This window comes from Nelumbo lutea, chromosome 1 (genome assembly GCF_056320005.1).
Source record: "Nelumbo lutea isolate HS-2025 chromosome 1, American lotus-T2T, whole genome shotgun sequence".
In the NCBI taxonomy this organism is placed as follows: Eukaryota; Viridiplantae; Streptophyta; class Magnoliopsida; order Proteales; family Nelumbonaceae; genus Nelumbo; species Nelumbo lutea.
Genome location: NC_142684.1, coordinates 182059943 through 182120890, shown reverse-complemented (window position 1 = coordinate 182120890; position 60948 = coordinate 182059943). Strand labels below are relative to the sequence as shown.

At 38.0% G+C, this 60948-nt stretch overlaps 2 protein-coding genes across 3 annotated transcripts; one reads left to right on the top strand and one right to left on the bottom strand.

Moving 5' to 3' along the window:
* Positions 1 to 1628: 1628 nt before the first annotated feature.
* LOC148879645 (uncharacterized) lies at positions 1629 to 46557 on the top strand. Of its 2 annotated transcripts, none has more exons than XM_088961244.1 (10): positions 1629 to 1984; positions 2697 to 3215; positions 8628 to 8816; positions 26686 to 26778; positions 26908 to 27090; positions 27177 to 27279; positions 27388 to 27573; positions 41294 to 43770; positions 44796 to 45394; positions 45811 to 46557. In XM_088961244.1, exons 2-10 carry the CDS (start codon positions 2985 to 2987, stop codon positions 45956 to 45958), a joined length of 4209 nt encoding a protein of 1402 aa, XP_088817370.1. In that variant the 5' UTR covers positions 1629 to 1984; positions 2697 to 2984; the 3' UTR covers positions 45959 to 46557. The 2 variants fall into 2 exon arrangements, with proteins under 2 accessions (XP_088817370.1, XP_088817372.1); XM_088961246.1 differs by having other exon boundaries at positions 45789 to 46557.
* A 1515-nt stretch (positions 46558 to 48072) lies between these two features.
* Positions 48073 to 49655, bottom strand: LOC148879644 (ethylene-responsive transcription factor ERF061-like). The gene has a single exon (XM_088961243.1). The coding sequence runs from the start codon at positions 49280 to 49282 to the stop codon at positions 48311 to 48313; it is 972 nt and encodes a 323-aa protein (XP_088817369.1). The 5' UTR covers positions 49283 to 49655; the 3' UTR covers positions 48073 to 48310.
* Positions 49656 to 60948: the final 11293 nt, after the last annotated feature.

Here is a 60948-nt window from a genome sequence, read left to right as displayed (position 1 = left end):
AATTTTTGGGTTTGTAGTTGATTGTCCAAGTCAAACAGTTTAAACATTTTAACATGTGATATGCCATCTTACCCATTAGATTGGAATATTAGGGTATACATAAATATCATGAAAAAGAAGGTTTGAGAATGGGAGAGATTTGAGAAGTTGTTGGATGAGAGAGTTTAGAAAAGAAATAAGACCGAGAGAAGAAGAAGAAAGAGGAGGAGGAGGACCTATAGCGACGATGGCGACAACGATGGTGATCTACAACAGCAACGGCAACGGTGGCAAATATACCTGTTCATGGGCCGAATCGGGCCGAGCTTTTACTCATCATAAACAAGATTTTGTTATGCCCAAGTCCGAGCCCGAGCCTGTCCCGACCAATAGGCCTACGACTTGGGCCCGAGCCCGGCCTTAATAAAAAGCCCAAAGCCCGGACCCGAGCCCAAAGCCTGACCTAACAAAAAGATAGATCGGTGCCTGTGTCTGTGTTCGCTGTTGACCAAACAATAAGAAAGGAATAGAACAAAAGGACTCGCCACCGATGCCTGAGTTCACGTCTGATAAATGAACTGAGCTAAGATTTTGAGAGTGAGAAGGAGAAATGAGAAGAGGAACAACCGAACAATGAAAAGAGATAGAGATAGATAGACAGATAGATAGATAGATAGATAAATAGAGAGAGAGAGAGAGAGAGAGAGAGAGAGAGAGAGAGAGGACATACTAGTCATTGTCGGAGTTCATTGGTTGCGTCGGTTTTGTCTTCCTGAGAATGTTTGGCTATGTGAGGCTGTGACTGAGAAGGGAGTTCGTTCGGCTAAGAGAAAGGATGAGTGATAAGAGAGGGGTTAATATTTAGGGTTAGGGTTTAACTTATACAAAAGTTGGGCCGGGCTTTTTTAATAAACCCTGAGCCCAGTCCTGTAAAATAGTCGGGCTTGGGCTTTTAGGCCCAAAGTCAAGCCCGTTGGCTAAAATATATGCTCAAGCCCATCTGGGGGCCAGGCCAACCCATGAACAGGTCTAGTGGCAATGACAATAGTATGAGATTTCTCTAAGATCTCTCATCTAGATTGCTCTCCCAAATCTCTAAGCTTAGATCTCTTAGATCTCTTATCTCTCGACTGATCTCTCTCTCTTATTAAATTCCAGATCTAAGAGATATGAAGTTATGGAATTCTTTTCATTCTTGTTTTGTCCAAAGTAATAAATTGCGAACTGTTGTGTAGATGAAACGACTAAACTGTCAAAACCATTTGAGTCAATGGTTTTTGGCGAGGGACCGGTTCGTTGGAGAGTTCCAGTTCAAATGATTCGACCATCCGAATCAACAACGGTTTGAAAACATTGATATTTTCAACTCAAAACTCTAATCCAACACGATCCATATGGACTAACCGGCCCAAGTTGCTGAAGAACAACTTTCAAATTTCTTGTTGATTGGTCCATTTGCTGCCATCACTAAAAATATGAAGGAAAAAGAAAATTGGTCCATGAATATACTTTGTAACCTGGAAGACAAATAAGTTGTACCGTAACGAGCATGATGGAATGCAGTGATTTTGTACACATTATTATCTGAGACTCAAATGCTAGGATTGGAATCTCCCCTATCATCTTGTGCTATCTCTGAATTATCAAGCAATTAGATTCTAATCTAACTGCGATCACCCAAACTCTGTTCCCTTCGTCTTTCTATGGTTTTCATTATTTTTGCTTCTCATTGTTTCAGCTCCCTAATTTCTTCTCGAATTAATCATTAAAAAGAAAAAAAAAAATTCCAATTTCTTCTCTTTCGCTCGCTATTTTATTTTTCTCCCTTCCATTTTTCTACAGCTTCTCTCTCCCCAACCTTCTCGTTATCTTCAAAAACCCCTCTCACATATAAGAAGTTCATTCAAACCCTACCCGAACGGATCTGTCGCCTGAATCTCATTGCAGGAAGTTTCAAATTGTCTGCAACTTTAATCTTCGAACGGCTAGGCACACTATCCTATAGGTTATCTCAAATTTCTTATTTCTTTGGGACATTTAATTCTTTCTAAAATATAAGGTTAATGGCTGTTGATTGGACTCTATTCTCGAATATCCTCTGATCCGAGCTTGTTGCTTCTGGTACAATTCGTCAACATTGAAGCATTATTGTGTTTGGGGTTGTTCTGGTCAAAATCAACTTATTTACCCTCCTTTTTTTGTTCTATTTTTTGGGCTTTTTCCTGAACATTTGGAGTAATTATTTTTGCCAGGGATTTGATAATCTTGGGATGATTGGGTTGTTCGGATAAGCATGAATTTGTCATCGCCGGGGCTCTGATCATATTTACTTTTGGGATTTCTGTTTCATTTCTAGGGTTTTTGTTCATTGGTTCTGTGTATTTTGTTTTCCTCTTTCTTCTGTGGCGCCACCGAAGAAAAATAGAGGAACGCTGCTGTGTTTGGTTCTGGCTACTGTAATAGGGTCACTGTTGGTTGCAAAAACGTGCTTTATTAAGCCAGGAATTGGTTGCAAAGTTTGATTATAATTCTTGTTCTCATTCTGCCCCTTTTTCTTGTATCCATTTTCTGGTTGTTGAAGAGAACAGTTCCAGTAGCAAGCTTTTATAGGGACATTTGTCTTTGATTTCCCTCTCTCGACTCTCGTGTGCACAAATATTAAAGCATTGTAGCTTCTGACCTTATAACTTCTGCTTTTAACCAAATAACATTGGCAGGTTTGCATATTGAGTTTCTGAGGTCGCCGGAGAGTTGTTTTCTCTGTCAAAAGAATTTCACTAGTAAATTCTAAACTAAGAGAACTGTAAGCATTGGTTTTTCCTCGAAGATTGGATAGAGCAGTTTGCCTTGCAACATTGAAAATCAAATCTTTGAAGAAGTAGCCTGTTTGCGAGCCCTTTCTAGTTTCTTCATTACATTCCGTTGACCTCCCTCGTGCTCTCTCCCTCTCTATTATAAGAGGGAGGCGTCTAAGACAGCACCTGTTAACCACGGGTTAGTTTTGCATGGGCGATCATGAGGGCTGGTCACAGCCAAGTGGCCTATTGCCTAATGGCCTCTTGCCAAATGAAGCGGCTTCTGTCACTCAAGCTCTTGACCCAGAGAGATGGTCCAAAGCTGAAGAAAGAACTGCAGAACTGATTTCTTGTATCCAGCCCAATCAAGCTTCAGAAGAGAGAAGATTTGCTGTCGCAGATTATGTTAAACGGCTTATCACAAATTGCATTTCCTGTCAGGTTAGCCCTTTGGGTTTAGTTTTATTTTTCTGATTGATCTACTGTTTTTTTACAAGTCTAATTCTCTACATTGTTGATGCTATGAAATGCATAGGTTTTGTGCATTTGAAGGGAACCAACTATTTTGAAATGAACTGAATTAGTATGGTATCACTAGTAGACTATACAGCGTAAAACCAAATGACAGCTCTGGCCTGTTATAGAGTTTATGTTTCTTTTGGTGCTTAAAATTTTGAACCGTGTTTCTGTGAGCTGAGGGTGGTAGCATATCACCTATTTGAAATTATGAAATGGTAACAGTAACATCACTCATCATTGCCATCACATAGCTTGATGGTGAAGTGGTGAAAGTAGAATAATATGGTCAAGATTTAAGAATTAAAGATCAAAGATGAAATACAGTTGGCTGGCAGCTGTATGGTAGTAATATGAAATGAAGATTTCAGAAACGAGGAATATCAAGAAATTAAGAAAATTGAATATAAAGAATGGAGAATGATGGCCACTGTACTAGGGGGAAGAACAAACTGATAGAAAAAGGGTTGGAGAAAGATAGAAAATCATTATAGAAGAGAGAGAGAGATACTTGGAGTAAGTTCAAAGACACTCCAATTCAGTAATTCACTAACTGTTATATCAAATGAAGTCTTACAAATTTCTATTTAAAAGTTATTGCACCTAAACTTCCAACTAAGGACCACATTTGTAGACTCAAATTGGTTGAATCTCTAATAGACTCTAAATTCAGCTCAAGAGTTAACCAGGAACAACTCTAGGTTTCTTCATAACTATGACAAACTAATAGATATCCCACAAAAGCGTAAAAATACTGATTTCAACTCTTAAAGCAGCTCTGACTACCCACTTCCAATCACACAATAATTAAATAAACTAAATACAAGTCTAAAATTGACCAGATATTAAAATGACTACACCGAAACTCTGTCCACTGATGACACCCTATTGTTAGAATGGTCATTATTTTTTTTTCAGAACACTTTGGATTAACAAGACCTTTGTCGCATCTGATAGGTAACTGAGAAACTTATGTCATCATCATCATCAAAAGCCTTATCCCAACTATATGGGGCCAGCTACATGAGCTCTGTTTTTCCAGTCCATTCTGTTTAATGTCATATCCATTTATTAAATTATTGTTGCTTAGATCATTTCTTACTACTTCCACCCATGTCCTTTTGGTCTACCCCTTGCTCTTTTAGCCTGTTGATGCAGCAATTCACCCAAATAGCCACTAAGTTAGGCAGCTGAAATGGGCCCTAAATAAGCTGGAAACAACCCCACAATGGCCTCAGCTTGTTGGTTGAAAATTGGTCTTTAATTGCTTTGAAAAGTCGGGTGGACAGAACTGAAAGAGATGGAATAATCACTAACCCAGTGAAACAGAAATGGAACTAGAGTAAACAGGGGCTCAAATGGTGCTTACAGTTTTGGAAAAAAAAACATAATTAGTGAGAATGGCTGCTGTGCCATCTAGAGAAGATTGCAGAAATTTAGTAGTAGAGAAAATTGCAAAGGGAAAGAAGGGAAAGACAGATGGAATGTAAGAGGTCTGAAAACAGTTGAAGAGAAAATTCTAATTGCAAGAATGTAGAATCATAAAAAAGCAAACCTGTAATATTGGAACAGAGATTTAATAGAATAATATTTAACAAGAACTAAACTAACAGTAGGAAACAATAGATAGGTCAGTTAGGTCCTATTGGAGCCAGTACCATTAAGTTCCTCTTGGAATTGGCACCTAGAGATGAAGTTAACACCTTCATAAGTTTGGAGTGAGCACCAAACCTTAAAACTTTCTGGAGCAATTCAAAATTAATGTATTCATTTTTTTATTAATAACAGAACTTTTATTAGAAAATTAGAAATCACTTACAAGGAAGCAAGGGGAGGATTAAAATCTCTTAACCCTTCCTGAGAATGAAAAGAAAATTACAACGTTGCCCAAAGAAGGCCATCCCTTCCCACTCCTTGTTTAGCAAGTGCATCCGCAAAAGAGTTTACATTTCTCTTAACCCACTGTAGCTTTATCTCCAAGTCCTGGGTCAGCCACTTAAACTTCTTTTTTTCATTGGCAAACTTCCAAATTCCATTCTCTTCTTTTTGAAGCCAGCCTATGACCAGCAATGAGTCACCTTCCACAATCAATTTTCTTATATTTAACTCCTTTGCCCTTTTTACCCCTTCCATTTCTACCACAACCTTGGTTCTTAGTGAATCACCTACTCCAATAGGGCCTGTATATCGAGCAATAACGTTCCCTTACCTCATCCCTAAATAGAGGTCCTATTACCTTAAGGGCCCGGGATACCTTCACTGCTTCCATCAAAATTCAACTTAGTGAAACCATCATCTGGTGGGGACCAAATGTGGACTGGTCACAGTTTTGAGAGGTTTTGCAAGAGTATAAAATCTTTGATTGAGAGAATATGTATGGGGCCCCACTTGAGCTGGTTCTCATTGCTGGAATGGGCTTAATGTTGGGCTGTTTTGCATGTGGGCTGTGGCTGCTTGCCCATGGTCTTATGGCTGGATCGTTTCCTTGGCTCCTTGAACTTGTAACAGATCACTTTTTCTCATGGGTTCTGGTGATGGTTTTCTCTGCACATGACCAAACCATCTTAGTCTATTTTCTCTTATTTTATCACCTATTGGAGCCACTCCTAAGTTCCTACAAATGATTTCATTTCTGATTCTATCCTTTCTAGTTTTTCCACTGATTCATCTCTGCATACACATTTCTACCACACTCATTTTCTAGACATGTCGTTTCTTGATTGCTCAAGACTCTGCTCCATACAACATAGCTGGTATTCCTTCATTGTATAAAATTCCAGATGCACCCCTTCATTTGCCCAACCTGCTCTAATTCTATGGGCGGCATCCTCCTCAATCTCTCTCTTATCATGATTTATGGATTGTCAAACCAATATTAAGTGTACTCTGATTTGTACTCCTATTGTTATTAAACTTACATTGCCATATATTCTGTTTTAGTCCTACTTTAAAACCTCTTGTTTCTAAGTCATTTTTCCATAAGCTTAATTTTGTATTTAATCCTTTGTTGGTTTCATCAATTGTAATGATGCCAATAGGTAATAACATGCACCATGGGACCTCCTCCTGACTGTGTGGTCAATTTATCCATGAATCATGAAACTGATAAACTTGTGTAACTACACCAAAATGAAGGCAAAAGAACAAGTTTTGCCCCTAAACCTAGGACTACAAGAAACATGTTGTAGTTTCAACTTCAGTTCCCTAAGTTCTAATGGCACTTCAGTAAGGCACTTCAAACTATTGCAACTGTTTAGCCCAATTAAACACATTCCTACAAAAGTAGTGGGAGAAAAGACATCAAATCTGGCCTAGGTTAGATAAATTCATAACTAACCAAATTCAGAATTTACAGATAAAAAGTAAATTCTGCTAGTGGTCCTCCTTTGGAGTCTGATCTTAGTGCTTGCTTTACCTTGTCCAACCCCTTGGCTTTGTCATGTTATTTATCCTTGCCAAAGTTTTTCTTTGAGGTTTTCACGAAGGATTATATTTGGCAAGCCAAGATACCAACACTGCAGCTGCACCAGTTTCTTAAATTCCTTTCCTTTGATCCCTTGTTTTGAAAAGGGGCAATATTTGTGGGACCTGTAACTTTGACCATATGTTAAAAATGAGTGTCTATAGTAGGAATTATATTTCCACCACAATGAATTTGTTGCTGTTACCTTGGCTATAGATTTTTTTATGGTAAATATAATTTTTCATTAAAAAAAAGACCTACAATATTGATAAAAAAAGACATACAACCTAGCAGGTGGTAAGGTATCACCACATAAACAACAGAAACTACTAATCTTATCATATAAGACTTCAGGTGTCCATGGGTATCTGGTGTGTCAAGCTCAAAAATTCATGGCAAGAGGACATGGTGCTGCATAAATTTAATTAAATAATTTTATAATTTTAAAATATGGAAATTAAAGAAATATTTTTAGAATAAAAATGCCGAGTTTTGATTCCTTATCGTGTCTCTCCTTTCTTGTGATGCCTTGTTTAGGTGTGCTGACTACATTGTTTTGTTTTATGTAAAATGCAAGTGTTGGCATGGCTAGATCTGTTTATTTTGAAGTGTTCTGGTAACTCTGAATTTGGATGACAAATTGTTGTTTTATAGAATGTAAAAGCACAATAGCAAGAAAATGGTTGAATAGGCAAATCTAGGCTGTCACTTTGACACTTATCAAAAGGAAAAATCTAGGACCATCTGATTAATATGAGGGCTGCAAAATAACAGTTTAGTTGCATTCAACAGTTAACAAGGAAATATGAACATTTATCTATCTATACTAGAAAGGATAGGATAAAGAACAAACTTATTTGAAGGAACCTAGAAGTAACTCCAATAGGTCATAAAATGAGGGTAAGTAGATTAAGATGGCTTGGGCACTTGCAGAGAAGACTGTATACAACACCAATAAGAAGTGACATGTTAGAGTTGAAGAGGCTAGAAGAGCTAGGTCCTAGGTGCAGACCAAAAGGGCATGGGTTGAAGTAGTGAGAAATGATTTAATGGCCCATAATTTAACAACAAATTTGCATTAAAAAGAATGGAATGCGGAACAGGATTCATGTAGAAAGGTTTAGATGATGATGATCATTTATCTAGGTGGTTTCACTAGATAAATGATGGGATTATAACAGCCTTGTTCTTGGGTCCTATTGGTCTAGGTGGTTCCACTAGAGCTGAATTGCTTGCTGTGCTTTGTGGGGTACAAATAGCAAAAGAGTTAAATTTGGGAAGGCTGGCTAAAGAATGAAAAGAAGGCAGCCTGGACTTATCGAGATGTGGTAAAGAAGGTCAAATGGTTATTAAGGGGAATGAAGCAACTTTTCAGTGGGTTCCAAGGGATGCTAATGGGTTGGCAGATTCTTTAGCAAAGCAAGGGGTAAATAGGGAGCAGTTGTATTGGTCTTGTTTATAATGTCTGAAACTTGGGGGTCTTTTTACCCCTTTGGACTCTCCTTGTATATCTTTGTTTATATTAATGAAATGATACCCTATTAATTATCAAAAGAAAATGATGATCGTTGATTGATAAAAAAAATGATAATCGTTTATCTATATCTGACCTTGAGAAAGGTTAATTTCCATGATTTGGGGTAGACTGCATGAGTCCTGTTTCACCATTTGTTTAGCTCCTCAGAAATTTTTATTGGTTTTTTGAATGTATTGTTTCAAACCCCCACCTATGCTACAATACCCCCCTTGTATTTTGATAGATTTCCCTTTGTTTAGTGTTTTCAAGCAAGTTGCACGTTGTTTTCCCATTTTCTGAGATATTTTGTTGCATTTCAAGTAATTGTGCTTTCTTTTTGTTTCTTAATTTTGTACAGGTATTCACCTTTGGGTCTGTACCCCTCAAGACCTACTTACCAGATGGGGACATTGATTTGGCAGCTTTCAATAAGAATCAAAATTTGAAGGATACCTGGGCAAATGAAGTTCGAGATATGCTTGAGAATGAAGAAAAGAAAGAGAATGCTGAGTTCCATGTAAAAGAGGTTCAGTATATTCAGGCAGAGGTAATGGCACCTTGTGGTTCTTCAATGTCTCTATTTCTTCAGATGTGACCTCAACTTGTCTCAATTGGTTTCATTTCTTGCATTTTATTGGCTCATATATCTAATTTATACTATAATTATAGTTGTATGATAAAACTCAGATTAGATGTTCGTATATGTTCAAATCAGAAGAAAGAGAAAGAAAAGAGAGAGAGGAGAAGGAGAAAGAGAAAGAGAAGAAAAAGAAGGAGAAAAGTCACAGCCAAACTAGCGAGTAAAAACTCAAAACCTCTACTCGGCCCTTCTTTTATTTATACTCTTCTAAGATATACAAGGATTACAAGTGTGCCCTCACTTAAGTGAGAGCCACATCAGCATAACAATATATATATAACTAAACATAAAAGGATTGTACTACCCTTGTACAACCGATTCTAACACTCCCCTCAAGCTGGTGAGTATATGTCATATAGTCCCAACTTGTTACATATGTAGTCCACTCTTCCCTGATTCAACCCTTTGGTAAACAGATCTGCCCATTGATTTCCTGTGTTCACATATGTTGTACTTGTCACTCCACTAAGCACCTTTTCACGTACAAAGTGGCAATCCACTTCTATGTGCTTCGTCCTTTCATGGAACATTGGATTAGAGGAGATATGATCTGCAGCTTGGTTATCACAGTATAGCTACATAGAGTGTCAATCGAGTATCTCATCTCCTCTTGTAGATGCTTCAACCACACCAGTTCGCATGTTGTGTGGGCCATAGCCCTATATTCAGCCTCTGCACAGTTTCTTGCTACCATTGTCTGCTTCTTACTCTTCCATGTCACTAAGTTCCCACCAAGAAAAGTGCAATACCCTGTAGTGGACTTTCCGTCAGATATGGACTCAGCCCAATCAACATCCGTGTATCCCTCTATCTCAAGACTTCCTTTACTCTTATACAACAAACCATGACCTGGAGCACCCTTCAAATACCTCACAATCCTTAGGACTGCCGTCCAGTGTGGGATTCTTGGGTTCTGCATAAATTGACTCACTACACTGACCGCAAATGAGATATCAGGTTGAGTGATGGTTAGGTAATTAAGCTTACCCACCAGCCTTCTGTACCTTCCCGGATCCTCAAACTCCTCACCTATATCACTACCCAATCTAGCATTCAGTTACATAGGTGTTTCAGCTGGTCTGGCACCCAACAACCTTGTTTCCTCTAGCAAATCAAGAACATATTTTCTCTGGCATAGATTAATACCATTCTTGGACTTTGCAACCTCTATCCCTAGGAAGCATCTTAATTTGCCAAGATCCTTTGTCTGGAAGTGATCATGCAAGTAAGTCTTCAACTTGTCAATTCTTGGTTTGTCACTGCCTGTGATAACAATGTCATCTACATATACCACCAAGAGAACTTCCCAGCATTTGATTCATAGCTGAATACGGAATCATCAACCTGACACTGTTTCATTCCAATCTTCTTCACCACTTCACTAAATCTCCCAAACCATGCATGGGGAGATTGTTTAAGTCCATAACTAGCCTTCTTAAGTCTATAGACCTTCTCACCCTCCCCCCGAGCAACAAACCCTGGTAGTTGCTCCATGTACACCTCCTCAAGAAGATCACCATGTAAAAAGGCATTCTTAATGTCAAGTTGAAACAAGGGCCAATCAAACATAGCGGCAAGAGAAATTAGAACATGAACTGACCCTATTTTGGTAACTGGAGAGAAGGTGTCTGTGTACCATACTGTTGTGAATAACCTTTGGCAACTAACCGAGCTTTCAACCGTTCAACACTTCCATCAGGTAAGTATTTAACCATGTACACCCACTTACAGCCGACCACATGTTTACCAGGAGGAAGAGTAGTTAGGTCCCACGTATGAGTACGAGTTAGGGCCGAGAGTTCTTCCATTACTTGGTGCCACCCTGGAGAATTGAGGGCTGCCTGGACATCATTGGGAACAGAGACAGAGGATAACATAGAAATAAACTGTCGATGGGAAGCCGAAATGTGAGATATAGAAACATAATTGGAAATGGGATGGAGAGTGCAACTGCATTTACCTTTCCACAAAGTAATAGGAAGATCAAGGTTAGAACTTGGAGTTGGGGCTGGGGTGGGATCAACTGCCAGATCTGTCGACGGTGACGAAGCTAGGGGAGGAGCTGATGCTTGACGATGTGTATACACTTGCTAGATAGGTGGTCCTCTTTCAGGTAACTGCACTGGAGGCAAAGACTAGGTCACGACCGAAACAAGAGGAACAGGATCCTCAACAGGAACTGGAAGAGGGGGTGATGGCAACAGAGGAGAAGAAGTAGCCGATCTGGAGAAGAAAAGAACAAACTCAAAAAATGTAACATCAAAACACACAAAAGAATGCCGAGAACGAGGGTTATAACACATACCCTTTTTGAGTCTTGGAATAGCCAAGAAAGACACACTTGGTGGATCTAGCATCTAACTTGTCCATTCCAAGCCCAAGATTATGAACAAAACACACACATCCAAAAACTCTGGGAGTAAGGGGAAAAGGAGACAACGTGGGAAATAGAACAGAGAAAGGGAACTGACCTTCAAGGATAGACATGGGCATGCGGTTAATAAGAAAGCAAGATGTGAGTATAACATCACTCCAAAAGGGTTTGGGGACATTCATCTGATGTAAGAGGGACCGTGTAGTTTCCAAAAGGTGACGGTTTTTTTCTTTCAGCCACCCCATTTTGTTGAGGGGTGTAGGTACATGAGGTTTGAAGGATAATGCCATGTTGTTCCAAATATTCTTGAAAGTGTGTGGAAAACTACTCGCGGCCAATATCAGAACGAAGAATTTTAATATTTACACCAAATTGATTGCGAATTTCAGCATAAATTTTCTAGAAGATAGAAAACAATTCACTCTTTTCTTTCATAAGGTAAAGCCATGTCATCTTTGAATAATCATCAACAAAAATTACAAAGTACTTGTAACCATTATAAGACACTACTCTGTTTGGACCCCAGATGTCCGAATGGACTAAAGAAAAAGGACTCGATGTACGACTATCAACTCTAGGACTAAAGGAGACACAATGATGTTTCCCAAACTGACACGACTCACAATTTAAATTAGAAAGACGACGCAACGACGAAACAAGTAACTGAAGAGCTCTAAGAGACGAATGACCAAATCTGTAGTGCCACTGATGAGGGGAGAGAGATGACTGAAGAGCTGTTGCCGAACCACCTCCATCAAGATAATACAGTCCACCAGCTTCATGCCCTCCACCAATCTTCATCCCCGTCTTGACATCCTAAAACACACAAGAGGAAGGGTAAAAAGTTATTGAGCAATTAAGAGACCGAGTCAATTTACTCACAAACATTAGGTTAAAGGGAAACTTGGGAACATATAAAACTGAGGAGAGGGATAATGAGTCAGTGTCAACATTACCAACACCACATACAGATTGGGAAGTGGAGGACGGAGAAATGGATGAAAACACACCTGGAGTTCCAGTCATATGATTGGAATCTCCAGAATCTATAATCCAACGGGAAGATGTGGATGCCAGACAATCCGTACCTGTGTGTGCAAGGGTAGCTGTGTTCTGTTGAGATGTACCCTGAATGAACCGCTCATACTCATCCTGTGAAACACTCACCCTCTCCTTTCGAGAAGCATTTGTAGATGTAGTGGGGATCTGATTAGTGACTTGAGATTCCTGTCTTGAGCTACCACCATTTACAGTTGCATGATTCGCCCAGGTTGAAGGTGGGCCATGGAGATCGTAGCAAAAGTTGATAGTATGCCCCTCCATACCACAATGAGTACACCTTCTCTGAGTATTACCCTGTCCCCTACCACGGGCTCTCCCTGAGTCTCATCCTTCAACACGACCACCACCACGACCATACATGGGTCCACCACCACTATCACGACCATGCTAACCTCCTCTACCACCACGACCTCCCCCTCTCGTAATTGCAAATGTAGACCTATCTGACATAGTGGAAGTCTCTATGGGTCCAACTGAAATCCTCTGAAGACGAGCAAACACTTCCTCAAGAGAGGGAAGAGTAGATCCACCTAATATCTGTGCCCTTATGGGTTCATACTCAGAATTCAGCCGTACTAAAAATCTGGTCACATCCAACTGCTCTCTTTGTTGTTGCTGAATTTTGACATCAGGTGTAAGAGGATGATAAACATTCAACTCATTTCGTAAATTTCTCATATTGGCATAATAGTCCTCAAGACTGATTCCCTTATTACAGATTAAAGTAGTTTTGGTACAATTGGTAAACCCTAGTAGTGTTAACTTGTCCAGAATATAGTTTCCTTGCATGATCCCAGACTTCCTTGGCTGTATCTAAAAACATGAAGTTTACACTAATTTTGGACTTAATGCTGTACCATAGCCAAGTCATAATTTGAGCATCCTCCTACTCCCATTCATCATATCCCAGAGAATCAATTGAGGGTTTATCTTCCCTCACATGTTTCACTTTCTTTTTGGCTTTCAGGAAAACTTCAACAGACTTAGCCCAAGGGACATAATTCTCACCATTCTGATTATCTGTACATTCAGATAATCAGAAGACACCATCACACTTGATTTGTATTCACTGCTGTCTCCCATGACTGCACAAAAAAAGTGGGAGGTTGTACCACTAAATTGTTACTCTACTACCCTATTAAATCACCACACTCCACACGAATGACTGAACACCACTAGGGTTCCTAGTACATAGGTTTCAGCAGCAACACTCACAACTATTCACCACTGTTTCAGCAATAATATTCCCAACTGTTCACTTTTAGCAACAGCGCTACTGTTGCCGTTTACTGTCATCATTAGAGACCCTCACAACACACCTCACAACTAATATTTTCAGTTCTGCAACATATAAAAGAAACTTGCTACATACCACAACTTAGTTCGAAGATCATGTACCTATCGAGTAGAGGGTACCAAGTCTGCACTGTCACCATCACAAAACCAGCCCTCTTCGAAGTGCGAGTAGAGGGTTTTCTACCAACCACACAAATCCGCAACAATTGCACTCATTGGAGGCATGGAAACCCCCAAAAGGAGAAAACGACCAGTCCTTTTCATTTCTGGAAAACTCTCTAAATATCAATGAGAATTATGCAAAACCCTAGAGAGGAATGCGCAAAACAGAGAGAAAATGAGACAACTGATCTGAACTGATTATTGTGGCTCTGATACCATGATAAAACTCAGATTAGATGTTCATATATGTTCAGATCAGAAGAAAGAGAAGGAAAAGAGAGAGAGAGAAGGAGAAGGAGAAAAGAAGAAAAAGGAGAAAAGTCACAGCCGAACTAGCGAGTAAAAACTCAAAACCTCTAGTTGGCCCTTCTTTTATTTATACTGTTCTAAGATATACGAGGATTACCATTGTGGCCTCACTTAAGTGAGAGCCACATCAGCAAAGCAGTACATATATAACTAAATGTAAAAGGACTGTACTACCCTTGTACAGCCGGCTCTAACATTGTATTTTTATATATTTTCCTTTCTCCTTTTCTTTTGTTCTTTTTCTTTAATTACTTATGTAGGATGTTTTGCATCAACTGATTAAGGATCATCTTTCAGAGTAAATGAGTAAGGGAGAGGGATTTTAGGAAGGTGGGGGGGAGAGGATTTTAAAAGATCCTACTTATAAAGGAGTTAGACCTTACCCACATAATGTTTGATGATGTTCAACGTATTACCTCTAACTTACAGATTCTAACTACCAAAATGGAAATAAAAGAAAATTCAAAGTTTTATATGAATAACATGTTTGATGACCTTTTTTTTGATAAAAGGCAAAGTATAATATATTGTATTACACTAATACTATGGAAAAGGAGGGGAAAGATCCCCATGTGACTGTACATCATGTTCAATGGCTTTTATCCCCAACGTTCTCATTATTAATAGCATATAGATTTATAAATTTAGAAGATGTTCTTTTTAAAGTGTATTGCTGTATGTTTTATATGTGGTATCATCATCATCATCATCATCCAAGCCTTATCCCAACTATACGGGGTTGGCTACATGAATCCTGTTTCGCCATTCCGTTCTGTTTAATGCCATATCCGTTGTCAAATTATTGGCACTTAAATCATTTGTTACTATTCTATTAATATCCTTTTTAGTATACCTCTAGCCCTTCTAGTCCCTTCATCTTGCAAAAAATCATTTCTTATGGGTGCTGTTAATGGTCTTCTATGCAAGTGACCAAATCATCTTATTCTACTTTCATTTTATCACCTATTGGAGCTACTCCTATTTTCTTTCAAATGACTAAATTTTCTGATCCTATCCTTTCTAGTTTTTCCACTCATCCATCGCATTCTGCCACACTCATATTTTGGACATGTTTTTTCTTGACTGTCCAACGCTGTGCTCCATATAGCATAGCTGGTCTTGCAACTGTTTTATAGAAATTTCCTTTTATTCTTAGTGTTATTCGTGTCAACTAGTCATTGACTAGTCAATTGAGGGTCATACAAACTGGTTCACTTTTTTTTTGTGTTTATCTGCAATTATTTAAAATAGGGCTATATATGCTTTTGTTTGGTACATACATGCTAGTTGCTTTCAGATTTTTTTTTTTTTTTATGGTACATGATTGGTTGATGGTATATAGATGATAAAAAACATATAATGAAAGAACTGGAGTTGCAACTCAGTACAGTTGTACTGAGTTGCCAAAAACAAAGGGACAGGCACACTGAATGGTCAAAGTTGCATCTTTCTTTGAACAACAGAGGCTATAACTTCTTATTCTTGCCTATCTACCTCACCTTCTCTATATTTTATAAATAAAGATTATGAACTATATGCTCTATATCATTGATTTATTGTATATTTGTAGTCTATATTAGCTTAGATATGAGGTTCATTGATATCTTATATTTAGGACATTTTTGTGATCGACTAGTCAGCACCTATGAATTGAGTGGTCATTGCATTGACTAGGGAATCCAAAATCACCACTTATCACCTCACCACATCAATAGCACTAGTAGAGAAATAGTTGAAAATAAGGTGGTTGAAAAGGAAGTTCATGCAAGAGTTTAGGCCTGTTCTTCCTGGGTGGAGAGGATTTATGCCAAGAAAATTTTATTGAACTAGAATTAAGAATTTGAACTTCAGTGGCAGATGCAATGGCTAGTCAAGGGGTGAAAATAGGTCTCAAATGTTTTGGGGGTATTTGTAACTTGATCGGCTGTAATGAGAAAGAAGGGATAGGTAGTGGTGCTAGCCTACATGTTGAGGTCCTTGGAACTTCTTAAACATATCTGTTTTTATTTTTTTAGTCTCATAATTAGTAATAAAAGCTTTTAATTAGCAAAATATAAGATAGCAAAATGAGAATTTTGATACCATATATGAGGAATCCATGATGCAATCTGGACATTATACTGTGGATGAATTGGTTGATTAAGGAGGTTGGGAGTTGGCTCTTTTGAGAAGTTTAGTTTTGTTTTAGCAAGATACTGCTCTGATTGGACAGATAAGAGTGCTGTGTTAGGTGGTTGCTGGTGGTGGGTGATTTACTCTTAGGTCTAAGATTTAGGTCATGCCTTGTTTTTGTTTTCATATCTACAAGTGCATTTTTTCTTTTCTATTTTCAGGTTAATTGTGGGGCTTGAAGAATCAGATGCAGATGGGAGGGTAGATAGTAGTGGGCCTTGGTATTGGGATGTTAGGTGATAATTTAAATTGTGTTGTTGTTGTGACTTGTGGGTTTGGTGTTGCTTTTTAAAAGGTGTTTGGGTTGAAAAGTCTTTATACTTCCTGTGTATTTTTTTCTTCTTTAATGGAAATTTTATGCTACTGTAAATAAACTTCAAGAGTTTGTGGCATGTGTTTTCTAGTCATTGTGAACTTGTGCTAGCAGTTCTCCCTGTACAAACTCATAAGTTCTAATCATTTGAAACTTGTATCAACCGCTTTTCCTACAGCTGTGTGCTGTGACATTAAGACCAACACAAACCCATAATTGTGGCAATCATTGAATAGTCATCGACATTGTAAAATTCATTGTTTTATGGGAAGTATTGTTTGTGGCATTCAATCTTTGATGATGTAAGGTTTCATGCAATTATTGTTAGGTGAGATTCAAGGAGGTTGCTTTATACCCTCCTTTATCAACCTGAAGTACTCAATGTGGTTTCCCCATTTCTGAATATGAACTTTTATTGGTGCCTTTGTGTGAAATTATGGTATAGGAGACACTTATGAAATGATGCAGGCGTCCTATGGATATCTTTTACTCCATGTGTATCTTATTTGGAAGGTCAATGGTGAGTCTGCCTCTGTGAATTAGATATCAGTGTTCAATGTGTGAAATCAATGTATAAGAGACACTTGTTGGGTGATGCATTTGGAGGTGTCCTTATGAGTTTCTTTTTATCACAAGTGTGTATTCTTTGTAAGACTACTGGTGGGTCTAACCATCACCTACTAATCTTCCCACTCATTTGTCACCAATATTTAGGAACATTTGTTCTTGTTTGGGAAGGTGTGGGAGTCACCTATGCAGATTAAAGGCCGGCTTGATGGTTCCTTTTTTTAACATGCACGATGGTAAGATCATGTGCAGATATGTTTGAGAAATACGCTTCTTTAGACTGTATGAAAATTAAGTGTCACTTAGTTTGGTTCAATCTAGGTTTAGGAAGAAGACCTGTATGAACATAGGAGAGAGAATGTGAGAAGAAAAGAATAAACTCTCCCCAGGTTGCCAGATCTATTATATACTTATCCTTTTAGACATTAAGTATTGTGCTTATTTCAAATACTTCTAAGGTTGACATATTAGTTTTTCTATACTTCTCTCTCTTTGTTGTAGCTGGAAGTATTCTTGGTACAGCTGATATACCTGTGTAATGTTATCCTTTACTAAGTACATCCATGCTATTCCACAACCATGTCATATCTGACCATTCTTTTGCTCCCACTCATTATGCTCGTTACTATTGGCTGCTGATCTAGCATTTTTATGTACTTTAACCTCGCTTTGGCCCTAAGGAAAGCTTCAACTGACTTGCCCCAAGGTATGTAGTTATTGCCATTTAATTTGATACATGTCATCTATAACCCAAAAGGTTCAGATTGAGCCAAACTATTTGGTTTATTTGTAGTTTGCCACACTCTGCAGTCTTTGTTTTGTCTTTCTAAAACAGAACCAAGAGTTGTAGAACCACTAGAAAGGAAATCACAGCTTGTAGAAGGAAGATTCCATTTTAGTAGAACCCTTCCTAGTGCTTTGATACCACGTAACCTAGTTTGGTTCAGTTTGGGTTTAGGAAGATCTGTATGAACAGAGGAGAGAAAGAAGAGGGAGAAAGAATGTGAGAAGAGAAGAGGAGAGAAGAATAAACTCTTCCTAGGTGGCCAGCTATATTAATATTATATGCTTATCCTTAGACATACAATCGCATTACTACCTCTAGTTGTGGGCAGAAGAACAGCAAACAATTAACATAAAACAAGATGAATAGACTAAACTACCCAGAATTGTTTACTCTTGGTGGTAAGGAATTCAATAATATTCTCTGGTTGGTAAGAGAACCAAAGAGACAGCAATAAATCTCTTCTTTCTTTTTGGTAGGTTTTTCAAATCACAAATAGATGAAGTGATGAGAGGGGGAGGCCGTTGAAATAGAGGAGGAGGTCGTGGAGGACCTATGTTGCACCGTTGTGGTGGATGTAATGGAGGTCGAGACTCATGGAGAGGTCATGGTAGAGGTCACAATTATGGGCCTAAGAAGTGTACACATTGTGGGATGGAAGGACACACTGTTAATTTTTGTTATGATTTATATGGACATCCTTCTACATGGGCCAATCATGCAACAATAGGAAGTGGTGGTGATGCATTTGATACCCAGCAGACTGATTAAGCACCTTCTACATCTACTAGTGCATCTGGGGAGGAGATGATGAATATGAAAGGTTCTTTCGGGCTACTTCCCAATAAAATACAACTACTCTTGCCCACTCAGGTATGGCTTGTCTGGCTTCTAAACCCTTACCTTGGATTGTTGATTCTGGAGCTTTTGATCATACGACTAGGACTCCAGGTTTGTTTTCTTCCCTTTCTCCTTCTTCTATATCACAAATAGTCACTTTAGCTAATGGTTCTACCTCACCCATTTGTGGTGTTGGCAATGTAGACACTACATTGTTATCTTTTTCTTTAGTTTTGTATGTACCCAAATTCCCTTTCAATCTTATGTTTGTTAGCAAATTGGCCAAATCTCTAAACTGTTCTATAACCTTCTTTCCTGATTCTTGTCTTTTTTAGGATCTTAAGATGGGGATGAAGATTGGTGGAGGGCATGAAACTGGTAGATTGTATTATCTTGATGGTGGTGGTTCGGTAGTAGCTCTCTAGTCTTCTCTTACACCTCTTCAGTGGCATTGCAAATTTGTCCATCCTTCTCACAAGATACTTCAGTTACTTGTTTTGTCTTTGTGTCATCTTTCTTCTTTGGAATGTGAGTCATGTTAGTATGGGAAACATCATCGGGTTTCCTTCAGTCTTAGAGTCGATAGTTGTAGGTCGAGTCATTTTTCTTTAGTTCATTCTGAGTCCGAATAGAGTTGTGTCATACAATGGTTATAAGTACCTCATAAAATTTGTTGATGATTATTCAAGGATGACATGACTTATCTTATGAAAAAAAAGAGTGAATTGTTCTTCATTTTTCAAAAAATTTATGTTGAAATTCACACTTGGTGTTCACATTAAAATTCTTCGTTTTTACAATGGGAAAGAATACTTCTATACCTCGTTTCAAGAATACTTGGAACAACACCGGATCATCCATCTAACCTCTTACACCTATACACCTCAATAAAATGAGGTGGCTGAATGCAAAATCATCATCTTCTTGAGACTGCTCGGTCCCTTTTGCATCACGAGTGTTCCTAAACGTTTTTGGAGTGATGTTGTTCTTACAACGTGTTTCCTCATTAACTGGATGCCCAAAATTAGATGCACGCTCTACCAAGTGTATCTTTCTTGGCTACTCTCGGACATAGAAGGGCTATAAGTGTTATCATCCATCATCTCAACGTTCCTTTGTGTGTCTTGATGTCACCTTCTTTGAGTCTATTCCATTCTTTATGAGTAGTGATAGTCTTCCTTCATCCCTTGTGGTTGGTTCCACTTCCAGTTCCTGTTGATGATGACCCCCCATTCATCTTCTTCCTACTACTGCCACATCTTCATCTCCTCCATTGTAAGTTCCTACTGAGTGATCACCTATCAGGCATGTGTATACGCATTGATAGATACCGATTCCTCCTCTAGTTTCTTCTTTGTCTACAGATCCGATAGTTGTTCTTAATCCTATGATGCCTTCTCCGTCTGATCTTGATCTTCCCATTGCCTTGCATAAAGGTAAACATATTTGTACTTTGCATCTTATTTCTAACTATGCTTTTGTCTCTCATCTTTCTACTTCCTATCGTTAGTTTGTTTCCCTTTTGTCTACTGTTTCTATTCCTAAGAATGTCCAGGAAGCTATTACCTCCTAAAGTGGTGTAAAGCAATGGAAGAGGAACTCTCATCACTTGATCATAATCACATTTGGGAGCTCACCACTCTTTTGCCTAGTAAGCATGTTGTAGGTTGTAAGTGGGTTTATATAATCAAATACCTACCAGATGGAAGCATAGAGTGCCTGAAGGCTAGGTTAGTGGCCAAAGGGTACTCTTAGTTGTATGGTGTGGATTATACTGGGACATTTTCTTCGGTTGGCAAGATTGGCTCAGCTCATGTGTTGATATCCTTAGCAGCTATGTTTGATTGGACCTTGTATCAGGGTGAGCAATCAGTTTATTTGGTTAAAAACTGAACTAAATGAACCGACTTTTTTAAAACTGAAATTTGAAATGTAAAACCGAATCGAAACCGAAATAATAAAAAATGAAGTAATCGAAACCGAAATTTTTGGTTCGGTTTTTGTTTAAAACTGAATTTATATTATAAAATATATTAATATATAATATTATATGTTCTAACATATAATATAATATATTATAGATATTCTATATGATATGTAACATATATATTAATATATATAAATATATGTATTTATTATGAATAACAAAGTTCGATTAATTCGGTTTCTTTGGTTAGCCGAATTTCTTAATCTAGAAACCGAAATAGAAATTTTGTAAAACCAAAATAACTAAAAACCGAAAAAATCGAAATCGAAATTCTCAGCTCGGTTTTTCTATTTTAATTGAACAATGCTCACCCATACTTGTAACATCTTGACATTGAAAATGCCTTTTTGCATGGTGATCTTAGTGAAGAGGTGTAGATGGAGCAACCACTAGAGTTTGTTGCTTAGGGGGAGGATAGTAAGGTGTGTAGACTTAAGAAGACAATTTACGGACTGAAACAATCTTCGCGTGCCTAGTTTGGTAGATTTAGTGAGGTAATTAAAGACTTTGATATGAGGCAATGTCAGGTTGATCATTTGGTGTTCAACTATGATTTTGAAGCTAAATGTCCTATTGGTGGTATATGTAGATGATATTGTCATTACAAGGTAATGATAAGTTGGGTATTGATAAATTGAAGGTTTTTCTACATGATCACTTTCAAACAAATGATCTTGGCAACTTGAAATACTTCTTGGGCATAGAAGTTGCAGCAAGGTTGACGCATGGCATAAATTTGTGTTAGAGGTAATATGTGCTTGACTTGTTAGAAGAGACAGGATTGTTGGGTACTAAACTAGCCAAAACACCTATGGAACTGAACACCAAATTAAGCACTGATGTAGGTGAAAAATTTGGTGATCCTAGGAGGTATAGGAGGTTAGTGGGTAAGAAATTATTTGACTTTACCCGACTAGACATTTCCTTTGCAGTGAGTGTAGTTAACCAGTTTATGTAGAAGCCTTGGGTTCCCCATTGGAATGCAGTTTTGAGGATTGTACGGTATTTGAAAGGGGCTCCAGGTCGTGGATTATTATACAAATTAGGAGGAAGTCTTGAAGTAGAGGGTTATACAAATGTAGATTGGGCTGGCTCATTGTCTAATAGAAGGTATACTATAGGGTAGTGTACTTTTCTTGGAGTATATCCGACAATGTGGATGAGTAAGAAACAAATAGTGGTTGCAAGAAGCAGTGATGAAGCTAAATATAGAGCTATGACACACACAACCTGTGAGTTAGTGTGGTTGAAGAACCTTTTCCAAGAGATTGGGTATGCACCCAACAATCCTATGAAGTTGTACTGTGACAATCAAGCTACTGTTCACATTGCATCTAATCCAATATTCCACGAGGGAACAAAATACATTGAAGTCAACTATCATTTTGTAAGAGAAAAAATGCTTAGTGGAGTGATAAATATAATACATGTGAATACAGGGAGTTAGTGGACCGATTTGTTCACAAATGGGTTGATTTGGGGAAAGGTGGATCATATATGTAACAAGCTGGAATTATATGATATATACTCTCTAGCTTGAGGGGGAGTGTTAGAGTCGATAGTCCAGGGGTATTTGAGACATTTTAGAGTATTTTATTATAGATTGTTTTGTTTATTATGTTTGAGGTTGAATAGAGTGTTCCATACTTAAAGAGGGGCACAAAGGTCATTGTACTTTGAATAGAAATCTCTCTCTCTCTCTCTCTCTATATATATATATTCTGGTTGGCTGGGGAGAGTGATTTTTCTCACTTTTGAGAATAACCGAACCATCTCCTCATCTTCACCTCTCTTTCTCTTCTCTTCTCTTCCTCTCCTTCTTTCTCTCTGTTTCCCTCTCTTATTTTCCCTTTATTTCAGGAAGGAAATCAGGTCTGGTCGAATATCTGACAAGGCGTGAGGTGCAAGGTGAGCACACACCTTTTCTGAAGCAAGGCAAAAAAATGCAAAAAAGAGGGACATATGTATGCAACCTTACCCCTGCACATATAGAAACTAAAAATTAGAAATAAATAAAAGGGCAGTCTAGTGCACGAGGCTCCCGCCAATGTGGCGTATGGGGAGGGACAGATATACACAGCCTTACCCTTGCACATATAGAGAGGCTATTTAGGTTTGGAAATAAATGTTTTAAAAAATCTATTATATTAACTTAAAAATATAAACTTAAATTTGAAAATAAATGTTTTAGAGAAACCTATTATCTTAAATTTAAAATATAAACTTAAAGTTTAAAAGAAATATTCAAAAGAACATATTATCTTAATCAAAATACATAAACATGGCATGTAAAACATATTTAAAAATGAAAATTTAAAAATATAATCAAACATAACATATAAAACATTTTCAAGCATGTAGAACTCCCAATCTCTTATTTTTTTTTCCCAGTTGCATTACTTCAAATATTTAATGTAATGTTCAACTTTCTTCATTCTTGATTCTACAAGCCACCTTTGTACCAAGCCTCTTGAGGCAAGCCCAAACAAGTCCATGTTAGGGTCTTAAATTCTTAAGATTCCCAACAAAAAATGAATTTATAATTTTAATTGTCTTTTGTCACTTATAAAAAAAATGTCTTTTATTAGGATATATGGATAAACAACATAACAACATTAGCAAATGGGAGTGTAATCTTGTTAGGAATCTTAATGGAGAATGCTATTCAGGTAGTAGGAAGTTTGTATGCAAAGATTCAACTGAGATTGATCATTGATGGAAGGAGGTATGTAGCAGAAAGAAGGGAGAATAAAGTAAGGTATGTGGTGCTTATGGAATTCGTTGGGGAAGGAAAAAAGCAGATGGTCTGCTTCCCTGAAGGAAAGAATGGGACAGGCTGGGAAGAGGTCACAAGGAATTTGAAGGATTTCATTGTTCGGGAGGAAGCTAAAGAATGTAGTAGAGTGGAGATTGTAGAAGAAACACAGGGGGTCAAAGGAGACTCTGTAGTGAGGGAGCAGGAGCAGCCCAAAAAGGCAACAGAAATTCATATTATTGCTAAAACAGCAAAGGATTGTAGAATGGTCTGCAACATGTTCAAGAATGATTGGGAGGAGAAATTTATTGTAACATTGACAGTCCCACCAAAAGACTGGAAGAGAATTGCTGAAGAAGCTGAAGTTAAGCTTTATCTTAACCCACTTAGCACTTCTTGGGTTAGTAGGAGAGAAAATGGAACTCCATGCTATGTGTTGTCCATTGGAGTCAACCTCTGTGACTTTTTCAAAATGGACCCCTCACTCCAACTCCATGGATTTGCATGCGAGAGACGAAGTAACTGTTCAGATCTTGGGTTTGCCTTTTTGTCTTTGGATTTCAGATGTTTTTGCCTCTATAGCTTCTCTGTGTAAAGCAAGATTGGATTTTTTTTTGGTTAAAGATCTCCACTCAGCTGCAGTATGTCTGAGTAATGTGAATTTGGAAGATATCCCCTGTGCGGTAAAGGTCCTGGTTGATGGAGTGTTGTACTCAGCCAGGTTAGTTACAGCCATTGAAGCTGAGTTGTGGAGGGAGAGAGAAAGGAAAGAAGATGAGTAGGTAGAAGAAGATTGGTTATGTGGCAGAAGTCAAATGGCTGAAGAATGTAGTAGAGTGGAGATTGTAGAAGAAACACAGGGGGTCAAAGGAGACTCTGTAGTGAGGGAGCAGGAGCAGCCCAAAAAGGCAACAGAAATTCATATTATTGCTAAAACAGCAAAGGATTGTAGAATGGTCTGCAACATGTTCAAGAATGATTGGGAGGAGAAATTTATTGTAACATTGACAGTCCCACCAAAAGACTGGAAGAGAATTGCTGAAGAAGCTGAAGTTAAGCTTTATCTTAACCCACTTAGCACTTCTTGGGTTAGTAGGAGAGAAAATGGAACTCCATGCTATGTGTTGTCCATTGGAGTCAACCTCTGTGACTTTTTCAAAATGGACCCCTCACTCCAACTCCATGGATTTGCATGCGAGAGACGAAGTAACTGTTCAGATCTTGGGTTTGCCTTTTTGTCTTTGGATTTCAGATGTTTTTGCCTCTATAGCTTCTCTGTGTAAAGCAAGATTGGATTCTTTTTTTGGTTAAAGATCTCCACTCAGCTGCAGTATGTCTGAGTAATGTGAATTTGGAAGATATCCCCTGTGCAGTAAAGGTCCTGGTTGATGGAGTGTTGTACTCAGCCAGGTTAGTTACAGCCATTGAAGCTGAGTTGTGGAGGGAGAGAGAAAGGAAAGAAGATGAGTAGGTAGAAGAAGATTGGTTATGTGGCAGAAGTCAAATGGCTGAAGAAAAGGAGAATGGAAGTGACATTGAAATAGCAAAACAAACTCCGGGGAAAGGAAAAGATGAACTAACAAGGACAGAAGTTTATAAAACCAGGATAGAAAGGGGCATGGCACGTGGCTGGTCTTACGCTGAGGCTGCGAGTAGTGGACATCGATGTGTGAAGCAACCCCAAGTTCAAATTTCAAAAGAAGGGGTGGTTCAGCCAGTTGGGATATTAGTGTTTAACCGGTCTGGGTTATTATGGTCAAAATCTACTAACCCATCATGTGGCACTTTAAGTGACCGTGTGAGAGTTAATAAGGAAATTGGGCCTGGGTCGCCATAGCATGGGTGTTTTCTCTCAAATCGTTCATTGGTCCCAGCTATTGGGCCTCAAAGGGCAGCAGCACATGACATACTTAAAGCTAAAGGGCATGTGAGCCCTAAGGCAAGCCCGATGATGGATGATGAATTCGGTCCATCTTCTTCCTCCTTGATCAAATTGGTGACAGAACAAAACCCAAACAAAAGCCAGGGGTGGCATTCATTGATGATATGGGTACAGACCAAAGGGAAGGCTCTGGCTTCTCCTGAAAAGCAAAACCCAAAGTTGCAGGGCTCAGATTCAGGTTTCGAAGACAGCCCCAGTGATTGCGTTTCAGACTCCAGTGAATACTCAAATTTGGGCAGTATTGATCAAATGGTGGGGATTGATATGAATGAAGTAGAGAGTTTCAACACTAAAGAACTGTTCTTGGAAGATGAAAAAGGAACAAAGGATTATGGGTAGGCAGTACTTGCGGTCGAAGTTGAGCAGATTACTCTCTCCCTTGACTTAGAGATTTTACCCCTAGTATCCCAGCAAGGACACAGGAAGTACGGGAAGTGAGACAAGAGGAGACCTTGAAGGTTTGCATGGAAGCAATAGAGAAGGGTGTACCAGAGAAGGGCACAACCAGAGCTGTTAAAACTCCCATTCCCTGTCAACAGAAACAAAGTTTAGAGGTTAAATCTGATGTGTTGGACTCCAAACCTGGCTTCCTAACCACCTTTATTGTTGATCCTCCTCCATCTCCAGGTAAGTGTGTCCATTCAGTTTTGGCTACTGATGTGTGTGCCTTGCCTGAAACAGGTACACCAGCTACACAACCTGTTATTTTGAGGAAGGAGAGTGGAGGTGGGGCAGTGAGTTTAGAAGGGAGGGAGGTAGAAGATAGGAAGGGGGGCGGAAGAGGAAGTAGAAAGGATTTGGGGCTTATTAGCGAATATTTTGATAATCTCAAAAACAGCATTAGCAAATAGGGGGTTCTTGGAGGGATTGCCTCAAGGGACTTGGTGGGGGGTCTGGGGGTGGAGCCCCCGGCACACCAGGTGCACACCTTTCCTAAGTGCTGCGCCTAGGACCTCGGCAGAAGCACATTTGCGCCTAACTCGTGCACAGGCGCACCTTTTAAATCACTGAATCAGCTCTTTGCTAGCTTGATAGATATTCCTGCAGTTCTAAGCTAAACAAGTTAAAATCCTTGTGGTTTGTCATTGACTGTCTTCTTTTCCCTGGCAGCACCTGTTATTGATAATGTGTTGGCACTGCTATTGGCAATTCTCTCTGTCTTTACTTGGTATAATGCGATTTATCTTTATCTTTTTTCACCATCTACTCACAGGTGAAGATAATAAAGTGTCTCGTAGAGAATATAGTTGTGGACATATCCTTTAACCAGCTTGGTGGGTTATGTACCCTTTGTTTTCTTGATGAGGTGAGGTGATATAATCCTGGGCTCATGTATCCACAATTTATATTTATACATTCTTTTAATTTTTTTATGCAAGGCAATAGAAGTGATTTTGTTTACTTTTTCACTGACAAATAATCCTTTCTTATTCAGATTGACCATTTGATAAATCAAAACCATTTATTCAAGCGCAGCATTATACTGATCAAGGCTTGGTGCTACTATGAAAGCCGCATATTGGGGGCTCATCATGGACTTATTTCAACTTATGCTCTTGAGACCCTGGTTCTATACATATTTCACGTCTTCAATAATAAATTTGCTGGGCCACTTGAGGTAACCATATTCCCAACACATACACACATTGTAGACTTATATAGCTTTCTTCCTAAAGGTTCTTTCTTGGCGTCTGTACTCTGTAGGTATTATATCGCTTTCTGGAGTTTTTTAGTAATTTTGACTGGGACAACTTCTGTGTTAGCCTCTGGGGTCCAGTTCCAATTGGTTCACTTCCAGATATGACAGGTTTAAATGGAGTGCTGCAAGTACAATATTAACTTACGTTGCATTTTCTGACTAAATTTATTAGCAATTTAAACAGTGTTTTGTTTGTTTCTTTTTTGAAATTTGCAGCGGAACCTCCTAGAAAGGATGGTGGTGAGCTATTACTCAACAAACTTTTTCTTGATGCTTGTAGCACAGTATACGCTGTTTTCCCTAGTGGCCATGAAAATCAAGGCCAGCCCTTTGTTTCCAAGTATTTTAATGTCATTGATCCTTTGCGTACGAATAATAATCTTGGTCGAAGTGTTAGTAAAGGTAACTACGTTTTAAATTCGATCTGAAACTTCATAATTGTCTGTGAGCATTATTCTCCTTTCATTCTTTGAAATATTCCTGCAAATGGTTATGTATATCATCATTTACCCATTATTATTATTATTATTATTATTATTATTATTATTATTATTATTATTATTATTATTATTATTTTACCCATTTTACTTTAGCCATAAGACTGGTTAAATTTTAACTTGTGGAAATCTCGACTTTATTGATGTTTTTGTATCTGCCAGAGGTTGTTGGTGCACCCAGCATCCCTTTGTACACTTTAGATTGTGTTTTATGATGAAAAATGGCCAAGTGGATTGAATTGGACTGCACTTATACTTATTATAACAATTGGCACTAGGGAAATGAAGTTAAACAATGCCAGGAGAAAAGGGAACAATGTCCAACCATTTTTATAGTCCATTACTTATAGTTGGAACTAGGGAAAAGATGTCGAACTATGCTATAGAAAAAGGGGAAGATGTTCAGCCATGCTGCTTAATTTTTGTATGATGTGTTATGTGTTGAAATAGCAACGGACTTCTTTCCTGGTACTTAATTGCATGATTTAGTCAAGTTTGAAAGGATACGTATCCCCTTATAGTTAGGATAAGGCTTGGATGGTGATGATGATGATAGGTTTAGTTTGAAAGGTTATTGAATGGAATTTTGTAGATGCTCAATAGAACCTCTTTGCCATGTAGACCTTTGATTGAAGGGCTAGAGTGAAGATGCTTCCCCTCCCCTTAGATCTTTCCATGTGGCTTCAAAGGCCATATTGAGGAAGAAGATCACCAAAAAATTTCTATTTAGATCTTTTTCTTTCCTCCTTTCCTCCTAAAGGGAAGAGATATTGCACAAATGCATCGGAATAGCCATAATTTGGTCATTGTGGGAGAAGAGGAATGCAAGAGCATTTGACAAGAAAAACCACCTCTGGCAGAGGTATTCACAATTCATTGAACTGATATCCTTGGAGTAGTTCACTTGGTGAAGACTATGAAAGAATACAGGATGTTTAACACAAATAATATACTAAGGGGGTGGTAGATCTTTGCAGTTTTATCTTCAAGAAGACACTTCGGGATTCAGAAGTATATCCAACTGACCAAATTAGAAATTGATGGAGAAATCTTCTCCTCTGAAGAAGAGATAGAAAGGATTTTTGTGGAACACTTAAAGTCAAGGATGAGAGGACCTCTAAACATTAGTGAGAGGTTGGAAGGAATAGAGTGGCAAAGGCTAGACGAGAGCAATTCAGGTTGGCTGGAAAGGAAATTTGAAGAAGAAGAAATCAAACAAGCGGTGTTCTCTATGGATAGATCAAAGGCACTAGGTCCAGATTGGTTCACCATGCCCTTTTACCAAGATTGTTGGGGAATAATTAAGGAGGATCTGGTTGAGGTTTTCAAGGAGTTTGAAGAGAGACATGTGATTATCCCTGGAATAAATTCCACTTTTTTAGCCCTCATTCCGAACAAGATATACATGCCCATTAGTTTGGTGACAAGCATTTATAAAATCTTGGCAAAGATTCTATCCTTAAGGATCAAAGTGGTCTTACCATCTATCATTAGTCAAGCTCAAGGAGCCTTCATACAAGGTAGGCAGATAAACGATCAAATCCTAATAGCAAATGAGTGTGTAGAGGATATGAGGAAATCGGGGGGATCAGGCTTTGCCTGCAAGTTGGACCTTGAGAAGGCATATGATATGGTGGATTGGAGTTTCCTCTTGGAGATACTTAGGACTTGTGGGTTTGGGGAGAGATGGTGCTTATGGGTGATTGGTTGCCTCACTTCGGTTCATTACCCTGTGCTAGTGAATGGAGTGTGGTAAAGGATTTCTTTCCAGCCTGCAAAGGGTTGAGACAGGGTGATCCTCTTTCTCCTTTTCTTTTTACATTGGTAGCGGATGTGTTGAGTAGATTAACATCAAAAGCAAATAGGGAGGGGGTAATAGGTGGTTGGAAGATCGGAAGGAATAATGTCTTTGTAATTTATCTCCAGTTTGCAGATGTTATTATTATTTTTTGTGAGGGAAGCCAACCAAGAAGAGCGGGAAATCTTAAGGATCTAATATTACACTTTGAGTGAGGGAAGCCAACCAAGAAGAGCGGGAAATCTTAAGGATCTAATATTACACTTTGAGTGAGTTTCCAATCTAAAGATCAACTTTGAAAAATGTTGTGTGGTAGGGGTCAATCTGGATGACAATGAAGTTGAGTCTATTGCTAACTATTTGGACTACTTTATTTCTTCTTGGCCCTTGACTTATTTGGGTTTACCTTTGGGTGGGAATCCTAGGGAAAGCAGATTTGGTACCCAGTGGTTGAGAAATTTACCAGTCTATTATCTCTCTGTGTTTAGGATCTCCCGTAGGGAGGCTAGGAAATTAGAAAAAATGATGGGAGATTTTCTTTGGGAACCAGGGGAGGAGAAAAAGGACCACTTAGTTAATTGGGAGACAGCTTGTCAGAGTAAAGAGGTAGGGGGTCTGGGATTAGGGAATTTGGTCTTAAAAAATGAAGCTTTATTGGGAAAGTGGCTATGGAGATGGCCTCTGGAAAGAGAAAGTTTGTGGCACAGGGTTGTGCTTAGTATTCTTGGCTGTTCTGTCTTTAGTTGGGATGCTGGGGTATCTCATTGGGCTACCCAAACAACACCATGGAAGGCAATACATGGTGTCCTCTCCAAGTTCCTTTAATTTGTAAGATATGATACTTGCTCCAGAAATTTGATTCTTTTTTGGGAAGACACTTGGGTGGGTAATCAACCTCTAAAAGACCTATTTCCTTCTTTGTATGCACTTTCCCTTTATAAAAAGGAGGTTATCTTTGTCCTTCTTCCCCCTGCAGTTTTACCTTTATCCTTGTATTGGGACTTTGGTTTTCGTAGGGGATTAAGGGAGGAGGAGCTTGCTTGTGTTACTGAACTTCTATCCATTCTAGAGAGTGTTTGTTTGGGACCCTTTTCTCCTGATAAAAGGGTGTGGACTCCTATCCCAAAAGGTTCTTTCACTTGTGCATCCTTCTTCAAATCCCTTTGTTTGAGTACCTCTTTTGAGCCTTTCCCAGTGAAAGAAGTTTGGACAAAGCTTGTGCCCCCCAAAATTGCTGTTTTCTACTGGGAAGTGTACCTTGGTAAGATCAATACTTTGGAGAACTTACAAAAGAAAAAGCCTTTTATTTGTTTGTCCCCAAATTGCTGTGTACTGTGCAATTCTCATAGTGAGGACTGTTACCACTTACTGGTTTCTTGTTCCTTTTTTGCAGTTCTTTGGGATTGGATGTTTGTTTTGTTTGGATGTAGGTGGAATCAACCAGCAGAGGTAAAATCATTATTCGCACCAACTACCTTTGTTATGTTTCAGAGCAGCCACCTTATGGACAATTTGGGAAGAAAGAAACGGTAGAATTTTCCAAGATAAAGAGAGGCCTTTTATGGAAATGAAGGAATGTATCTTAACTAGGAATATCCATTGGTTGAAATCCTTGGCTTCTTTCAGCTCTTTTTCATTTGATGACATCTAGAGATTGGGCCACAGTTGCACACGCTTTGGTTAGGAAAACCAGAGCCACTATAGTTTGGGTAACTCCCCCAGAAGGTTTTTTTAAACTGAATTTTGACGGAAGCAGCCAGGGTAACCCAGGACCGTCTAGCATTGGAGGAGTATTGAGGAATGGAAATGGCAACACCATATCCTTATTCTCAGGCCCGATAGGGATAGGGGACTCTACAAGAGCTGAGATATTGGCTGCAGTGCAGGGAATTCAGATTGCCGATCAACTAGGAGTGGAGAACCTATTGATTGAAGGGGATTCTAAGGTGATTGTGGGCTGGCTGTCAAATCCAGACTCAGTTGTTTGGAGTTATAGGAATCTCATAAAAAAAGTTAAATGTTTAAAAAGGCATATAACATGTAGATATCAGTGGGTGGGTAGGGAGGCAAATGCTTTGGCTGATCATCTTGCTAAACAGGGGTCTACTAGGGACCATTTATTCTGAGCAGCATTGTAATTTTATTTCTGATCTTTTGTAACGGTTAGGGGAGGCTGCATCTCGTGCCTCTCCAAGGGATTCTTGTAAAATCTTATTCCTATTGTTTAATGAAATCATTTTCAATTATAAAAAAAAAAGTATATCCAACTGACAGTCAATTGTATTAAGCTGAATTTTGATGGATACTGCTTTAATGGTGTATTTGTGTGCTCTTGGGGAAGGTGACTTGACAAGAGCAGAACTATTACCTTTATTGCAATACTATGATTGGATTGCTCACTGGGTTATTCAAATATAGGTGGAGGGAGATCGAGATTCACAAGTCTCTATTGATGAGAAACTTGGGGATGGGTCCTTGACCTTGTTCCCTAAGAACCCAGGATTCCACAGCCTAAGAGATTTTTAGGTTAATTTCCATGATAAGGAATGCATATAAAGTTCTCTCTGAAGTGCTGTGCTTACATGCTTTTGAGGTCCTTAATATTATCATTATTATCACCTATCATGGGGTGTTGTAAACATTGAAGTTGGGTTAGATTAGAACTGCTGATGAGATTGCAGATTATTTAATCTGGTTTATCTTGTAAACATTGGACTTGGAAAAGTTATATGGCTTTGCTTATTGGATCTTTTTGACTTGGTTCTTCAAAAACCAGGTTTTGGAAAGATGGATTAGGAGGCTGTCTTGTTGAGTCATCTAATTGTTTCTTGTTTTTTCTGTGAGGAGCAACTTATTTTGGTCTTGATATATGTATTTACTTTTAAAGTTCTCCTTTATGTTTGGATCAGAGATGACTTCAAGGATGTTTTGGTAGATGATATTGCCATAGGGTGGCATCACATAGTAAGATCACTTAATGCTCCAGAAACTGGGTATTAGTCCAAGATGACCCCTTCACCCCCACCAAAAAGCATATATACATACAAACTACGAAGCTTAATTCAGAATCTTGAATTAGGTGTTCTATTGGGAACTAAGGACCCCCTTGAGTGGGGAAATATTTTGTTAGTTGTCTGCCTAACTCAGAGTTCTTTAGGGGAACCAATCTCCTGAAATATGAGTAGGTAGAAAGAGGGAGGGGAAAGGAAATTTAGAATAATCGCCTGATTTCATTCTACCTTCCTTTACAGTATTTATTAGTTACAACCATTCTGTTATAAGTTGGTTGACTAGGAGGTGCCATTTAGAACAATTGGGTTACTAGGAGGAGCCAACATGGCTAACCATTGGTTGTTGTTCCCTTGTGGTCGTAACAGGCCCTCCTTGCCTAAGATAGACCTTACTCTCAAGGTTGAGACTTGAGAGTAGGGAAGTGAGTTTGTAACTTCAAGTAAGGCTCCCATGTGGGATCCTCCTTGGGAAGGTGATCCCAGACCACCACTAATGCCTCAAGAATGACACGATGGCCACGACGTACCCACCAGAAACCAATGATACATCATACATGCAAGCTCTATAAGAAGCTGGCCATTCGTCGAAGAATCTAGGTAATGTTGGAGATGTTATCATACTAGTCTTGGTCCATTGCAACAGGGTACAACTTGGGTGTGGCTGGAAGGTCCAACCTTTAGGCAACTGGGCCAACTTTCTGCTCGAAGATTTTGAATGAACCTAAATAGTGTGGGCTCAACTTGTTATCGCCTCAACCCCACATGGAAACTTGTCTGCAAGGGTGTAGTTTAAGAAAATTTGAGTCTCCTACTTGATAAGCAACCTCCTTGTGCTTCCTATCATAGGCCCATTTCATCCACTGTTGGGCTCGTAGTAAGTTTTCCATAGTCTCGTGCAAGTTAGCATCCCATTGTAGGAAATTCTCTTCCAAAGCAACTATAGATGTGGTCTCTTTCTCATATTGGCAATAGAGATGGAGGATCATACCCATAAAGCGTTCGGAATGGAGTCATGCTGGTGGCACAATGATAGGTAGTATTGTACCACCACTCAACCTAGTTCCAGTGGAGCCACTTGACCCACTATCGTGGTTTGCTACTTGTGAGGCAAAGTAGGTCTCAAGGCTTCGATTTATCGCTTCCGTTTATACATTAGTTTGGGGATGGTAACTTGTGGATTTCATTAGCTTGACCCCCTTGAATTGAAAGAGTTCCGTCCAAAAATGGCTCATTCATATTGGGTCATGGTCAAATACAATGAACCTAGGAAGGCCATGAAGGCAAGCCACCTCCTTAATGAACACCTTAGCCACTGAGGCTGCAATCAATGGGTGTGACAACAGTAAGAAGTGGCAGTATTTAGTGGTGTGGTCAACCACAACTAGAACAATAGTCTTATTGTCCAAAGTTGGTAAATCGATCACAAAAATCCATGGAGATATCCTCCCAAGCTTGAGTCAGTATTGGAAGGGGTTGCAAGATTCCTATAGGTAATCTATCATACTTGTAGTGTTGACAAATGGCACATCCACCAATTTAGATCTGGATAGAGTCACACATTCCCTTCTAGAAAAATTGAGAAGCAACACATTGCTGGGTTTGAAGGACACCTGAATGGCTCCCAGTTGAAACAATTGGTAAGACTAGCTTGCCTTTAAAGAACTATATGTTGCGCATTGAATAACCGGGAGGACTAGTTGGGTCGGCCAAAACTCAATCATCAAGGCCCACAAGTTCTCATGATTTGGGCTTTAGCCTTAAGTTGATCCAACAATGAACTCAAAGGGTAATGCTGTTGATTGAGTTGAGTTTGCTGGGACAAGGCATCATAACCCTATTGGTAGAGATAAGCTTGTGCTCAATGGTATAGTCATGAGCGAGCAATTTAGTCACCCACTTCTATTGTTCCGAGGAAAGGGTGGGCTGGTCCAATAGAAATTTTAAGCTTTGGTGGTTAGTTCTAATAGAAAACTGGTGGCCAAACAAATAAGGTCTACTGCTAGTACTGCAACAATCGGTTCACGTTCATAGACAAACTGATTGAAGGACTAGTTTCCTTCCTTGTTTGCTCTATCAGATTTGAAAAAATGAACCCGTTTCTTCTTTCTTGGTACCTTCAGACTCCATTTCTGGCTTTGGGTGGAACCTAGGTCTGCGTAGGGGAGTTAGGGATATAGACATGGACAACTTGGTAACTTGGCTAGCCTCCCTTGAGAATGTCTTCCTAAATCCTGCTAAGGAAGACACCATATTTTGGACTCCTAGCTTTGGTACTTTTTCTTGTGCTTCATTCTTTGAAACCTTAACTTAATTTCCTGTCCCCTTTGGGTTGTCCTTTCCGGTTAAAGAATTTTGGAGCAGGCCTATTCCTCCTCGGCTTGGCTTTTTTTGTTGGGAAATTTTCCTGGAAAGAATCAACACTTTTGACTTACTTCAGAGAAAGAGATCCAACTATTTTCTACTTCCTAATAGATGTGCTCTTTGTAAAGCTGATGGGGAGTCCGGCTACCACCTCATGGTCTGTTGTAAGGCTGCTAAAACTATATGGGAGTGGGTTTTCTCTTGTTTTGGGTGTTCTTGGTATCCTTTGGAGAGTGTCCAACGTTTGTTCTCTCCTCCTTTTTTCAGTTGGCCTAAGAAGTGAGGGTAGATTATGTGGAGGAGTATTAGGGCAGTGTGGTATGCTGGTCATTGTGGGAAGAAAGAAACTCACGTATTTTTTCAGACAAGGAAAGAACCTTGGAAGAACTGTTAAACCTAATCCTTTTAAGGGCTGTCCACTGGCTAAAATCTTTGGAGTTGTTTTCAGACTTTCTTGTGGATGACTTGTTAAGAAATTGGAAAGAGATTGCTTTCACTGCTAGATGCAAGAGGACTCTTTGTCTGTCTTGGTCCCCTCCCCCCTCGGGCTTTATTAAGCTGAATTTTGATGGCAGCAGTTTAAGGAATCCAGGGCCTTCTAGGATTAGAGGAGTTTTCAGGAATGAGGAAGGGATTGTTATTGCTTTATTCTCTGTCCCTATTGGACAATGTGACTCTCTTAGGGATGAGATCCTTGAAGCGCTTGATGGAATTCGAAGAGCAAAGGAATTAAATGTTAGCCGTTTGATCTTGGAAGATGATCCGAAGGTGGTGGTTAGCTGGTTGAAGAAAGAGGACAGTGGTTTGTGGAACTTTAACAATGAAAAGAAACAATTCTTATGGCTGTGTAGGGACTTTGAGATTTAGTACAGCTGGGTGAAGAGGAGTGCCAACTCATTTGCGGATGGGTTGGCCAAGCAAGGAGTGAATAGGGAGTCTGTATTTTGGGCTAGTTTTTACTTGTGCATCCTTTTTCAATTTCCTTTGTTCTAGTACTTCGGAGAATTTTCAAAAGAAAAAGCCTTTTATATGTTTATCCCCAAACTGGTGTTTGATGTGCAAATCTCATAGGGAGGACTATTACCACTTACTAGTTTCTTGTGCCTTTGCTGCAACTCTCTGGGATTGGACGTTTGGTTTGTTTGGCTATAAGTGGAATCAACCAGCATAGGTAAAATTATTATTCTCACCGACTACTTTTGCCTGTCCAACAAAAAGAGGGAGGAGTATGTGGAGATGTTTCAGAGCAGCCACCTTATGGACGGTTTGGGAAGAAAGAAATGCTAGATCTTCCAAGATAAGGAGAAGTTCTTTATAGAAGTGAAGGATTGTATATTAACCAGGGCTATTCGTTGGCTGAAATCCTTGGTTTCTTTCGATTCCTTTTCATTTGATGACATTTGGAGGAATTGGGCCACAATTGCACACACTTCGGTGAGGAAGTCCAGAGCCACAACAGTTTGGGTAACTCCTTCAGGAGTTTTCAAAATGAATTTTGATAGAAGTAGTCAAGAAACCCATGATCTTTTGGCATTGGAGGAGTATTGAGGAATGAGAATGGCAGCATTGAGAAAGTGGAAAGAAATAACTACCTCTGCCCAATGTAAGAGGACTTCTAGACCTTCTTGGTCCCCCCCTCCTGGATTCATAAAACTGAATTTTGATGGTAGTAGCTCAAGGAATCCTGGGCCTTCTGGGATTGGGGGGGAGTGTTCAGGAATGGGGCTGGGATTATTAATGCTATTTTCTCAGGCCCAATCGTAGAGGGTGACTCTCTTAGGGCCGAGATTCTAGCAGTTCTGGAAGGAATCTAAAGAGCAAGAGAATTAAACATTCGATACTTGGTCATTGAAGGGGACTGGAGGTGGTGATTAGGTGGCTGAAGGAAGACAACAATGGTTTGTGGAGCTACAGAAATGAAAAGAAAAAATTTAAATGCCTGAGTAGGGATATTGAGGTGAAGTACAGTTGGGTGAAGAGAAGCACTAACTCAATGGCTGATGTGTTAGCCAAGCAAGCGGCGCTTAAGGAATCTATGTTTTGGGCTAATTTTTAGCTTTCTTCTTTGTTCCTTGTTGTGGGGGAGTTAAGATAGTTTACCTCCCCTTTCTTGTACTTAAAGTTTCACAAATTTTATTATTTAATAAAGCATTTTGTTAGTGATAAAGAAAATGTCAACATCATATCCTTATTCTCAGGCCCGGTAGGGATAGGGGACTCTACAAGAGATGAGTTGTTGGCTGCTGTACAAGGAATGCAGATTGCTAATCAACTAGGAGTGGAGAATCTATTAATTGAAGGGGATTCTAAGGTGATTGTGGGCTGGCTGTCAAATCCAGACTCAGTTGTTTGGAGTTATAGGGATCACATAAAAAAGGTTAGGTGTTTAACGAGGCACATAACATGTAGATATCAGTGGGTGGGTAGGGAGGCAAATGCCTTTGCTGATTATCTTTCTAAACAGGGGTCTCTACTAGGGATTGTTTATTTTGGGCCTTGTAATCTTTATTTCTGATCACTTGTAATGTTTAGGGGAGGCTGTATCACGTGCCTCTCCAAGGGATCCTTGTAAAGCTTTATTCCCTTGATTAATGAAAATATTTTCAATTATCAAAAGAAAGATGACTGAAATTTTAGACATAAACAAACTATAAATAGACAATCAGGCCCTATTATTGGACCCTACAGAAAAATTGTAAAATGGCAAAAATATCCCCAATGTCCAAAAATACAAATATACATAAGATTTCAGAAAATTCCAATTTTGACTCTTCAACTCCTGCATCACCTATCCTGTGACTAGAGGCTTCACATTCAATAACAAAATCTTTGGAGAATGCGGTAAAACCGATGATGGAGGAGAAGATATTGCATCTTTCAATTACTCAAAAGCCCATTGGGCTTTTGTTGACCAGATGAGCGCGTCTGCTATAGGCCCATAACCCTGTATAAGATGACGGTAATAACCCATGAGGCCTAAAAATGCATGCAGGTTCACGTTCTTGGGTTGTGGCTAGCTATTTTATCCGGGTCAGCTCGTAATAATATTGTGAATGGCTGAATGCACACTTGGATTCTTTGGCAAGGAGCTCGTTGCGTTGGAGAACATCCAAGATGTTCTATTAGATGAACTAAGTGCAGATCCCAGTCAAGGCTGTACACTAGAATGTCATCAAAGAAAACAAGAATGGATTTGTGCAAGTATGGTATGAATACATCATTTGTGAATGCTTGAAATGTGGCCAAAGCATTGGTCAGCCCAAAGGGCATGGCCGGGAATTTATCATTCATGAATGCTTGAAAAGACCTGTTCATGGGCCGGGCTTGGGCTTGGCTTTTGCCAAATTTTGAATGGGGCTTGGTCTGAAGCCCTAGCTAACACAGTGTAAGTCAGGCCCAAAGCCCGGCCTGTGAACAGGTCCGCTTGAAATGTGGCTATTTTGTGTGCATCATCAGCATGCACCCTTATTTGGTGGTAACCCACTTTAGGTCTAATCTAGAAAACACTTTGACCATCTTAAGCACATCTAATAACTCATCAGTTTCTGAGATTGGGAACTTGTCTTTGATGGTAATGTGGTTGAAAGTGATATAATCAATGTAAAGTGATTATGTCCCATCCTTCTTTTTTACCAAGAGCTCTGGGGAAGAGAATGGTTGTGTTCCCATGGTGGAGGAAGATTGTTAGATCCGGCATAGCTTGTAGCATACTGGTAATCCTCAGAATCATTGTGTTTGGCAAGAGTTGGGCTTGTCGAAATGGAGTCAATTTGCATTAAGGTGGGCTGCACTGGGTCCCTAGCTTGTCTGGCTAGTGTTGACAGACTTATTGGGCTGGTACTCTTGGCTGTGTGGCCCAATAACAGACTACAGGACCCAATTGCCTCAACCATTGGATCTCTAATACAATGTTTGCACCACTGAATTGAAGAGGGTAGAGATCCACTATAAACTTGGATTTGAATCTTAAGCACCTTGCCTGAGCGGAATCCCTAATTGCTTGACCAACACATTAGTGACAAAATTGAGGGTGTTGCAGCTGTCTATCAAGATTGACACGTGGCACCCTTGAAGTGTGCCTGCTACTCATGTTTTGCGGAGACGCAAGACTCGTAAGAGCCTGCAATGATATCTCTGGGTTTTCTTCTTGCAGTTTCCCCCACTCCTGAACATCACTTGCACACTAGGAGGAAGCTAACATTGGTTGTTTCTTGTATACATGGGTAACCATCAGCTGCTGTTCCCTTGTGGTCATAACATATTCAAATGATAGGGATGAGATATTAAATCTATTGTGGCCCTATTGACTCTGCATCTGAGATTCAGTTGGAGATCAGATACTAGCTTTAGTGCATGGGCTTTGATTGATACATTCATTGGATTTGCACAGGTTGAGGTGGAGGATGATTTATAGATGACTATTGGCTGATCTCATTAATGGTTCCAAGGAACCCCAATCATTACACAACTGTATCAAAGAGGCTAGATATTTAGCATCTAGAGTGAACATATTCTCATTCTGATTGGTGCCTAGATCAGCCCATTCATTGGCAGATGATCTTGTTTGGGGAGTGGGGTGGGGGGTATGAGTTGTATTTGGGGCATTCACTTTTATGAATGAGCTCTAATATGGGATTATTTTATTATGTTTTAGGTTGTAATGGTCTCTTATTGCCTTGGTTTAGCCTGTGTATGATATGAAGCTCTTCTTCCTCTACACCTTGATATTACTCTTGCTTATCCCTCAATTTCTTGTCTTAATAAAATTTTTGGTTTATTGATCCTTCTAATTAGTTTTATTTTTTGTTGTTCCTGTTAACGCAATTTCCTTTATGAAAATTAAAATGAAATATTATGCCACCAATAATACCTTGTTCTTGTTGATAAGAAGTTTAAGCTTTTCAACAAACCCAAAATTGTAGAATCTGAATGCAAAATTAGACTGTAAAGGTTTTTGAGTGTGTAGGATGATCATGGGCCATGGCAGGCTTAGCACCTATGATAAGGGCTATAGCCTTGCCCCAGGCCTGTTTCCAGGCTTATGTTTTAAATGTAAAATATTGAATGTATAGTATGAAACATTAAATATATAATATATCATAGTTGTCAAGGTGACGCCTAGGCGACAAGGCATCCTTTGAGGCTCGCCTCGCCTAATCGCCGATCAGTTTTGTACTATGTATTGTAAAATATTTTTTATTCATTATTTTTTGACATTATAATTATAAAATAGGCACTTTTAAACTAAAATATTCATTTTGTGTTTATATACTAATTTGTTTTTATTATTTCTCATTTGTTAGGATTTAATCAATACAAACATTGCTAAATGCTGTATTGAACCCTCAAAGACTTTAAAACCTGAACCAGTAAGGAAGAACTTAAAATTCTGTCTACTACTACTACTACTACTACTACTACTACTACTAGACTCACATTGGCGCCTTGAAAATTAGGCATATTATAATATACAAAATTTATGTTACACATTCATGTAGCCAACCCCATATAGTTGGGATTAGGCTTGGATGATGATGATGATAATTATGTAGTATACAATATTATATATCATATGTATTATATATTTCATATTATATATCATTGGAACAAAGGTTTAACCTTGTAACTATCTTAGCTTTTTTGCCATACATCAATTAGAAAGCATTTTTGTTGATTTTCTCCCTCAAATTATTGAAACAGTTCTTTTCTTCTTTACCTTAGAAGGATGCTGTTACTTGTGAGTTCCAATGAATGTTTTTTTTTTTTTTTTTTTCTATTTGTATAGTATCTTCTTCTTGTTGCTGATATTTGCGGTTCTTGGCATCTTGCTTTTTGGGGTGGCATTCCACTTTTAGTGTTATAATGTTTCTGTTTTACAGAAAGGGTGCTTCCTTATTAAAACTAGTTTAGGCAATTCAGAAGCTTAGAGAAGTTTTCTGGCATTTTTTTTTTGTATTTGTGCGCCTTGCTTCAAAAAGGTGTGTACCTCGCCTTGTGCCTTGCACCTCAGGTGCAAATTGCCCCTTGTGCTTTTTTTGCCCCTTGCTCTTTTAAAACACTGGTTTTGGGATTTTGTGTCTTGATGTGCATCAGCTTGGTGCCTCTCGACCTATGTCAGTAACCAAGATACAAAATTTCTGAGATATTTTGTTCTATTTTTCTTTTATGACTAATTCAATTTTTATATTAACTTATTTTGATTGCTTCTCTGAAATTGTGCATCATAAATTTTAGATCACCATATTAATCATTGCTTTGATATTCCACAAGAGGTAGAGGAGTATATGTTTGCAAGTATAGAAACATGTGTTTTGTTTTATTTATACATGCATTTAGCTGTCCTTGTCGAACTTTCAGATGTTTTCTCTATGGAACTTTTGGTTTCCACAAGAGCTTTTATGTATATACATGCTTTATATTGTTGCTATGCAGTTTGATTTTCACATTCTTTTCAGGCAATTTCTATAGGATACGTAGTGCCTTTGCATTTGGGGCTAAAAGGCTTGCAAGGTTACTTGATTGTCCAAAAGAGAACCTAATTGCTGAAGTGAATCAATTCTTCATGAACACATGGGACAGACATGGCAGTGGCCATCGCCCAGATGCACCTAGTTCTGATCTGTGGCATTTGCAACCATTAAGATCGGATCATGTTGATGGGTCTGAGAATGCTAAAAGCTCTTCAAGCAACAAGATTGAGAGTTCTTATCGTCATGAAGCTGAGGCCGAGGGAACTCATGCATTGCATGGCATCTACCATAGTATTCCTCCCTCAGAAAGCTTATCTAGGAGCAGTAATGTATCTACAGTTTCTCATAGTCAAAGCCAGAAGAGTTATGGTAGTACAACCAACACTAAGATCTCTGATCAGTTTGGAAGAACTATTGGCTCTGGTGATGGCATACATGCTGAGAAGTTTCAGAGAAGTTCCAGAACAGATTACTTGGTAAATGAAATACAGGGAAGGTATCAGTTTGCAAGGACACGTTCTAGTCCAGAACTTACAGATACATCTAATGAAATTTCAACTCGAGGAAGGCGCAATAAGGCACCAGAAACAGGAAAAGGCCAGATTACTCTTGCAAAGACAGATAATAGTACGAGACTCAAGAACTTGGGCTCTGAAGTTTCCAGCAGTCACAGTGCAAGATCTTCAATTGATGATCCATCTTCATTGGGACACAGTTCATCCCATCAAAGCCTTGATAATGCAGCTGACTCAAACAGTGTTTCAAATAATTACCATGATGAAGCTGGGTTGGGTGCAATAGGGGAAGAGCTTGCTACTGTTGCTGAGGCAATGGAAAGGCATCAAGAAGAGCAAGACCTTGTGAACATGATGGCATCTTCTAGGCTTCATAGTTTTAATGGACAAGTTCAGATACCAGTGAATTTGGCTTCACCTCACCTACCTCTCCCAATATCTCCTGTTCTGACTTCAATGGGTTATACTACAAGGAATCTGGCTGGGATGGTTCCCACTAATATTCCCTTGATTGAACCTCCTTGGGGCTCAAGTATGCAATTTTCTCCAGGTCTGGTTTCTTCAGCATTATCCCATTATTTTCCTAGTGTTGGAGTGACCTCAAATCCTGAAGAAACTATTGAATCAGGTAGTGACAGCTTGGGTTTGACAGAAACAGGCCAAGAGGATGTTGATACTGGTTTTGGGCATGAACAGGAAATGGATTCTGCCGTAGGTTTTGATTCCAATAATGGAAGTCTCCAAGTGTTACAGTCAGATAACAAGTTTGTTTCTTCATCTCGAGCAAGTAGCTCTGGCAGTTCTTTTACAAGAGTTCAACAGAAATTTCTCAAAGAAAATAGAGTGGTAATGAGGGAAGATCATGGTGACAATACTCGGTCCCAAAACAACAGAGGCAATGAGGTCTACTCTGCAGACAGATCTGCAAGGTTGAGATTCTTACCAGTTTCACAGGCTAGTTCTTCAAGAAGCAAGCTACATGCTGAAAGTTCCTGGGATGGATCATCTGCAAAGGTCTCCAAGTCAGCAAGGGACAAGCGTGGAAGGAAAACAGCTGCACCTTCTGTTCCACCTGCTGTATATGGTAAAAGCAAGAATAATTGGCAGTATGAGGTTCCTTCAGTTGACCCTGTTTCTGTTCAAGTAGAGGATGACAACAGAGAGTGGATATCTCTGTCAACTGCAGGCAGTGAAATAACTGAAAGAAGTATGGATCCATTATCTGCAACTTCGTCACATGTTCCAAGCCATCAAATCGCTGGCTATGAACCAATGCAGATAAGTGGTTCAGATTCATTAATACCTATTCCTATGTTTGTGGGTTCCGGTTCAAGACAAAGGGTTATGGATAATTCTGGATTGTTTGCTTTTTATCCCACAGGACCACCTGTTCCATTCCTAACAATGGTTCCAATATGCAATTTCCCAACAGAGAGAGGAAACTCTGATGCATCCACTAGCCATTTTGACAGAGAAGAAAGTATTGGTAGTAGTCATATAAGCCAGTCTGATCAGAACTTTGATTCATCTGACAGTCTTGATCAACCGAAGTTTTTCAGCAGTTCTTGTTCTATTAAATCGTCTGCTTCAGCAGAGCCTACCGAGGAGCACAAGTCTGACATCCTTAACAGTGATTTTGCCAGCCATTGGCAAAACCTGCAATATGGGCGGTTTTGTCAAAATCCTCGATGTCCTGGGCCTTTGTTTTATCCCTCACCTGTTATGGTACCACCAGTGTATTTACAAGGTCATTTTCCATGGGATGGACCTGGAAGACCTCTTTCTGCAAATGGCAACCTGTTCACTCAGCTTGTGAATTATGGCCCTCGCCTTTTTCCTGTTGCACCTCTCCAGCCTGGTTCTAATAGGCCTGGTGGTGCTTATCAGCGTTATGGTGACGAAGCCCCTAGATATCGTGGCGGAACGGGAACATATCTGCCAAATCCTGTAAGATAATCTTTAGCAAGTACCTTTTTATGTACCCCATGTTTGAGATGCTTTTTTCAAGAGCATTATTGTTAAAGAGTACACAATTAATAAGGGTGCTGTTCATGGTCATAATTCATCTATTAGTGTAAAGTTTCTATGGTAGCTACCTAATGGCTGGAGTACTGGTTTGTAAATTTTAGACTGTCACCATGCACTAACAAAATGTAACTGGCTTAGTACGTAAAAATTTTTGTTTAGATACTCTGAACTTGGGTTCAAACTAGTCTTCGAAATCTAGCCTGTTAACTGCTGATCATTAAGGGTTGATAATGGGGTGGGCCAAGCTTCTGCACCTATTGTAAGGTGCTTGGGCTGAGCTTTCGGGCCTACAACTTAAAAAATATTATATTAAATGTATATAATGTCTTATTTATAATATATGCAGAATATACACTAATATTAATTATATAAATATATATAATAATTCCCATATAATTGGGACAAGGCTTGGATGATGATAATGATGAGATATATACAATATGATACATATTACTGATAAGAAATAAAGTGTTATATTATTTTATATATATTTATATAGTATAATATATATAATACAAATACATACAGATATATGTATGTATCTATGCATAGTCAGGCTTGGGTGGGCCTAATACCTCGGCCTAGACAGTAGGCACAAAACCTAGACCCATGCCAAGAAGCTTCTAAGCTGGGCTGAGCCAGAAATAATCACCCTTACTGACTGTACTTTCCCTTTGTAGTAGGCCATGGACCGACCACATACAAACACCAGTGTGACCAACTGCATGAATACTTTTTAAGGATGGTAGAGCAGGCTCTTGGTTTTCTTTTACTCACACTATGATACTAGCTTTTAGTTTCCATCGCTATTCTTTTAGAAATTAGAGCTGGTGTACTGGTGTACGGTGTATCAATAATATTATTATGTTATATTTTTTTTGAAGATACATTTCAATCTTGTTAGCTTCAGTGAAGGAACTCATGAATTTTTAACAAAATTTCAGAAGGTTTCTTTCCGAGATCGTCAAGCTTCAACAGCAAGAAACCACAGAGGGAACAACTATGACCGGAATGACCACCATGGTGATAGAGAAGGAACTTGGAATACAAACTCGAAACCATGGGCTGCTGGTCGAAACCATGGTCGCAACCAAGTTGAGAAGCTGAGCTCAAAACCAGACCAACTGGCAGCAAATGATAATCGGGCTGATAGGCCATGGGGTTCATACAAGCATAATTCATTCCCTTCTTACCAGTCTCAGAATGGTCCATTCAGTGCCTCAAACTCCATGCATAGTAGCTCTGCCAATTTGGCATATGGCATGTATCCGCTTCCTCCTATCAACTCTAATGGCAACATGCCAACTGCATCTGCTGTTCCATCTGTTGTCATGTTGTACTCCTATGATCACAGCACTGGTTATAGTTCACCTTCTGAGCAGCTTGAGTTTGGCACTCTTGGGCCAGTGCATTTTTCAGGTGTGAACGAAGTATCACAACTAAGCCAAGGAGGTCCAGCAAGGGGTGTGTATGGGCAGCAGAGGTTTCATGGAGGTTCTGCACGCTCTTCACCTGATCAACCATCATCTCCCCAACTTCAGAGGTAATTTCTGTCCCCCAACCTCTTTCAAAATAAGCTCTAAATACATGTGATTCTACAGTTATGCTGGCCCAGAGAAGAGCAGCACTTGTCACATTTTTCAGTATCACTCAATTTTAGACCAAACACCTTTTTTTCTTCTTCTCATGTCACCAGTTCCCAAATCCGGGCTTCCTACCTGCCATCTTCTACCTTTGCTATTATTGGTTGGATGATAGTGATATCCTCTTGGGGATTTCTAGAATGCTTGATGAGAAGGTCTGAATCAGTGAGCGCATGTCACACATGTAGCACTAGAGCTTTTCTAAGGCACTTCTTTTTTCATCTCTTAAGTAATACTTTTCTCTTTTTATATATTGGGATTGCTTGTGATGTTGTCGATGTATTATCTTAACAGGGGGGTTTGATTATTTTGCCAGATTGGCGGCTCAGAGGAATTATCAGTTGAAAGATGAGGATTTCCCACCTCTGACGTTTCAAAACCAGGGAGGTAATGATGGTGAGAACAATTATAATAGCAAACCTTCCCATTATCAGACCTTCTTTTTCACACCTCCCCATTCCTAGAAAGGGATCTGGATCTCTTGCCTAAGAAGTTTCTGTATATTTATCTCATGTAAGTGGATGCTCTATCACACTGTAGTGCTTGTATGTACTCTACATAGTCAATTTTTGACCCATACCCATTTTACAAGGGCGAAAGGATGGTTAGCGAGAGAGAGAGAGAGAGAGAGAGAGAGAGAGAGAGAGAGAGAGAGAGACAGGGGAATTATCATGATTCACTTCATCTTTTTCCTCATTCTTCGTCTTTCACTTTTCTAGGGCACTAGAGCTGTACCCCATTATGTGATAATCTCTCTCGGGTTTCAGGGTTTGAGGTTTAGGGATTTTCACCTTCACAAAAAGTAGATGTTTTACATATAGGAGTAGGCTTTTCAATTCATCAGTTCATTGTTCATTAGAGCTGACTCACACGTTCTGTTTTGGATCCTACAATGTAACATATATATATATATATATATTTTTTTTTTTTCAAATTATAAATTAGTTAACAAAATGGAATGGCGAAAGAGGGTTCATGTAGCTGACCCCATTAGTTGGGATAAGACTTGAATGATGATGATGATAAATTAGTTAACAAAAGATTTTTGGTGTTCATTTTTTCCTGAACAAAATGTACGATTCAAAGTGTGTTTTAGTATATCCACATACGTAACCTGGGCCAGCTGTTGTGACGCTTTTTCTGCTCAGCCATGCTGCCAAATTCTTCTGCTGCACTGCATTTTTTTGTTTGCTATTTAGCGTGTATTTATGAAATGTGCTCTTTTTTCTCTTCTTTGGCTAAAGGCATTAGCAAATATTGCATTGCAATAAACTATAAGGTTCCGTTTGGTTCACAGTTGGAATTGGAATTGGAATTAAAATCAGAATCCTTTGGAATCGGAATTAGAAAGGTCTATTCTCTTTACCTTTTTGGTGCAGGCTGGAATTGGAATTGGAATTGGAATCAGAATCAGAATTGGCTGGAATGTATTCTTGTTCCCAGGGAAGGGGAGGGATGGCCATTCCTTCAAATGAGGAATGCCATTCCACCAGTAATGGGTATAGGATTCCAATTCTGCTCAATTAAACAGTTGGAATCCAAAGTGTCCATTCCGATTCAGATTCTGGATCACTAGTCCTGTAAACCAAATGCACCCTAAGATTTAATCCATGCTGAAAATTAGAAATAAAAAAATGAAGAGTTTATATATAACAAAAGAAATGGAAATGGTGTCTTGTGATGGATCATGGAACTGAGACTTTGCTCTGATCAGTAACGTGGATGCCGTTGTAGTAGCATTGGCAAGATGGGATTCAGTGTTCACAAGACGTATTCACACCATTCTCACAGCCTTTTACAGCTGTGCATTGGGAATATTTCCCCACAAAGCAGTGAAGCAAAACCCATCTTTTGTATATGAAGACCATTGACTAACCTCACTCATGAACTTTAGTGACGAGTCAAAAAGTAAATCGGATCCACTCCTGCCAGTGGGGAGAGGATCGTCTACTGGTTCAATGATATCATGCCAACTCAAAAAATTCTATTGCTGACTAGCTTGCCAGTAGAGCTATAAGCTATTATTAGGAAGCAAGTAGTTACTTTCTTAGATAGTAGCCTTGATTCTGGCGCTGTTACCCTTAAAAACAGATTCCTCCTGAATTCCATTTGGAAAAAACTCCCTCGAGGGCCGGTGGCCAATTGAGTCTGAGTGAGGTTGGAGGGAGCTGTTACTGGAAAACATGCAATTTATGATTTATCTATATGGAATGACAGATGTTAGAAAGGATCATTACTACTTCCTGAAGCATGTTGAAAGTCAACATGATTGTTCTTTGTTCAAATTAAAAATCCCCTTTTATGGATTAATTGGCCAACCTCTATGCTTTCCTGGCAATTATCAGATTATAACACATTGAAAATGACAGTTATAACTTCTAATCTATCTTCTTTTTATATATGTATGTCCTTTCAATATGCTATGCAAATTAAGGACCGCCTTCAAAAAAAAAAAAAAATCAAGAAGGACCATTTTGTTTTGCTTTTATTGAATAATAAACCATTCCTTGTGACCACAAACATTTTTTTAAGCAAATTAGTGTTCACTTCTATCCAGAAACAGAACTAGACGCAATTGTTTGTAACAAATACTAATGGAATTATTCTAACAAAAAAAATTGGTTAAACTTTACCAAAACAATCGCCAGAATTTCTTAGAGGAGCATTTGAGTCAAACCTCAACAACCCTCTTGCATCCTCAGATATAATACCTTAACACATTACAGAGATATTTCTAAACAAATGGAGGCGTAATTTTTCACAGAGAGAGAGAGAGAGAGAGAGAGAGAGAGAGAGAGAGAGAGAAAGATTTCTCTTTAATTAGCAAGAACTTCCCAGATCAGCTCTGGATCAAATGACGGCATCCTTTCTAGTGAGCAACCTTCGAAATCCAGTCCCTCTGTTATCATGGGACACTCTGTTGAAACAGAGGCGGGTGACTTGGCACCCTTTGACAAGCTCTCTTCAGAAACAGTAGGCGATAAGATATCATTACCCCATTCATCCCTGGGGATGGCCCATGACGATGACAAAATTGATGATGAACTCACCACCTTTCCACCTTCACTACCATCACTACAACTGCTGGAAGCAGTGGCAGTACCACCATTACTGCTGATGCCCCAGCTGCTACTTCTATTGTCACTAGCATTCCTTTTAGCTTTATCTCTCCTCATCTTCTGATAAATCGCTTGAATTTTGGCGTCGACTGAGGACCTCAATGCATTTAATTTGGCGCTATCTCCAAATCCTGACGTAATTCCATCTTTAAGATGTGGGAAATTCAAGCGGGCGTATTCACCCCGTAATTTATACGCAGCGCGATCATATGCGTAAGCTGCTGCCTCGGCGGTATCGTACGTCCCTAACCAGACCCTCATCCTATTCTGAGGGAGCCTGATTTCGGCCACCCATTTACCCCAATGCCTCTGCCTTACTCCTCTGTAGAGCTTTTTCTTACATAAAGTAGTCATACTTGGACTGGAATAGGTTCCGTCTTGATTTCTTTGAGGGGTCATTAGTGCTCCCGGGCTAACCTTTGTCGTGCTCGTAGCCTTATTTTTGTTGCTGAATTTCTGCAGCAGCTCTCCCTGACGGAGATAGACGGAGGAGCCTAAGGGCTCTGGTGTTTCTCTGGTTAATGGGTTTGAATATGTTGGTGGGCAGGCAGAGAAGATTGAATCCAATGGATTCGTCCCACCTGATATTAAGAGTTCCGATAGACAAGTGCGAATGTCTATGCCACAGGAGAAGGAAACCGGTGCACCAGTTTCTAGTGCTCTGTCCATGATTCCGGTGAGTTTCTGCCGGAAAATTCAGGAGAGAATATAAGAACTAAAGAAGCAAAGATGGCAGAGTGCACGAAAAAAAATGTGCCAGAAACAGGGGTTTAAAAAATCGACCCCTTTTCCTCTGCAAATTGAACAAAAAACAGGAAATCAGAGAAAGGAAATTAAAGTGCAATATGAGGGAGAGAAAATTGCATCTGGGGACAGAGGATTTATAGCAGAGGAGAAGGAATTGGTGAAGAGAAGTGGAATCTGAATTGAAGCAATGGAATGCGAAAGAGAGGGGAAGAGAAGCATAGAAACAGGAGTTGGGAGATGAGAAATCAGAGATGTATTTGAATTGTAAGAGAAAGCGCATTCTTCTTCCTTTTTTTCTTGTGTTGTATTTAACTATTTATAGAGAGAGAGACTATGATTTGCCTTGACGAATAAAATAATACACAAAATAACAGAAAAATAGTGTCAAATTACAAGGACGAGAATGCCTCATCCTTGAAACAGAATTAGAAAAGAATGAAGGGTAATTGAGTCAAATGGAAAGTAAAAGGCAGCTGAATCTTGTAAGATATGGTTCTGCCTTCTGCGCGTGGTCCCAGGGTTGGGGGTGGGAAGAGCTGACACGCAAACCCGTTGTTGGTCCAAGTTCATGTGGATTCCCATTGGTTGGTGTGGTCTCACTTTCTCATTTCCCATGCCATGACTTCTGGATTTGGATCCAAAAAGCTACTTTCCGTATTTACTCATCTCAGGCCATTTATGAATTATATGGCCTACATCTTACTTCTACTACTACGTGTCCCTTCTCTCTCTCGGCTCCTAAAACACTATCAGTACTATAGCTGGGCTACGGCTCGGAAGTTGGTTCTTTTCAGTGTGTGTGATAAGGGCATTTCCCTTGCGTTTTCCCTCTCTTATGTTTTACTCCATCTGTTTTGCCTTCTTTACTTGTTGATAAATATAAATATGCATGGTTTTAAAAAACGATCCGGAAATAGGATCGTTTTCATCACCGATTTTTGGATTAATGGTTCAATCATTCGGTTCAAATGAATGATTCATTCTAACAAAAAAATAAAAAAATAAAAACAACTAAAACTATTGAACGGTTTAACGGTTCGATCACTTGAATCAATGGATCGTTGACTGATTTAATGATTTTTAATCAATGACCGAATTTAAGGTAAAATAGAATCAATTGTCTGAACGATTCCCAGATCGAACGGTCCGACTGTCCGAGTCAACAGTGATTCAAAAACCATGTAAATATGTAGGCTACAAAATCTTATATTTTGTATTATTTTTTATATATTTACATTGTAGATATTTCTATTTATGTTCATTTCAAATTAAGCGAAAGGAGAGATTAGGCGTGCAAGTTGAGGATTGGGTCAGGTTGAGGTCAACCCCAACTCAACCCAAGGTTTCTGGAAGTTCTAATTCAACCTGATTCAATCAGAAGTTGAGAAGTTGACTTTTGATTGGGTTGATTCCTTTAAATTTTCTCAGTTTCTCTTTGTCTCTCTGTAACTAAAAAACCTTTACTGAACTTTTACTGGTGTTGCTTAATTGTTTTTTCCTAATACAAAGGTCAAAAAAAAAAAAAAAACTTTCAAATGATCTAACTCTATCATGAATTGTGATAGGTTTCTTTTTTTGAAAATCTATAATCATAAAATTAACAATAATAAATTATAAATTATGGAAAGAAGACCACTAATAACAACCAATCATTAGGGTTTTAGGGCTTATGAGTTAAACAAAGTGATATGGATTTACAAGTTGGAGATGTTCCAAATGTATGGCTCCAAGTTGTGTGAGATTGGTGTGAATAGTTCTCTGTGAAGAACAAATCAGAACTCTTGGAATAAGTGTTTTCTAAGCAAGTAAGTTATTTGAATGAATTTACCTTTTGGGAAAAGAATAAGTGTGATGTTCTCCTAATAATTCAATCACAACTTAAAAAATAAATTCTGGCCTAAAGTGATAATAGTAATCGATTCGTTTATAGCAGGATTTCTTGAGATCACCTTTGCTTCCTTATTTGAGTATGATAAAAATGTAATGGATAAAATTACTGAAATAGGCCAATCTTCTAACTAGTTAGCCTGGATTCGTAGAAAGAAATTCATCCAATTAAGATGAAAGATAATATACATCAATCAACATGAATACTGTTTCAAGGTCCAAGCCCAGAAGGAAATATGAGATGACAGGATATGGGCTTAGCTCTTAGCCTCTCTATTCTATGATCAAGACATGAGAATAAGTTTGTTATGTAGGACAAAAAAATTAATTAGTGAATCGTGTGGATATCCAGTATATGTGATATGACAGGCCCAACCCAATTTGATTTGATTGAATTATAGGCACTATCTATACCATCCATCATAATTCCATGGAATTTCAACTAAGGTTGCGTTTGTTTCTCCGTAGCTTATATGTGAAATTTGTTTTAGATTGAAATACTTAGCTAATTAGCCATCGCTTTTTTCTCCACATAAGAAAAATATTAATGTTAATTCAAATATTTCATTTTGAAAAAGGAAAAAAAAAAGAAAAATTCATCCCATGTACCATATCTCTTTGACATCCCTAGATTGATCTGAGTCTGTCGGATTCATTGGGTTCGTTTTAACCGACCCAACCCTACTCATTGATAGCCCTAGAAACAAACGGAACTTACAGTGGCTCAAGTGAATAGCCATTCAATCAAATAAAGAGGCTAAGGGTGGTGGGATCACTGTATGATTCTGACTAAACTCCATAATTGATTGGATTCAACATTCAGGTTAATATTTTCTTTTTTCAATTAAAAACTCAATATTTATAAGGGTTTTTATTGTTCAATCCATCCTTAAAAATCTTATTTCTAAGGTACAGGTTGAATGAATCCAACTCATGCCAAATCTTTATCCCTAAAAGCAGCCTTAATTGCATACCTGATCGGTCAGCCATACATTAATTTGAAGTAGTTGTTAGCCAAGCCAAGGTGAGCTATCTTATGAGTTTAGAGAGAGAGATGAAGGTAAGTAATGAAATGAGAAAGTTAGACATCACATCAGAGTTAAAGAGGGGAGAGGCCTACATGGGCATGGGGCATTAATTTCAAAAAGGCATCCACAGTATTAATGAAAGGGAAGGTGTTCTCACTTCTCACCATCACAGTCAGAACGACACGTAGGGGCTACGAGGACCGACCGATGGGAGGAGAGACCTTTGACCTCAACTCAAACACGCAACTATCAATCACCAACCCAGAAATCAAAAGCGTTGGTTGCTTGTGAACACACAAAACCAAATGTCAACAACTCCCAATGTCCTAACTCCTTAACCATAAACCATCCTCTTCCTTTCTTAATTGTTATTGATTCCTTCCTTAATCACAAACCATTCTCTTCATTTGCACTGTCATGGTTTTGCATCAATACAAATTTATTTGTATTATGATCAAATACAGTAAAAAAAAAAAACGAAAAGAATAATTGAGGTCATTTTAATTTTTGATATAAGGTATGATAGGAATTTCATTTGAAAGCAGTTATTTATTATTATTTTTTTTTGGGAGGGGGGGACTTTTATAATCTGCTTAATTCAGATGAAAATCAGAATGGATATCGGAATCAGTTGAAATGGGATTTTATATACAAGGGAAGGGGAATGTCATTCTATCAAGATTGGGATTTGGGAATAAGATTCAAATTCTGCCCAACCAAACAATTAAAATTAGAATAATCCATTCTGATTCTAATTTCAGACCTCTATTCTCACAAGCCAAACGGATCCTTATTTAATAATAAATACATTTTGTAAACATAAACCAAAGAAAAAGTAAATAGGCCATTAAACATCATTAACATGATAAATTAAAAATTTGATTTAACATTAGAAATGAACTACCATGAGAATCTTTCAAAGGGAAGAAAGGTATAGTTTGGGAGCATCTGATTTGGTCATCTAAACATGCGATTCTGTTGTTCCTTGTTGGATTCGTGTCGACAGTCATGACGCTAGTACTGACGCACATGTTATGGGAGAGACATAGAACCTAACCTACATTAGATATAGTATACGTGTCACTTAGGTATTTGTTGGATTCGTGTCACCTCATTGTTTTTTGTGTACGCTTTGACGTTTGACCTAAAACCAGTGGTTACTGAACCATGACTCCCCTCACAACTCACAAATAATCTAGGACTAGGAATTGCTCCGTGGAACCACGACGTCCACACCTTGAAAAGGCCAGAAATTTGGCACGCCTTTTGCATTAATACGATACAGCAGTCTTTTGGATGGTAATATATAAGAATCTCATGATTTCTGATTCATCCAATTCAATAATCGCTGAATGGGTCCTTTTGGTTTTTTTGATCATAAGTGCTTAATTTCCGCTTGCTCTTACATCATGTGCTTTTGTCCCTGTCTTGCCGTTTCCTTTGCCCTGCCTGGAATCAATGAATCATTCTCTAGCCTGTGTTTGGTTTATTTAAACTGGTGTAAATTCATGTTAATACAAATAAACTGAGTGTAAATTTTAATTTATTTTTGCTCTGATTGCATTTGGATGTGATGTAAATCAAGAATCGATATAAATTTTATATTAGTTTGATTTTATATGCATTTGAAAAGAGGGTGTTTATCAACGTAAAACTATATTCTGGTTCAGTTTTACATGCGTTTGGATGGAGTGTAGTTTTATGTCGATAATCGATGTAAAACCTTATCAATTCGAAAGTTTTATGTTGATTTTCACTCTTCCACCCATCGCTATTTTCAAAAAAAAAAGCAACAGTCACTTTGCTAGTTCAGTGCAAAACATCATCAGTGTATTTGATCTTGCTGTATTTGTGAAAAGTAAAAAATAGAAAATAAAATAGTGTGGCTCCATCTTATATGCAAGAGAATGGTGGTAGGAGGGTTATTTATTTGGGAGCGAGGTAGTGTGGTTCTCACTGAATTGAGGTAAGAGGGAGGTGGTGTAAATTTTGTATCATTTTTTTAGATGCAAAATTTATACATTAATGATTGCAAATGAGGCAAAAAGTGTACATTTTGTATCAGGTTGGAGTGAAAATCATAATTACAAAATTAAATTGGATGCAAAATTTGTATCTGATTCACATTCCACCTGAATCAATCTTGATTTAGATTACAAATTTTGAGAAAAAAATAAAAAAAAAAAACAAAAAGATTATGAGACCCTCCACCGCTTCACGTACGTAGCTTGTATTTGGAGAGGATTTCAGTAGTATGGATTAGTTTCCTAATAATAAAATTGCCAAAAAAAAGTAAGATTCAAACTTTCACAGTTAAATTGGTTTCTGGATTTCAAAAGTGGCAAAGAAAAAAGGTTGACTCCAAAATTGGAGGAACAGGAGGAAACTAGGATGAGTTCGAGTCGAGTCCAGAAATCACATGTTGGGGGATATTCTGAGACATAAATTCCAAATGTTCCTGATATCAGAAATGAGTCTACATTAATTTGGAATCATCATTAATTCATATTAAATAACACCACCATATAGAAATAGAAGATGAATTTGTTTGTTGCTTTAAATACCACTAGTATTTCTCATGATTTGCATTCAAGCGCCGATGCATGCCATTGTGTAATTTGGCCATTGCATCAATAATCAAACCGCCCAAGCTCTTCCTGTTTAATGTATTGGATTTGACTTCTCAAACAGTCTATATGATTTGGGCTATTCTCTAGTGAGTTTGGTTCACTCAAAATTCAAAATGGGTTTTATCAAAATGAACTAAGACCATGTTTGGGAGTGCTTGTGTTAAACATAAGTGCTTAAAAACAAGTGCTTATTCGGTGGTTTTTTTCTCCAAGAAGCATTTAAATAAGCAATTGTTATTTTTTTGTCATTCATTTTCTTTCAAATTTTCAAAATATCCAATCCAAAGTGAATGAATAAAAAAACTTTGATAGAAGTGATTTTATAAAAGAACTTTTATAAAAACGCTTTCATAAACATACTTTGATGAAAGTACTTCCATAAAAATACCTTAACAAAAGTACTTCCGTAAGAATGCTTTTATAAAAGTGTTTTGGTAAAAATACTTTTATAAAAATGCTTTCATAAAAGCACTTTTATAAAAATACTTTCATAAAATTATTTTTACAAAAGTACTTTCATAAAAGCACTTTCATAGAAGTGCTTTTCATAAAATTACCTTCACAAAAGTACTTTTCATAAAATTACTTTTATAAAATTGCCTTTGTAAAAGGATATAATTAGTATTCTAAAAATTTACCGTGGACAATTTGGGAGTAAAAATTTGAATAAGTGCTTATTTATGAGCACTTAAAAAATAGCTGGAAATTTGGGCTTAAAAAATAAGCCCAAATTTGGGAGTAAAAATTTGAATAAGTGCTTATTTCTTAAGCACCAATAAGTGTTTAATGGTATAGCCCATTCCCAAATAAGCACTTACTTTTAAACACTCCCAAACATGGACTAAGACACACTTGTTCTCAAATCAATTAGAACTGACAACAATTGATGGAAGACAAACATCCAACTTTCAAAGTTTAAAAAAAAAAACACTAATAACAATTAATGAGATTTGACTACAATGAAGTATATATTTGGCATCGATGCTGCATATACAAGTGTGTTTTTTTTGTTTGGAAACATTGCTGCCAGATAGGGCATTTCCTGAGGAAACAACAACACCTGTTTGGTACCAGTGCTCCATATCTGCTTTTAGCATTGATACCTATTATAAGAAGTCCACGCCACTACCACATCACGTCTTCATTGGAAGTAATAAGCTCTAAATTGAAAAAACGTTGAATTCGGCATTGCTCCAAATCATGTCTTCCCAATTTCTAAATCATGATTTGAAGTACCATTTTTTTTTTTTATGAAAAATGATTCCAAACATATTACCATTTTTTGGATTAGCAATTTTTCTAACGTAATGCTAATGTATCACCGTTTTCTGAAAGAAGGGCATCCATGCCAAACACCGCCCAAAATGTCCTGTGGACTGGAATAGTTGGAAGATGAAACAATGCAATCGCTAATATCACAAATTATGAAAAAGATAGATATTGGCTGGATTATTATCCAATTTCGTGGAGATGGATGTTGCTGTCAAATGCGGTTCAATGATGTTTACTTTTAGACTTCTATTACCAAAGAGCGCCTCTCAGTCATCCTTGATAGACTCCATACATCTCTTTCTTTTTACACCAGAAGATTTGAATATCAATTGGACTCCGACTCATTTGTCATTTGTTGCACAGACATTCCCTTTAATTCAACATTTAGAAAGAGCTTCACAGTAGTAATAAAGGTAAGAGTTGTCTTACTTTAACGATGATGTTTTTTGGCTTTCATAGAAAAATAGCAAACTTATTTAGAATTGGGCTAGTTCAGGGTTCAGCGTTTAGGGTTCAGTATAGCACCATGACCCAATGTATGAAAACATTTAGAGGCCATGGCCATTTGATAACAACTGATCAAATGGATGAACTGAATTAATGACTTCTTCTTTTGCCTTTTTAAGTGGTTAAAGTAATTAATATAAAATATTCCAAGGTGTAACGATCAACCTAAAAAGAATAAATGATCAATTGCATTAAAAGCATTCCCTCAACCCTCTCTACTACCACAAACGTGCTACCCACACATACATGCCATAACACATTACAGCCATGCATCGGAAAATTTTCCAGTAGACCTATTCATCCTTAAGAGGCAAAGCCTGAAAGCCTAGTCCGACCCGGTCCATAAATAGATCTAATTCCCGCTGTGTGACTAAGGTATATATATTTTTGATATGTAAAATTTGCGTATGAAGAGGGTTAATTGAAAAATTGATACATATGAATAGTTTGCATAAATTATTTATAAGTCATGTGAATAATCTTGGAAGAATAATTGATCAACTCAGCTCAGCTCAGAATTTTTAATTTTAGTGTAGGATACGAGACGATGAATCCTAACCGTGGATTGATATCAAATTCATGCGATTTATAAGGAAACTACTAATAAACTACGAAAACATAATTTCAGAATTCATTCTGCAGTGGGCTAGAATGTACTTTTTCGGATAATCTTTGCCATCTAACTAAAAACTGAAAGAACATTTTCAATCCCCGCTCTTATAACTAAAGTAGAAACGACTACTTAAGCCTGAGTTACAGAGGGGAAATGGGAATAAGGTGATGACATATGTCATATCAAGTATGATGAGACCCACTTTCTTTTTGAATTCAATGGGCTGTCTGGGGCTGATTGAATTCTCGTGGTTTGATAACAAAGTTTTGCAACATGGTCGGTTTGACGAAGACCTCATTTTTTTCTCATGCTGTGTGTTGGACCGAGTCTGTTTGTATTTGAAAAATTTTCTCCAAACTTTCGGCTCCAATAATTAAAGGCTTCTACACTGATTTGGAAACACCTTTCCATTGTCATTTAATGCAAATTTAGATCTCTTATTTTCCCCTTAAAGTTGACTCTTGCAGATGGGACCGTTTTCACCTGACGACATGGCCCATGTGATCGCTTTATTTCTGTTGTTTTTAGTCGCTCTCCTTTCTTACATTTGCTTCAGCTAACCAACGACAAATCAACACAGAAAATGCCCTTCACCTACTCCGAATGATATTCATGTTTAATTGTTTATTTGCAATGTAAATCTGGATCTGCCTTTCGATTTTCGATTCGATTTTGGTCGATTTTTCATTTCAGTTCGGTTTTTCTTATTCACCCCTACTTATGATTTGCATTCTTATTTAATATAAAATTTGTAATTTTCAACTTAATTAAACTCACTGGCGGTGCTAATTTTATACCGAAGGCTCAATTTGGAAATAAACAAATACAAATATGTGTATTATAAAATAATACAATATATCAGTCTCATAAGAATAAAAAAGATACAAGTTTAATGCGATATCCAACGGATATATATATATATATATTGTATGATCTCCACAATTATGTACGTATGTATGCCTGTATGTATTATATTACTAGTGGGGCCAGTGAGATGCATGGGATAGGGTATCCCTCATTGTCCCTTGCCCCCATAAGTCAAGACATTCTACTCTATCCCCGCCCCAACCCCAGTGGTAAGGCGGGTTCAGGACGAGCCACTCATTCCCCATTGGGGATGGGGAATCATCAAATTTTCTCCACCTTGAGGCAATCATCTAAAAAAAATATAATTTATGGATATTTTACAAATATAATTATGAGAATTTGGGGGTATTTTAAGAATTGGATTATAAGAATTTAGGGGTATTTTATAAATAAAATTATGGGATCCTAGGATTATAAGAATATGAGGAAAACTTTGAGATTTTTTAAAAATCAATATTAAATTTACGGATATTTTACTAATTTACCATCAGGTTTGGGGAATTATATGCAAACTCCATCCCTAATTTGGGGCAAAAATATTTTCCCTATCCCCATCTTGTCTCTACCCCGTCCCCGTTTAAGATTTGAGGAAAACTTGCCCCGTTCGGGGCGGGGCAAGGTAGGTACCCAGTTTTTCATGGGAGATGTTCCCAATGCATGAAGAGATGTGCATGTGAGGTCGGTGTGAGGCACCCTGTATGAGGAGCAAATCCCAATTCAAATTGCCATGCCTACAATTCTAATAATTTTCTAACCAATTAACTAACAGTAAATAAAATAAAATAAAATTACAATATTTTATGATAATTTCCAAAAAATATTAAAATTACTATTGATTAGTAGTAATGTATAGTAATTAATTATTTACAATAACAATAAATTAATGTAAATTATTTACTTTTAAGCCTAAATTATTTACAATTAATAAAAGTAAATCTAATTATAGTAAATTACATTATTTTTAATTAAAAGTAAACCATTTGTTGTTAATTAATGTAAAACCATGTATGATCGAAGTCAACCAAGTGGTCTAGATCAGTGTGGGTAGACTTAATAATTTTCCTAAATTATTTATTGAAATAATAATAATAATGGATCATTATTAAAATAATTATGAAACAATTTCTAATAGATTAATTTCCTAACTTAATTTTCCTAAAATTTTTTAATAATTATTTAGTTGAATAATAATGATGGATTACTACTTTAATAGTTTTGGGGAATATTTTTCATAATTATTGATTATTAGTTAAAGAGTTTCATTATGGATTAAAATTTCATTAACTATAATTATTGATTTTATATAAATTAGTAAATTATACTAATTAGTAATATCTTTTATCAATAAATTATTATTGTAAAATTTTAATGAAATTTTATTAAATTACAACGATTAATGTAAACTACGCTAAATGTTGAAATTTTGAACATTTATTAATAAAAAAAAATATTAAATAATGGATAGTTTATTAATTCTTTGGTAGATTATTAAATTATTTAATATTTTTTAAATAATGGATTGTTTCTAAAATAATTATTTCATAATTTTTGGTAGAATATTTTTTCAAAAAATTTTAATAATTTTCATAACTAATTTATTATTTAACAATAATGGAATATGCCATGAATATATAAAAAAATCAAATTCCCCTTATTCCCTTCTCTTTGCTTGAACTCACATCTATAGATATAAATATCAAGGTTTTAAAAACTGAGCCGAAAATGGAACCGTTCTAGCTACCAGTTTCCGGATCAGCGGTTTGACTGTCTGAGTTGAACGGCTTGGATGGTTTGCATATTAGGAAAAATATTTATATGAGATTTGAGAAAGGAGAAAGAAAAAAAAGACATGTTGTTGGCTGAGAAAGGAGAACTGGAGAAGAGATATTGTTGGTTGAGAAAGAAGAAAAGAAACAAGGAAAGGAAGGAAAAAGGAAAAAAAGAAAAGAAGAGAAAGGAAAGGAAAAGGAGAAGGAGGGAAGAAGAAGGAAGGGGAGGAAGATGATTCAACGATCATCGACGACGATAATGGTGACGGCGGCAACAACAGACGCAGATTTGAGATTTGTGTTCTCGGATCTCAGATTTGAGATCAATTTCTCTACGACACCTGTAGTCTTCTTCTTCTTCTTCTCCTTCTTCTCTCTCTTTGTGTTGGATCTCAAATCTGAGTTTGTGTCTCAGATTTGAGTTTTCCTCTCTGCAACTTTATACTACGAATCACTATCTAGGTCAAATGAGTCGACGATTCGACCACCCGGATCAACGATTTTTGACCCGGGAATGGGTTAGGGGTGAACGGAATTGGTTGCTTGGATGGTTTTCGGGCCAAATGGTCCAACCGTTCGGGTCAATGATGGTTCAAAAACATTGAGAAATATTGTTTGATTTGGAAAACTAAATCTTAATAAATTATGGCCCTATTTTTATGGGTAAGTGGAATTAGAAATAAAAGTGAAGGAGATGATAAAACATATATTGAGCTAATTAAGGAGAGAAATTAGGTCATTATAGAAAGCGAGAGACATGAGTTGTGGGGGAGAGAGAGAATCCAATGGGAAGGGAGAGGAATGAAGAGAGAGAGAGTGCTAACATGTCAAATTAGGAGTGGTGGGAAGGGAGAGAGGAGAGAGACTCAAGCAAAATGCAAGGTCGGGGAAATAGAGCAAGGAGAGGCATGGTGACACGAATCGTCTTGCTATATGTATATACGTATGTATGTATGTATGTATGCATGTATGTATGTATGTATGTATAATTCAGGGTTCAACGTAAAACTCACAT

Excerpts from the sequence above, each read along its gene's own strand:
- LOC148879645 (XM_088961244.1), top strand. The coding sequence starts at position 2,985 with ATGGGCGATCATGAGGGCTGGTCACAGCCAAGTGGCCTATTGCCTAAT. Across the intron at positions 27,091-27,176 it reads AATTTGCTGGGCCACTTGAG|GTATTATATCGCTTTCTGGA; the intron begins GTAACCATATTC and ends TGTACTCTGTAG. Across the intron at positions 27,574-41,293 it reads TGGTCGAAGTGTTAGTAAAG|GCAATTTCTATAGGATACGT; the intron begins GTAACTACGTTT and ends CATTCTTTTCAG.
- LOC148879644 (XM_088961243.1), bottom strand. The coding sequence starts at position 49,282 with ATGGACAGAGCACTAGAAACTGGTGCACCGGTTTCCTTCTCCTGTGGC.